This window comes from Cavia porcellus, unplaced genomic scaffold (assembly GCF_034190915.1).
Source record: "Cavia porcellus strain 051 isolate PalLab524CR breed Dunkin Hartley unplaced genomic scaffold, mCavPor4.1 scaffold_1, whole genome shotgun sequence".
In the NCBI taxonomy this organism is placed as follows: domain Eukaryota; kingdom Metazoa; phylum Chordata; class Mammalia; order Rodentia; family Caviidae; genus Cavia; species Cavia porcellus.
In genome coordinates, this window is record NW_026947484.1 from 58,118,159 (window position 1) to 58,189,599 (window position 71,441).

Genomic DNA, 71,441 nt, shown 5'->3' on the forward strand with positions numbered 1-71,441 from the left:
CTTGGGGGACACCCTGGGTCTGCCAGTCCACAGCCTAATGGGTCCCTCAGCGGGGAGGCTGAGGTGGTCCATGCTGCCGCACTTGCTAGGGGCGTCAGAGCCCAACTCTGCCTTGTCCCACCGTCCCCAGTATAGCAGCCCGTTCTGGCTTTGATCTTCCTTTGGCAGGGACCTGCCTTCACCTCACTGGCCTCAGGTAGACAGAGGACAGATCCTCTTGCTCCTCATGGGGCGGAAGTCTCCATCACAGTTCTCTCTAATTTATGAGAACCGAGCTCACTCCAGAGTGATGAGTGGAGCCATGCAAGCATTCTCAGGACGACCTCGAGGATGCGGCCTGTGACCATCTGGCTGCCGCTGGGCTGGACCCTGGCAGGCAGGTGGGCAGGAGGGCAGGAGGGAGCCCACTGCTCACTGCTCCCCTGAGTGCGCCTGAGAGGGAGACTCAGCCCTGCCTGCCACAGACAGAGGAAGGGGCTGACGCCAGTCTCCCGTGTCCCCTGCTGGCCCTTGGACTCCTTCCTGTGGACTCATCTCTGCACCATGACCCAAGACCTGCCCAACACAACACGCTGGCATCAGGGGGTGCAGGGACCCACTGGGGGAAGGGCCAGTCGAGGCTCAGTGGATCTAGCATCACACCCTCCCTCAGCCCACTGGGGACAGCGCACAGGGGTGGGGCATGGATGAGGCAGAGACAGTGCAGCCTCAGACCATCACAGACCACAGATGTCTACAGCTGGCTGTGGATGATGCTGGGGGATCTGCCACATGCTGTGTGCTGCCCAGGGGATCTGCCACATGCCACATGCTGCCCAGGGTGCCTTCCTCAGGCGTCCGAGTGCTGACTCCTTGCCCTCATTTTCTGCTTCTTCTTCAATACTAGCACCCAACGTATCCCAAGAAATTTTTAAGAATCATAATTCCAAGACCTCTTGTTGGAAGGGTAGTTTTGTTTTATTAACAGACCAGAGAAGACAGCACAAAACGACTGTGAAAGGCCAAGAAAGATGAAAAGGGACTCATCTCCCTCACTGTCCTCTAAGTGCTGGGATGAAGCCTCCCAGGCCAAAGGGGTGGCCATTCTGTGGGAGGGCAGCCAGCCTGGCAGGGTGCATGGTGCTCTGAGCTTGGGGGTGATGGCTGGCCAGCAAACTGTCCCCTCCCCTGTGGATAGATTCCCTCCATGCCATCATATACCTGCATTCTGAGACCCAAACACAACTCTTGAATGACACATTTCTATTTGCAAGTGTACTTTACACCTTTGACTTCATCTTACTTTGAAGCAGCATGGGTAGAGAGAGACTGCAAGCCCTCTCTGTTCAGTTCTGTGATTCTTTTCTTCCATACTGTTCATAGACGAGATCTGGACTGATCCCTCTCCACGCAGAGAGAGGACATCAATAGCTCCCAGGTGAGCTTTTAAAGTAGGGGAAACACATTATCTCCTTCTGCCCTCGCAACAGCCCTGGGAGGTAGGCGGGCGGGTGTGCAGGACCAGGACAGAGGACAGAAGTGGGATTGGTGCAGCTGGTAACTGGGTCACGCTCCTCTAGCTCCCAGCCCAGGACCCCTTCCATGCCAAGATGCCCTGAGCTCACTGTGAGGAGCCAAGCAGCCTCTCTGCTTGAAAAGGGCTTCCAAGTGCAGGTGTTCAGAAGCTCAGACCTCGACGGCGGCTGGGGTGGACACACCTGAGCTCAGCTCAGCGTCAGCATTGGAGGGGATAAGTAGGACAGAACACGGACGTCGATCAACAACAAGGGTTTCTGTGTGGGGTCTGGATTCTCACGGGACCCAGGCTGGATGACAGGATGTTAGAGAAGCAGAGTTTCTCGGGAGGGCGCCACTCAGAGGACCTTCTCATCTAGCAGTTTGTTGATGCCTTCGCAAATCCTCTTGAGGCTGGGCCTACCATCCCCATCTAGGCGATAGAGGGCGGAGAGGAACTCCACGTCAGCGAAGTGGTTGAAGACATGGTTGATGCGTCCATGGGTCCGAGGCGTGAGGTGCCGCTGCACTAGTCCATGTACCAGGTCCTGGCACTCGTGCAGCAGGGCGGAGAGCACGTTCCTGTCGAAGGTGTAGTCTACCTCGTAGAAGCTCACCATGGTCATGGCGGTCTGGTTCAGCTTCTTGCGGAGCTTCTCCACCGTGGCCACCTCCTCCTGGTTGAACTGGCTGTTCCGGTAGAGGATCCCGATTTTGATGGCCACCTTGATTAAGTCTTTCATGATCTTGTGGGCCTCCTTCTTGTTGTGGGTGTACTCTTTGGTGACTTTGTAGAGCTCGTCGAAGATCTCACTGCTGGTGTCATCAATCAACATGTTGGCCACCGATTTACTGGCTAGTTTGCTCAGGATCTTTTTCTGCGCTTGCAGGGCGAGGCTCTTCGAACTAAACACATCTGGACCTAGAGAGGGGAGAGAGAGAAGGGTATGGGAATGTGAGAGCTGTGAGCTGCGCATCTCCAAATAAAACATGTGAAGTTGAACTTTGTTCGCAATGCACAGCCCCGTGTCTCTGTATCCCACAGCTCCTTTGCTAAACCTACGCTGTGTGGTGACGTTATCTCTCCCTCTGGCACCTGCTGGACTTACACTCATGCTCTGCAGGCTCTGGCCAGCCTCACTGGTTTAGACCATGTCATGCATACACGGCTTCCCGGTGCTACCAGCTTACAGACAGTGCCCACAACTACCATCACCATGGAAAAAACAGGCTTAGCAAACTATACAGGAATGAATTACAGCACGATGATGGGGGTGCAGCCCCGACGTCCATCCCGTACCCAGAGAAATGGACACAGGGATCACTGCTCATGGTAGACTTTACCTCGAGTCTCAGAACCCCCGTTTCATCATGTCTAAGATGTGGCTTTCTACTCTGGAGACCTTGGAAGTTGGAGTCTGTCTGGCAGCCACCACCACCAGGCAGCAGTTGTGCTGTGGCAGTCTTTACATGCATGTGTATGTCAGTTTCCACGAGAAATTTCCACCTCACTCACGTTCCTGATGACAGCAATGGTGGCAGTGCGTGGGAAACACAGACATTGGTACCAGAAATGCTTCAGAAAAGTAGAATTCCTTTCTGTTTCATTTTGTTCTTTCGAGATAAGGTCTTTGGCACATAGCACTGGCTGGCCTTGAAATGGCAGTGGCTCTCCCACCTCAGCTTCCTGAGTGTTTGAATTACAGGTGTGCAATACCACACCCGGCTCCAGACACGTAGTATTCTGAATGTGAACACGCTTAGGAAAACCACAGCTAGCTTACTTTTGCTGTTATTTTCTCCTTTATGAGTAACAATGAGAGTAATATATGTTTTTCAAAAACCGACAACAGTTTGTCTAAATAAGGCTAACAAAGCCCAGCCTGGACAACTTAGTGAGATCCTCTCTCAGAACAAAAAATAAAAAAGGCTAGAACTGTAATTGAGGACAAAGGCCCTGGTTCTATCCCCATCATGAAAAAATAAAACAAAATAGATATCAGTTATAATTTGTTAGCATTTTTTTTTCTTTCTTATGGGCACATAAAAAGACATCTTGTGGTAGTCTTAGACTTATGAAATACTCTAGGAGAGCAGCAAGTGGCAGAAGCTGACATTTAAAGTGAACCCCAACAGCCACTGTTGCTCACGTGTATGTTTATCCTGACCCCCTAAGGAGAGCCAAGTGGTCTGGGGACAGTGCAGGGCCCCCCCACAGCATCCAGCTTAGCTCAGGGTGCAGGGATGGACCTGGGTGGATGTCTGCTGAGTACAACACTGGAGGAAGATGCAGAAAAATAGCAAAGCATGAACTCCAGAGCATACCAAACTGATGCTAAGAGAAACTAATATTCCTCCAGAACTGGGGTGCTCCCTGACAGCCTGCAGGCACAGAGAATAAACACCATGCAGCGCCCGGAACAAACGGGACTCCTGGCTCTTTCCTACCGAGAGAGCTCCAACTTCCTGGTTCATGTGTTAAGACAAATGCTCTTCCTGCCCAGTGTGGCCATCCACCCTGTCACCAGACCTTTGTGTCAATAACCTTTGCTCCCCTCAAAAAGAAAAAAGAAATCAATTTGTCTCCCAGAGGCAAATATTTACAGGCACTAAGGATGTTCAAAAGATTGTACTGTGAGCTTTGGAGTCGTTTCCACAGGAGCTTCAAGACTGAGTGATGGCCTGGTCACAGGCACAAGGGGCCTGCAGGGTTTGTCCCAGAATATCAGAAAGTGAGTCATTGCTTTGTAGGTACAGCTCCTGTGATTGGCCCTAGCAGGTCTCTAGAAAAGCAGCAGGCCCACAGGTACAGAGCATCGCTTGATGATATGCGCCTATGGTTGCCATGGGAGCAGGAACTCCTGGCTTCTGAGACCACCTTACACCCAGGCCGAGCATGCTGGGGGCATGGGGCAGAGCTTGGGTGAGTGGAGGAGCCCCGGCTCTGAGCAGACTACCTTGGCGTTAACCTGCAAGCCCAGCAGAGAGGCCTTTCCTTAAGCTGCCTGGTTCTGGACCTTGCTATTCTGCCACCAGCGCGTCCTGTGTTCTGCTCTGGGCCAGAGTCTGCATGCCTTGGGCTCACACAGCCCCAGCAAGAGGGCACGCAATTGCAATCCCAGCACTCTGGGAGGCTAGGAGGGAGGATCATGAGTTCAAGTCCAGCCTGGCCACTTAGTGACTTAGAGAACATCTGTCTCAAAATAAATAAAAAGGGGCCCTGGGTTCAATTCCTAGTACCTTCCCCAAACCCCAAAATTTCTGGAAAATGGTGTATTTTCTTGCATACTTTAAAAGCTTGGTAGCAAGTACTTTCTATCTTAAGTTTAATAGTATATGGTCCAGATATTGTAAGTAACTGATGCTTTCCTATTAACCTGCTAAGGGATTCTTTAAAATGTGCTCCAGGTAATTCAAGTGCCATCGTGATATAACACCCATTACTGTCATATATGGCATGAGTAGCATCATTTTAAAAATCAGCAAGGTTCTTTTTTCTTCTTGAAATGATGTCTGCATTCTCCTTCACCCACAGAACTTTCACTGCATGTTCCTTCTTACACTTGAAAACATGTGATCAACCCATCATAACTGTCTACAATCAAAGACTGCACATCAATAGAAATTTAAATTAAGAGAAGATCCTAGCAACCATAAAGCTCCAAGCATTAAATGTTTTCTTCTGGAGTGAGGGATCATTTAATTATTTTGGTATGATATGAGATACCAACATTTCAATGAATACTTATCATAACACAGAAAGTAAAGCTTTACTGGAAATGCCTCTATAGGAGGCTACAGGAGGAGTCATGGTGGTTTGACTAAGAGAAGCACTGCTCTCTGTTTCTCTGGATCCCTTTGTTGGACCCAGGAGGATCAGCGCCCCAGGGCAGTGTGTCACATGGCTGCACCACCACGACTGAGCTGGGAGGGCAGGGCATCACGGTGCTCCGAGTCTTCCCACGGATCTGTATCAAGTCTGTATACAGAAGAGGCGCTAAGGCCAGGAGCGATTCGGATCTATCAATCAACCGCCTCCATCTTGTAGAAAGTTTCTGGGTTTTCAGAGGTGCACACACCAGTTTGAATCCTGCTCTACTTAAAAAAATTTTTTGGGGGGGCTGGGGATTTAGCTCAGTGGCATAAACGCCTGCCTGGCAGGTTCGATCCCTGGTACCACCAAAAAAAATTTTTTTTTTTTTTTGTAATGGAAACCTTACCTGGAGTCCTTGCACTTGCCAGGCAGGTGCTGTGCTGAGCTACATCCCCGGCCCCTTTTAAAAATTTTTATCAGTACACGTTTGTGGCACGTGATTCCTTGTGTGCATTTGGTGCGTGCATGTCACATATCATCCACTTTTTGTCTCCCCCCTTTTTTCTCCCTCAATCTCTCAGTCCCCTTCCCATTTGAAAAAGTTCTACCTCCATATTTCTCATTATCAATCTTGTATTTTGCTCTGTATTTAATTTTGTGTTTCTCAGAGGAGAAATCATGCGATATTTAAGCGCGTGTGTCTTATTTCACTTCATATTATGGTCTCAAGGTGCATCCATTTACCTACACAGGATGACAGCTTACCCTTCAGGATACAGTAGTGCTCCATCAAAGGTAAACTCTACATTTTCTTTATCCATCCATTCACGTGGTTGGGCACAGAGGCTGCTTCTAAGATTGATCCATGAATTAAGAAGTTGCAATGGCTTAGATCTGCAACATCACCCAGAAACCTCGTGTGTTTGGAGGTGGGGCTTTTGCAAGGTGACCGGATCATGGGACTCTGTGCTCATGGGGGGCTAATCCACAAAAGAGTTCACATTGCGTGTGTTGCTGGGAGGAGGGGTCCAGCTGGGTGTGGGTTTGGAGGTTGCATACCTCTCCCTGGCTCCTCCCTTTCTCTCTACTTTCTGGCTGCCAGGTGGCAAGCCATGTCCCTCCCCCCAGGCCCTCCCAGCTGCTGTTTCTGCCTTGGATCTAGCCAACCCAGCACTGTATCCACCAAGCCATGAATCAGGTTACACCCTGCCTCTTGGAGCTTTGCACTGTCAGGTGCCGTGTCTCAGCAATGAGAAAGCTGACTAATACAGAAGCTTTCCTTGGGAAGAGGAAAAAGTTCCTTGATTAAATTAGTTTGAAAAACACTGGCTTTAAGCAAAGTGAATTAAACTCTTCTCTGAGATTTTAAAAACATTTATCTACTATGTTAAGGTTTTATTGACACTCAGAGAGGGGTACATGTGATAGAGAGAGTCAGTTCCTCCAAAGATGTCCGCGTCCTGGTGCTACAGAACAGACGGGCATCTACCATGCATGGCCAAAGACACGGTGCAAATGTGATTACGTGAAGGCTTGGGGTGGGGGATTCTCCCACTCTGAGGGCCGGTGATCAAGGCTGTTACAGGTGAAGGAGGGAGGCAGGAGACAGAGCCTAGGTCAGGGTGACCCGGTGCTGGCCCTGCAGATGGAGGAAGAGGAATATGGGGCCCCAGGAAACCAGAAGAGGTGAGAGAAGGGACTCACCCTCACAGCTTCAGAAAGCTCTGGCTAGCACCTTGGCATTGGCCCTGGAAACCAAGCCATCTCCATCTGAGCTCCAGAAACATAAGATGGCAAATTAGTGTCTTTCTCCACCACACTGTGGTAAATTAACTGGGCAGAGAAGAATGGGATACAGTGTTTCCTAAGGAGAGACACTTGAGCATTCGGTTTTGATCCTGTTTCCTCACTTACTAGGAGGACCACACACACACACACACACACACACACACACACACACACATACACACATGCATGCACATGCACACATGAGGTGTGATTAAAATGTGGTGAAGTAAATTTAAATTATTATAGTAGAAGACACGCTTCCATTAACCTTCCTCCACATTCTGCCTCACTTTGAACACCAAGATATATCCCATCTTTCTCGCCACTTTCCGAAGCATTTCTGGAATCCTCTCTTCTCAGGGCCTTTGCTTACTCTGTCACAGCTGCCTCGATGTCCCGAAATAATTCAAAGCATTTTCCTTTCATGATTATTTTGACTCTGGGGAAGAGGCAGAAGCCCCACAGTGCCAGACCTGGAGAGTGAGGCGGATGAGGATGCATTGTGATGTTCTCACAAGGCCTTTCTGTTGGATGCAGCAGCACTCACTATATTTTTGATCACACCTCGGTAAAGACCCTGAGGTAAGGAGACTCCAGAACTGCTGCAGCAAGTGGCCAGAATGACAGGATGAAGATGGGAGGATTTTGTGTTCAAGATGGGAGGATTTTGAGAGGGATTCGTGGCCATCTATTTTTTACTGTAAATTTTTAAAATAAATGTAAACATTTTCATATATGTGTCATGTCACTGCCATGCAGTATGCATTATGGGAAATAGTGGGAGGGATTAAAAGAAGTTGGATCAGTACCACCAGGTCAACAAAGCAGAATGCATAGCCGTCCCTGGTGAGCAAGTGGGGAAGGGACCAGTGCCCATTCACACAGTGTTAAAAGGCGACCTCTGGGACAGTGCTCCTGCTCCTTCCGGGAGATTTTCTGTACCTGGAAGCCTTGCCACCCGCCCCCTGCAGCCTTCTAGAAGGACCGAGTGCTGAGCCCTCAGGAAGGGCTGCAGGCTGGGAGAGGAGCCTGAGGCAAGCTCAGGGAGTCAGGGTGTGTGTTGGGGGCTGCAGTGTTAGGGAGAGGGGTCTAAGGAGTGGACATAGCTTGCTGAGGAGGAGACCAACATACCCAGGAGGGGTCTTGGTGACACTTCTCTCATCCTGCATCCACACCTTGGGAAAGCTCTCTTGGCCAGGGATAATTCTGTTAACCATGTTTGAGTGAAACCTCCCACTCTCGGCCTGAGGGCTGTAGCTCATCTTGCCAGCACCATGAGAGAAGACTGTGGCAGCTGCGACCTTTTCCCCTCTGGAAAGAACAGTGGGTTTTCTGAGCCCAAGACAGATGGATGAGCTCAAGCGGAGAGAACATGAAGGTGGTACTCGGAGCGCAAGCGCTTCTAGGACATTTAGAGAGAAAAGCAAGGGACTAGGACCATGTTTGGAGAGCCCAGTGAACTAGCCTAGCCCTGGGAGAGAAAGGAGTAGATCACCCAGGCGGCCCTTGGACATGCGGCTCAGCTAGCAGCTTTGTGTATAAATGATGTTTTTCCAGAGTGCGAGTGGTGTTTCCATGTCTCTAGGAGACACTCAGCGCTCCCAGATGGTGAAATGCCAGGCTGATGGTGACAAACAGCAGGAAGATCTTCCTGAGCTGGGCGAGTGGGCAGAGAAGGGCCAGATGAGCCTGGGAAGGGACGTGAGAAGAACAAGGCAATCCATTTGAGGGAGTGCAGTCTCAGTTACCCTAAGAGGTGCAGACCCCAGTGTCAGCAGGAGGGAGGGCGAGCATTGCCTGGATTCGGGGGAAGAGAGGGGCCATCGCCCTCTCCTGCAGGGCCCTGTGACTTCCTGACTGTGCGGACAGAAAGCTGAAAGTGACCGCAAGAGCAGATCACACAGCATCCCTTCGCATCCAGAGACAGCGGGTGATGCCAGCAAGGAGCCCAAAAATATTAAGCCGAAGTGGAAAAGGCTGTAGACTCCAGACAACATCATCTGGAAGCATCACTGGTCCAGGCAGGGACACGGGTACAAGACAAGGCCAAGGCCACAAGTGCTAAGAGCCCAGGCACGGGACACCTGTGGTCGTGTGTGCACTTGGCACGTGTGTTTCCTGGTGGGTGAAGGCCGGGCACTCTGAGACTCAGCAGCTCACAAGCCACGAGTGCAAAGCTTCCTGAGGAGCAGCCAGCTGCTGACAGACGCGGGAAGGCACCTAGGCTGGCCTGTCCCTCAAGCTCCAGCCTCACACTGAGGGCAGCTGGAGCCAGGACACATGCCGGCCTCCACTCCCTTTCCGCTTCCTTCTCTCCTCTGGATGACTGATGGGGAAGAGGTGGCTGGAAGGGGAGCCCAGCATGACAAGGAAAAGAGGACACTTCCTCTACTCTAGTTCTGGATGGCCTGTAAGTAGCTTTGGGGATGGGCAAGAGTCGAGGCTCCCAGGAAGAGTGAGTTAGCGCATCTTCCATGGAGTCAAGCGAGGAAACATCTTCCTTCTCTTCTCCCGGAGCTGGAGGAGGCAGAATGACATGCAGTGGTCCCTTGAGTGAGGGGAGCAAGACCCTGGATCTTCCCTTGCTCCATGGAGATGTGATCAAAGCTTAGAAACCTCTAGAAAACACCTATTTGTTGCTCAGACTCCTTCACAGCTAAGTGAGACCACATTTCCAAGGATTAGGAAAGACATTCAGGGTTAATTTAAAGGGTACCTGGGGTGATCCAAGAGGGCCAGGGAGAGGATGAGTTTTTTCAACTGAGGGTTAACCTGGCACAGCCTCAAGGATGTCTCTGGGCCCAGCCTTTCCCTCACCTTGCAGAGGATACAGATCCCCTGGGGGAACAAGGAAGGTCTTCTAGGAAGATCCCCAAGCAAGAGGCTTGGGGTCCCACCGTTGGGGTCACTGATTTAAAGGGTAACCGCCTCCACCAGGCAGCACTGGTGAGGTGCACGAAATAAAGGTATCAGAACCTCTCTGTATGTTCCTTTTCTGCAATGAGCTAACTTAAACTTTACCAATCTCCAGCGCAGAACCTAGCCCTATCCCCCATTGGGGCGGTGTCCCCCACAAGGTGGGGAGGGGCTCAGCGTACCCTCCCTGCATCTCCCTTGGTTTTCATTTATTCTAGGATATGTTTATGTGTGATTGGTTAAGCAGATACACCAATCACAATATTTAGTTCTAATAAACTGGTGCTTGCAAGATGCGCCATGATTTCCAAAGATTTCTGCAAGAAACAAAGCCAAGGACTGAGGCCATGGCACTAACCAGGCAAACACCTGCAGGGCTGATGACTGCTCCCCAGCAAGAGCTTTCCCACAGCCAGAGAGGTCACAGCCCTGCTCCACCCGGATCTGACCCCAAGGAGTCACCAACATTTCAAAAATGTTAGGAATACTTTGAAATGTGGATTTTCACCACTTTTCTTAGCCTGAGACAGACATCCCCCAGGGCAGAGAGGAGCCAGGGTGAGTTTGGGCTTCAGGTGGTCCCCTGGAGACCGGGAGAGCAAGGAGGAACAGTGTGGCTGTCCAGGGAGAGGGGCAAGGTCAAAGATGCAGCTCAGGACTTCCGGGAGAACATGGCGGACAGATAACAGCAACTACCGGAGGCTCTCTGAAAAACTAGGCTGAGAAGCCAGGTATGGTGCGGACTAAAGAGACATAAGCAGGTGGAGTTATGCTCTGCTGACTCAGGAACGAACTCAGCTGAGAGAAACCAACTTGGAATGTAGTCCTGGTGCTAAAACAGGAACAGAAAAGTCTCACTGCTGAGGCTGGACCCTGCGCCATTGGAAGCCGCGATTTGGGTTTCCCGCCACGCGGCGGCTGGCTGCCTCTACATCGGCTTGGCAAGGAGAGACACGCGGAAGCTCTGAGAACGGGAGTCTGCGAACGGAGTCGAAAACAGGACGGGCAGGGAGGCATGTTCTGACTTGTGGCGAGGTGAGTGAGAGAAACTGACACTCCACCACAGTTTGACTCCAGCAGACTTTCTGGGCCCGAGCAGTCCTGCGGGAGCAGGGCGCAGTGGCGACTCCAGCCACACATTCCCCTCTCGGGCGGGATTGGTGAAAAGTGCCTGGCCTGCGTGACGCTGCCGGCGGACCCCGTAGGCTGGCCCAACCCAGATCCTGGAGCCTGACGGAGGAGGCCGGGAGGGGCGGGCCCCCGCGTAGGCTGCCTGGTGCACAGCGGTGAGTGGGAACACCTAACCGGCGCAATTCGATCAGGCTGTGGCTGACAGGGAGAGAAGCTGGGCCTCTCATATAAGCTTGCATATAAAAGGAACAGAGAATATGGGAAGAGGCAGCAACAAGAAAGGGTCCTCGGCCCCCAATTCTGAGAAACAGGCAATAGCGGACACCGCACCAATACACATAAAGCACCATATAGAGAGCCTCATAGACCAATTCAGGAATGAAGTTATCAACGACCTGAAGCTAGAAGTATGCAAAATAGTTAGAGAAATGCTAAGCCCCACCCAAGAAAAAACAGGTGGTGGAATGGAAGAACAGAAAAAGAGGGGAGAATTGTTTGATGGAGAAAACAGGGAAAGCATAGAATACGTGAAGCAGGTTCAAAGGGACTACCAAGAAACTAAGAAGTCTATCGAAGACTGGCATAACAGCTTGAAAGAAACTGAGGACAGACTATCTGAACTGGAGGGCAGAATTGTAATATGGGAGAACGAAATGAAAAACTTCTTAAAAATAACAAAGAAACAAACAGCAATAATACAAAGACAAGAAGATGATAAGAGGATCCATAACTTAAGGATTAAGAACATAAAAGAAGAAGTAGGGACACAAACAAATGAACTACAAAAGCTACTCACAGAAATAATCCAGGAGAATTTTCCTAATTTAGCAAAAGGTAAAGATACTCAGATGTATGAGGCATACAGGACCCCAGCTACCTACAACCCAAACAGAGAAACACCCAGGCATATAATAATAAAAATTCCAGAAATTCAATACAAGAACAGAATATTAAAAGCTGTCAGAGACAAGAAACAGACCACTTACAAGGGAGCACCAATCAGAATTACAGCAGATTTCTCTGCACAAACCATCAAATCACGAAGAGCGTGGGGGGAAATAATTCAAGCTTTGAAAGATAATAATCACCAGCCAAGATTGAGATATCCTGCACAACTGTCCCTGGAAATTGATGGAAAAACAAGGTGCTTCCAGGATAAAGAGGAACTGGGGGAATTTGCAACCACCAATTCAACTCTACAGAGAGTATTGCAGGATATTCTAAAAAAAGAAAAATACAAAGAACCCAGAAATAGTGGAGGCCACAACTAATGGAGCAGAGAACAAAGTAAAGAAGACAAACTGACAGCTACTGACAGAATAAGAGCTCAACAGAAATGAGGCAGAGAAGATTGGGTGATAGGAACAGCTATTTTGGAGAAAATGACATCTTAATAGGTAATACTGATTTAGTATCATCTTGTTTTGAAGTCTCATCTAGCTTTTGTCCTTCTGTCTCCAAAGGTCTAAATAGGTTGTATCTTACTGGATTTTATTATGTACGATAGTATAAGCAAAAACCTTTTAAAGACAAGGAGATTATCCAGAAACCATTATTCATTTTCTGTTAGTCAATTCTAAATACTCTATAATGCTGTCATTCTCTTAAATGGTTTTACATTGTTTTGATATACTTAATGCTACAGTATATGAAGTTGTACTCAAGGATTTCAAGGAAAGAGACAATATGGTAACTACTTTTAGGTCAGGATTATCTGGTGGTGAAACGCTATTCTTCTTAAATGGTTATGTTTTGATCTGTGCTGTTTCGTTGTTATGCCCTCTTTTATCTCAATCTCCATTCCATTATTTACTTTTTTAATACTTTTTTAAAATTTTTATCCTTTTAATTAAAGGAAAAAAAATAGCAGGATATATTATAGTAACCCACTTTGACTTTCCATTACCTCGATTTAAAGCCCTGTATTACTCTCACCATCTGGTTTTTAACTGATGTTCCCCTATTCTGTTTTGCTGGATAGTATCAGGTTCGAAAATTTAGGCATCAGCTGTGAAGATAATGAGATTCATTATAACGCCCATTCTCGTTGACTTTTATCTACTTTTGAAGACCTACAATGTCTCCAATGGTTTGGCTTTATTGGTTTTGTTCTTTACTGTTTTGTTCAATTGTATTATAACTAATGGTATAGGCAATTCTATTAGAGATAGCGGGAGGCATTATGGTAACCATTGTTGATCACCTTGTATTATGTTTTCACATTATCTATTATGTCCACCCTTTTGACTTGACCGATTCTGTTCTGTTATGTCACATTTGGTTTTACTCTCTTCCAAAAAAGTAATAAGAACCGTGAGAGCAATGAAACCCAAAATGTGTAATAGTCATTGTACAAAAGAGAGGAAAAGAAAGTGCTCTAAACTATATAACTGCATGTATATTTAAGTGTATAAGATAGAATATGATATCACAGAGTTTTATTGATCATTGAACAGAACTGTTTGCAGTATCATTGATGGAATGTCCACTTTACAAGCTTTAATTTTGTGACTTGAACAATTATTTCTAAGATGACAGTATGTAATCCATTAACTAGTGATTTCCTACTGTTCATTTTTTTTCTGCAAATCTGTATAACTTGTACCCTTTCTCTGCTTTTTTTTTTCTTTTCTCCTTAAATAAAATTTAAAAATTAAAAAAAAAAAAGAAAAAAAAAAAAAAAAGAAACTGGCCACCAAAGCAAAGAAGAAGCAGGGGAAGCACGGGGGGAGGAAACAAAGAAAGAGAAGGAGGAGGAGAACGGGTAAGAAGAATAAGAAGAGAAGAAGAAAAGAAAAAACTGATACTGCAGATGCTTGTGAACAATCTGACTTAAAAATGCTTAGATTGTGAGTAACTTGTTGTGCAAGTGTTTTGCAAGACAAGCAAGCATTTCTAATAAATTTTAACTTTAAAAAAAAAAAAAAAAACAAAAACAAAAAAAAAAAGATGCAGCTCAGGGCTTCTCTCAGCTCAGAGACCTGCCAGGTGGGCGGGGAACTGGGGCGCCTCCCTCGAGGTGGTGTTGGGAGAGAGACCAGGATGGAGATGAGTCATGCTTGAGTTCCAGGTACCTGCCCGGTCTTGTGGGGCATCTCCACCCTCCCTTATCTGACCCAGAGCTTCCGTTCTCCCGTGCCAACCCCGTCCCTTTCCAGTAAGAACAGAGAGGAGAAGATGACTTCCTGAAACAATTAACCGATTAGGGGCCCTGAAGGAGAACCAGCCTCTTCCTTCCAAATGGAATTACCACCCCCCCTTAAGCCACTTAAGGAAAATCTTCTGTCCCCTTTGGTTTACAGTCACGCGGGATGCCGCCTGAGAGTCACTGTCCCCTTTGCCATGGACCACCAGACCACCCAGGCTCTCCCTCCCCCAAGACAGTGGATGATTTAAAAATCAGGGTAGAAAGCGGGGTGTGGGAGAGTACATCCATAAGCCAGCACTCTGTGAGGCCGAGGCAGGAGGACTGCAGATTGGAAGCTGACTTGGACACTCAGTGACAGAGAGATTCCCATCTCCCACTAGAAGATTAAGAGCTGGGGCTGGAGCTCAGTATGAGGGCCCTGAGTTCAAGCCTCAGTAACAAACGGTAGGAAGGAGAAGGCAGGGTGGGGTGCAGAGGGGAGGAAGGAAGAACAGAGATAACCAGACCAAGGCAGGCTACACCTGAGCACTCCGTCTGCACCCGATTTGCCCAGGACCAGCTTCCCTGCTCCCCGGCTTATACTCGGGGGTCCCTGAGACCCTGCTCTTGGCTTAGGCCTGTAGCAGGCAGAGTGGCCCACAGTGGCTGCTCAGTCCAGGGACAGGAGCGGAGCCTCGAGTGGTAGACTATAGCTGTGGTGGACATTCAGGATACCATGCAAGGCCTTGTGGTTTGGGGGGACTGTAGCCATTTCAGCAAAGCCAGTATTGATTTCATTCTTCCTATGGCTCTGACAGCCAGCTCTGGACAAGGGAACGAGTGCTTGCTAATGGTGCTGGCTAGAGCTCCTGAGGCAGGGACTCCTGAGGTCCCTGTCCTCCAGCCCAACAGGTTCATTCTGGAGACCGGAGAGGTGTTTTTGTCTCACTGTGGCAGAAGAGCAGCCATGACTAAAACAGCATCAACTTCCACAGTTCTTTTAAGCAAAGCTTCCTGGACCCACCCTAGCAACAAATAACGAGCTTACTGACCAGGAGTCTTACCCGGAGTACTAAGTCCCAGCGGCAAAGTCTGCCCGGGAGGTGCTTGCACACAGTAACTGGCTGCATCCTCGAAGCCCAGCTAGGCCGGAGGCTCTTGTGTCACCGTCAGCAGAAGCAGCCAAGGCTTTGCCCATCCAGGGAAACCCATGGGCAGAGAGGCAGCATCCAGATCTCCGATCAGGCAGCCCCTTACTCCTGCGCTCCCCCCGTGCCACCTGCAGTGCCCGCGGAGGCTGACAGACCAATTGGTTTCCCAGCTTTTGGAACTGCTGCCCACTTCAAAAACAGTGATGGAACCATTTTTGATTCCCTTGGAAGAACCCACTTTTTAGCAACGAAGCAACCAAGCACCTCATGCATACAGACAACACAGAGGATCCAGCAATGCCAGGCACGTGGGCCACCGCCCAGACAGGAAGGGACAGTCCTTAACGCTTTGTTCTCAAAGACAGAGGGAGGGAAAACATTCTCTGTTTTCACCTCCCTCTCTTCTGCTCCTCCGCCCTCAGATTTAATCGCCCTCCGGAAGATGATGTGTCTGGTCTCTGTCTTCATCCTTAGGTCCCTACGGATGAGGACAAAAGCGCCTGGATTCAATTCGAAGGCTTTCAGCACAGCTCTCTGCGCAAACCCTCCTGCCAGTCTTCAATACCACTCCTCCGATCGCCGGGGCGCTCAGTTGCTTATGGGAACAGAACTCATCTCCGAATTTCCTGCCCAGTGGCACTGAAATTCTTTCCACTTCCCTCACACACACCAGGCTGGTGGACTCCACACCGAGGTCAGGCCCGTCAAGCCCTGCTGCAGGGCTGCCTAACGAAGGCCCTCCAGGGAGATCGAGCCCATTTTCACTCCCAGCAGTGGTGCCTGGCTTCCTGGGGTTCCACTTCCTCACAGATGCTTCCAACACTCCACTTTTAATTTTTGCCTATCTGACAGGTACAAAGTGGTGTCTTGTTTTAATGAGCAATCCCCTGACTGCTAGTGAGATTCAATATGTTCCCGTGCCTGCTGGGTATTTTTTTCTCCTCCATGAAGTGCACATTCATTTAATTCTCCCAGTTAGCTTGTGTACCTTTTCCTTGCTAATTGGTATTTTTATACGTCATGGTTTCTCATCCTCTGCTAATCCTGTAATAGTGACTATCCCCTGCCCCTCGATATGTAGCATCTCTTCTCTTTTCTTCTTTGAGACAGGGTCTCACTATGTGGTCCAGGCTGGACTTGAACTTGCAGCAATCCTTCTGCCTCAGCCTCCTGAGCAGCATCACTGTTTAAATTTATCATGGTGTCTTTAGTCACACAGGGGATTTAAATGTTAATTGAGTCACATTTATCAATCTTTTCCTTTATGGCTGGTGGTTTCTGTCTCTTCTTTTAAAAATCCCTTTCCAGCCATGAGCTGACAAAAGAGTCTCACATATTTTCCAGCGTTTTAAGGTTTTACTTTTCACGTTGAGACCTTTAATCCACCTGGAAGGTATCTGTGCATGTTCTAAAAGGTTGATCTATTCTCAGTTTATTATTTTTATTGAAGTTAGTTTTTTCTTTCCTGTTACTGTTAGTCCCCCCGCCCCTTTTCATATCAAGTTGCCATATTTCCCTATTTCCATGCCACAGGTCTAGGGTCTACTTCAGTGCCCAAGTCCTATAGCCTTAGTTACCAACACTCAGAAGTCATGAGAGACCAAAGGGAAATCCTTTCTTTTATTCTTCTCAGAAGTTCTCTGGACTCTGTTCTTGCCATTTCTGTTCCATATTAGAGTTACTTAATCCAATGCCATCAACACCCTGTGTTAATCTCAGGTGAACAGTACCGAGATAAGGAGCCTTCCTAGCCGTAACACGACATCCTCTCCCCGTTAAGCCAGATTTCTCATCATCCTTCCTATAAAACGCCCTGCCGTCCCTTGTAGTTTTGGCAGCTGCTGCTGCTGTAATTTTCTTTCTCTGACAGTCACTAAGTGGCTCTCCTTAACGCGCAGGGACACCACTGCTCCTCAGCCGGGAGATCCTGGGAGCTCTGTGAGGAGTCTCTCGGAAACTAAATGAGGCGTCACCTGATGTTCTATGTGTGTGACCCCAAATACTTTTGTAAAGTGACTTTGCTTCTACCTCCTGTTTCTTTTGCTTACTGTATGACACCCAGGAGAGTGAAGGACAGTAACCACACTGTTTGACACCTCTGTCTTGTCCCTGATTTTAACAGGGCTGCTTCTAAAATCTCCCCACCAAATATGATGTCTGCTAAGGGCTTGCGAGTTCATTTATCACATTAAAGAATCTTCCTGCTGTTCTGATTTTGCTAAGTCCCTTTGCTTTTAAGTCCCCTCTTGGGAGGCTTCAAGCTGTTTCCAGGGTTTGCTGCAGAGGGTTTGGGGGTAGTAACCCTGCTTCAAACACCTGCATGGAGAGGGCACCTGAATGTATCTATCCACATGACAGGATCCCCTCCTAATCCTCCTCCCAAAACACAAGGTAGCAGGGGGCAGAGACAGGACCCCAGACTCGGACCCTCTGGGTCCACCCCACCTGAGCCCCACTGGAGCCTGCTTGTCCAGGAGCCACGAGGGGACATGTTGAAACTTGCCAAAATGTGGCTCAGCATTCTCTGAGGGTGGCCTTGCCACAGCCCGGCTGGCTGAAGAAAGTCACAGGTGACAGCCACACAGTCGGACACTGCCAACCGGGCCTGATATGCTCATGCCCAGAGCTGATTGCCAGGCAGAGGTGGCACTGCAGACTGAGCCTGACACAGCCAAGATCCCCTTCCCATGGCAGGGGTCCCTCATGTTCACCCACAGCGTGTTCACCTCCTTCCTGGCCACACTGTGCTTGGCTGTGCCTTTGCACGGGGCTGACTCTAGGGATTCTGTCTGTTCAGTTCCAGGCCTGCGGGGAGGTGTTCGTTCACAACACACACATTGGATCAAATATGCTCAGCCGACTTCCATTTGCTTTGTGCTGCCTGCCTGGCCCCCCAGAACAGCAGCAGCACCTGGGGACCAGACACTTCACCCCTGGCACCCCAGACTCCAATTCATGCCGTGGTGCGCACCCCTCCCCACCCACAGGCTTTTGCACCCTCAGCTCTCGTCACCCCATCTCTCTGGATGATTCTCTCTGCCAGCGGCTGCCAAACTGTCCTCTGCTGCTGCAGACACTCAGAAGCCCAGGTTCACCTCCAAAGTGCTGATGAGGATGTTGGGAGGACGCCACCCCCAGTGCCATGGTGCCAGCAGGGTAATATGTGAAATTAGTAAACAGACCGATGCAATGACAATGTCAGTCTCTGGAATTTTTCACTTTGGGAAGTAAAGGTACAAAATCTAATGCTAAAAAGCAGGTTGTAAAATGGACCAACCCCAATCTCTACTCTAAAAAAAAATCAATAAAATGCGGCCTGAGGCAATAGGTACATAAGCTAAAGGAGTCTCTCCAAGAAGCTGCATTAGATTAATCATCATTAGCATAAATCACCAGCTTACTAAGTGTAGAAAAGAGAAAAATCAAAGAGCTTGGTCGGCATCTGCACTCAGAGGCTTGGGACCCCGAGGTGGGAGAAACCAGGGGTCCCCCTGCGTGGGCCAGGCTTTCACACAGTGCTACCTCTTGCTCAGAGATCTACTTAATCTTTTTAAGTGAAATATGAATTTTGTACAATGACATTTTGGAATTTCAGTCTGACTGAATGTGGAACAGGAGGAAAGGGCACCGGTCAGACCTGACCTGAGATCCCTTCCAAACCTGCTGCAGTGACATCTCAGTTGTTCCTGGATCTGAGTCAGGCCATGAGCTGGGTCTCCACTGGGTCACCGTCAACAGCTGGGCCATGGAATGGCAGTGCAGATATACGGAGGGAGGTGGCAGGCAGGATGGCCCAATGGGGTCCCTGAGGGTGGGCTCCTGAGCTCCGCAGGGGCACCCACTTGACAGAACCAAGTGGAAGCAGTCAACCAGGAAAAAGGGCCAACTAGACGGGGGAGGCCTGGCCCTCAGAAGTCACTCAGAAATGCAGCTTTCTCGAAGTTTCCTTTGTAGCTTAAACTCTCCCTAAACTTGTGTCTACAGCTGTGAAGGCTTGAAATAAGCTGTTTTTGCTATGAGCAAAACACACCAAAAGGTTTCACTATTTTCCAGCCCAGTCACCAGCTGAGGCCACACAGGCAGTATCAGAACTAGGAGGCGGCCATGGACACACAGGTCCTGACTCTGGCCACTGAGCCAGCAGCAGGGAGCAAAGGGGCAAGCGAGCTGTTGTCTGCCCGGGTCCCCCATGTGCTCCCTGCTCCTGGCTCCCCTGGCAGTTTCAGGAGGTCCCCCGAGTCCCTGATCCCTGGCTGCACTGACATAGGGCAAGAACTCAGTAACAGACTGAAACCTTGCAAAGGAAAGTCACTGGTTGGCATAGGAAGAGGCAATTTGTGCTTCCCTGGATTTCACCAAAACTCAATGGGAACCACAGTCATTGGTGTCACAAGGGATCACTGCTTATTTAGTCACTAGTTTTACTGTACAGCTCACTTTTGGGCGTTTTGTCTTATTTTTGATTAACATGTATTGACTGTACCTATTAACGGAACTCAGCGTGATATCTTAGTACATGTGCCTTCCTCCTCTCCTTTGCACCCCAGATCTAACGGGCATCAGACTCTCCCTTAGCTGCCTAAATGTCTTCAAAGGCATCTGCCTGTCTCTGCCTCACATGCAACCTCAGCAGGACGTGCAGGTGAGGAGCGAGGAACACTGAGTCTCAGCTCCAAAAGGTATGAGAATCTTCAGTTGTGTCTCTGTTTAATTCCTCCAGAAACAAGGACATATTAGACTGAAAATCACGCACATCATCAATGAAGAATTTTTTAGGGGTGACAGATGAATGTTAGTGGTAGAGGGCCTAAAAGCTGCTAATTGCATTTTTAGCGAACTTTTAAGTGTTTTTTTTCTAAATTTTTATGTTCAATTGATTTTACTTTTTATTTTCCTCCCCTTTTTAATTAGTATATATTTGTAATATGTAAAAAATAGTCATTGTGGGGAGCTGGTAGAAATATATCTAATTTTAGAAGCAGCACAAAGTAAAGGTTATCCACGTAAGAATGAGAGTTGCTCATGTTTAGGAAGGGTGTCCAGGACAGAAGAGGGACGCACACATGTTCACACATGCACATGTATATACATACACACAGGGGTGAGGGCGGAGGCACAGGAGTCTCTGCCAGGGTCTGTGGGCTCCAGAGCCCCGGGCCAGCCTGCCCTCCAGCCTGTGGCTTCTCTGCCCACATTGTCTATGCTTCCTGTGTCCAGAGGCTCAGGGTGGAGGGGTGACGGGGCACAGGGCAAAGGGACTCCAGGCTGGGCAGCACTGAGAAAGAAGAGGCCCTGCAAGAGCCAGGGAGGAAAACCAGGGGACAAAGAGAGGGGAAGAGGGACAGGGCTCCTGAGGATGAGGAGGGAGTGGGGGCGACTTCTGGAGGCGGTGGGGAGAGGCTTCGGACCACAGGGCCACATCCAGGTGCTCCTCTTCCTTTACTGCCCAGGTGGCAGGGCTGAGCCACTGAGCTGCACCACAGCCTCCGAGCTGCTTTCCAAGGAACATTTCCTCCCTCCCTCCCTTCCTTCCTTGTTTCTTTTCTTCTCTCCTCTTTTTTTTTTTTTTTTTTTTTTTTTTTTTTTTGAGACAAGGTCTCACTGTGTAATTCAGTCTGGCCTCAAACTCATAGCAATCCTCCTGACTCAACCTTCTAGTGCTGGGATTATAGGCATACACTGTCACACCCAGCCCTAAAAGATGTCCTGCTGAAAGTTATACATACTTTAGGGGAAAAATCTAAAGCATGGTACAAAGGAAGAAGTTAAATCTACTAATAAGCTCATCAAATAGGACAGCTTATTTTGTTTGAGCATCAGAGAAAAAAATCTTAAGTGTGCACGTGGGGGGGGGGAGTTTCTTTTCTATTCCATATACAAAAATGGTGCACGGGGATGTGTGCGTGCATGTGTGCGTGTGTGTACACATTTATACATATGCACACACACATGTAAAGCAACACTGGGATCATAGACTACTGAGCCTTCATTGCAAACATCATAATGCAGACACTTCCCTGTAAAATGCCCTTCACACTGCTGAAGATCACAGCGATACCATGGTTCACCAGCACTTGTTTGTCAGCAATTCAGTTCTCAAATGGAAGCATTTGGTAAAACCTTGTTTCCACACTGAAGGATGAACTTGGCCACGGACATCTTTCCAGAATCATGGGTCGAGTAAGTTCACAAACCGAGGAAACGCTGGGTGCCACTGTGAACTGTCGTGATGCCTTTCCTCATGGGTCAGTGTGTGGCTGACGCCGAGCTTAATTATTCTGGTTGGATGTTGAGTTTTTTCTCCCTCTCCAGCAGCCTCCTCTGTGGCCCTTTCAAACAGTGAGAAAGCGCTGCCCGCTTTGCGACGGGGTAACTGAATCTCTCGGAAGCTGTTTCTTCATTTTACACAGGGTTGGTGACACCTGCTGCTCCCTATGGGCTCGTGTGTGAAGGATATTTTGTTGTTCTCAGGTCACATCAAGTGACTTGGCAGGGCTCACAAGAGCCAGGGCTGGGATGCAGATGTGCCGGGGTCCCTGGATGGGAGCGGGACGTGGCTGGCTCTCTGTGGGATTCTTTAGCTGTGAGGAGGAGTGGGATTTTCCAAAAGGAGGCATTTTGTCAGAAAAGAGCAAGGCCCAGGGCTCTGCCCAGGGAGACACAGGCAGGAGAAAAGTGTTCCAGAGGGACGCAGGAATCCAGCTGAGGGGGACACAGGGAAATCGGGATTCTCTGCAGGCAGGGAAGTGCAGCACGTGTAAAAAGGAGGCTAAGAAAACTCAGGGTTAGCTTCTCCCAGACACTGCTCCGGGCCGCTAACAGTGCGATCTCAGCACTGCCTGCCTCACTCGATGACACTGAGAATCAAAAAAGTTAAATTGTAAAGATAGAGCCTTACACAGATGAGTTAATTTCCCTGTTTCCTTACTGAAAAAAAAATCAATCTGAAGAAAGATAAAACATAATTGGAGACCTGGAGGCCATAAATTGTTTCTGGATGCTAGAAGCTATTAGAGCCCAAGGTAAATTAGCCTTTGCAGTCATCAATGGGCAGCTGGAAAGCCTGCCGATGCCTCTTGACTGTCACTAAAACCTAATGATCTCAGGGCTCAGGGGAGGCTGCTGGGCCCAGTTGGGGAGGCTGGGGCAGGTTGATCTCTGGATGGAGAAACCTAAGAGAAGAAAAGTGATGACTGCAGGAACACAGCAGAAAGTGCCAGCTGGAAAACAAGCAGGGTCCTTTGAAACCTAACCCTAACCCTAACTCTAACCCTAATGCCTGGAATAACTCTGATTTTTAACCAATTATATCTGTTTGGGGGAAAAGCTAGAGGAGAAAGGACCTGGCCCCTGGTTCTGGTTCTGACCCTGTCTGGCAGTGTAATGGATGTTGTTAGCACCCTCGGGTAAGCTTTTCAGTCCCAGGACTCCCCCTGTCTTCTTTCCTCATCAGAAATGCTCCCTCCCCACTTTGTGGGTTGCTCTGGGACCACACCCCTCCCTTGAGAAAAGGGCGCCTGCACTGCTTGGAGCAGTGTGGTGTCTTCTGTCTCCTGTTTTCAGAGTCCTCGAAGCCCTGAGGTCAGAAATGACCATACTAAGGAGCAGCAGCTGAGCCAGTGCCTGCCCCAGAGTGGGGCCGATCTCCCCTTTGGGCTTGCTGTGCTCAGGACGCTTGCTTACTTGTTCAAACCTTAGTTGCCAGCATAACAGTCATGGGGGGGTCCTTTGGGAGGCAGTGGGTCATGCTAATGTGCTCTCCTGGGACTTGATCTACCATGTGAGCGGGTGGGTGTCCAGTGGGGCTGCCCTTCCTGCCTGCTTGTCTCTTCCCTACACCTGTCACCACACAGCCCCAGTGCTGGTCTCCTCTGCCTCTATAACCATGCTCTGCAGAAATGTCTTTGCTTTATAAATAAACCAGCCTTGGGCATTCTGTGATAGCCAGAGAATGGACTAAGGCACCTCCACACCACCTTCACCAGGATGCTCTGGGCCTGGGTCCGCTGATCCTTGCCTGGTTATAGCAGCAGCTTCTCAGCATCCAAAGGTGCTCTTGGAGCTATAAAGTCCTAACTAACCCAGGAGTCCAGTGGGCAGGGCTCTGGCACAGGTGTGAGGGGAGCTGAGCAGGGTGCTGAGCTGCCTAGTGGCGCCCACTGATCATGAGAAATCTCCGGGCTCATACCAGCCACGTGGCACTGGCAAGCTCTCTGGTCCTAGCAAACCCGCTGCTGAACCCTTGGCTGAATCCTCTGCGCCTCAGTTTCCTTTTCTAGAAAGTGGGGTTCCTAAGAGATATGACCCAGAGGTGACCTCGATGGGTTAAACAGCACATAAGCAATTAAGTGCAGTGCCCTAAGACACTACACAGGCTTAGCTAGTACAAAATAAATAATAAAATATCACTATGCTTCTGCATGGTGCCAGCCTAGAGGGTGGTGTTCTGGCTGGCAAAACAATCCTCATGGTTCCTCTTCTCGTTTTGTCACAGTAAACCCCTCTTTTGCTCTGTATCCCCAATCCCAGTCTTTCTCCTTCACTTTCTCAGTCTGATCCAAGGGACACACGTGTTCACCAGCATCAGCACTTCCCAGCATTCCCTGTCTGCTTTTACTATAAAAATATAAACGAGCGACACACATGGTGGCCCACGCTTTCAATTCCAGTGCTCTGGGAGGTTGAGGCAGGAGGATTGCAACTTTGAGGGCACTTTAGTGAGAGCCTGCCTCAAAATAAAAAACAGGTTGGGATATAGTCTCGGTATAAAGGCCCTGGGCTCAAACCCCAATACTGAAATACACAAGTCTCCACATGCACAGACACTGCTGAATGCTTCCTGTCAGGGCTGGAGCAGTTTGCAAAGCACATTTTACTTCTGAAGTAGGACCGAGCAGCCAGTGGCAGTCCTGTGGTTTCTCTGCAGTTTAAAGCAATATTGGACACCATCAAAGTGTCTCCTTTTTTTTTTCCTGGAGAACTAAATTACAGAATCCTGGTTCCTATTAGGGTGTGTCCAGCACTTTCTGTGCTGCCAAGCTTTCCCGTTTTATAGTCTGCACTGGTGAATTTTCCATGAACTGACTCAGATTTATTCCCAGGCCGTGAGGCTCAGGAAACCCAATATGAATGCAAAGTTTGCTATGAAGAAGCACAGAATGTGTGCCTCGCAGTTGCCTGAAAAGAACATTTCTAATGTGTAAAAAAAATGCATTTTTAAGCCTTCACATAGGGGAAGGGAAGGGTGTTTACTCTTTTTACTTTTTTGACAGAGTTGTTAGAGGAAAGTTACGTTACAAATTTTATTTCTTTCTCTCTTTTCTTCATTTCTTTCTCCCTTTCTCTCATTCTGTCTTTTCTCATTCCCTCCCCTTCCTCCCTTCTGTCTTTCTTGTGTGTGGTGCTGGGGAATTGAACCAGGGCCTCAGGCATGCTAAACAAATGCTCTCCCACAGAGGAGCGACACCCCCAGCCCTATCCTTTAATTTCTATGCTTTATATACTGTAGCCCAAACACCCACCTACACGGGCACTTGGCATAAAGACTGGGAAGCCAAAAGGCTGAAAAGCAAAATAAAATTATTTATACCGTGCCTTTATAGAGACTTACACATGGATTCAAATGGGAGCCAATGGCAACTAGAGGAAAACGAACCCGTTAGAAAAAAGTGTTAACAGAAAGTGTGACTACAGTTTGGCTGACAAATGGCAAAACAGGGGCTATTTTATTTTTCAAGGGAAAAATAAGGGGAACACGACTTTATGTGTACCTGCTCACACACGTTCTCTCCACTCCCAGCCCCCGCCCCCCCGAACTGCAGACTACCCTACACTGTTACTGCAGGTGCTGCCCAATTTACAGATTCAGTTTTTTGGGGGCTGGGGTGTTCTCTCCCTAACATGGCTACAAACATATAAATCCAGACTCAGGCGGGCTGCTGAAGTCTTATCTGTCAAGATGGCATATGTGGTACAGAAAGGTTTCTTTCACCTGGAGGTCTCGACTTCTGCAAGGGGTCTCAGTCATTTCCAACTCACCGACCGTCCCCTGCATGCCTCGGGTGGGCATAGTCACTGTTGCTGATGGAATTCCCAGAAGGACTGTGAAGGCCATTTGTGGGGGCCACTGCCACATGGCCTCGGAGGGAAGGGCTTCCTCTGTGGGCAGCCAGCCGCCCACCATCCCAGGCTGCATCATCGGCCAGCCACGGTGGACCCTCACACTACTGGGAACATCCGAAGGGCCACCCTGGCTCCCCAGCTCCTCGTGGGCATGACCAGGCCATGGTGGTGCTGCCTGCAGCTAAGCTTCCCCTTTGCCTGGCACAGCCCCTTCCTGCTCCTCTCCATCCTCCAGTCCTGAGCTGAGAGAAGCTCTAAGCGAGCCTGTGTGCTGATGGCAGCTTCGGAGTCTGCTTCCGGCCTGAGCAGCACCTATAGCACACATGAGCGAGTCTGCCTCCCGCTGCCCTGCCACTGCCTTCGAGGACAGGGGTGACACAGACGGAGCTGACTGACAGATAGGCACGGGAATAGAGCGTTCTCTGTACAGGCTATGTGCTGCTGCAGGGGAGGCCCTGCCGGGAGATCCCCAGGAGGCGGGATCCCTGCAGGGAAGTCAGACTTCTGTGGGGACCAAGGCCGAGGGAGTCAGGGTCTATGCCCTGCCTCATCCCACAGCAGGTCTGTGTCCTCCGTCCTCTTCACATTCCCACAGTTCCCAGCGGAGTCCAGGACACTGCACGGAACCTTCAGGTGCAAGGCAGTACTGGAGGGAAACCTCTGGGGGTCAGCTTTGGAGCTGCGCTGCTGCCCACCAGGCTCCAGTGGCAAGCACTGGGTGGGGGCACAGTGCTCGCTCACCGGCCGTGCCCAGGAAATGCCCGGGAGCCCGGGAAAACGCAGGACATGCTTGTCATCAGCGGTCAACAGGGCTACTGTGTGTGGCGTGGCCATGTGCACATGTCAACCACAGGAATGAGAGGGAGAGAGGTGACTTCTCGCCAGGTGGCATATCACCCCAGGCTGTCCCGCCCGTGTCTGGCCAGTCCACCAGCATCAATCTGTCCACAAAGGTTACTCAACAGCCATCACGAGGAACCCAACCATGGGAGCCAGCGACCCACAGACCTCCCTCCCTCCCACCTGCAGTTTACCGTCCAAGAGGAAACAGGAAACAGGAAAAAGGAAAAGACCCTGGACCGAAACCTCGCCACCTGCCAAGGGCCTAGGGAGCAGTACTCCTGTCGCCCCCTCCTCTCCGCCTCCTGGGCGTCTTTGCTCAGCTGCCCTCACCCACCTCCACATGCCACTGGCTCCTTCCACACTCCTCTCCCCTCCCTGCTCCCTGCAATCTGCTGCCAGCTTCTGGAGTTGATTCCTTGAAATGTCACCCGGGGAGGCGTCTCCAGCTCACATCCTGGCGGCTCCCTCTGGATTTGTAAGACCTTCTTCACCTTGGCCTCCCATATACACCTCTTTGTGGCCACTCATTGACTGCCCACCTCTGGTCACTTTGTCTACATGGGCCAAGCTGAGGACATTGGGGGACAGGCAGGACAGAGTTAGGGGTCCTCCATCCTCCCAGTTCCACTCTCTTGAGGTCCCTGCCACACACAGACCCCATGGCATGGAAATCTTATGCCATGGCCGCACCCCAGGCTCCAGGAAGCCCATCATGCAACTGCCCTGGACCCCTTCGCCTTAGCAGAAGCTCGTCTGCCCTGGACTGGGGAGACCGTGGCAGTATCTTGAGCCAGGAGGGAAAATGCTGGCATGGTTAACATTCACTCCCCTGTTGCTCCTCAGGAAAGATTGATGGGCCATTCTCATTCCCTGTTAAAACATCAAGCGCTAGGATTCCTGGGGCAGGGAAGGATGGTGGGTTTGCCAAAGGGAAGCTCGCCAAGTTGGGTCTCTGGAGTGAGTCCAGGGTTCCGTAAACCCTGCCTCTTGCTAACCAGACTCTGATGGAAAGTTGGAGGGGGCTCCAGGCAGCGGAATCACACAGAAGCTGCACTCCATGCTCTCCAAACACAAACTGCCAAGCATCAGCTTGGCCCCCATCGCTATGCCTGCCCCTTGGGCCGCTGCTACTGCAGGCATCTGGTGAGATCTGTGCAGCCCCTGGACACTCATGAAGGAGGCGTGGAAAGAAGTGTGTGACCCGTAAGACGGCCGCACCTTCTGCAGACAGGTCACCAGGAAGGCGAGACCCTGCGGAAGGAAGGAAGGAACTGTCCCAGGCACAGGTGGGTGGGCGTGGAGGAAGGGGTTCTCCCCTTTACTGTTCTCCTGCGGCTGCAGGGTGGCACCAGGACCTCCCCATCCCTTCCGTGGGGCTGGGAAACCATGTGGAAACTGGTAACCCCTCCCCAGCACACACTCCACACCCACTCGCCCACTGAAAAGGAAAAAATTCAAGACAGATCTCTGCTGAAACCACATTAACAGGCTAACAATGGCAGTGATGTTGATTGTCTTACACAGGCCTAGTGTTTCCTATTGGACAAAGTCCTGGGGTCTGTGATTTAGTATTTTCACAAACTATCGAAGCCGGTGATCATCAAAACAACAGTTCCCCCATGCACTGAATGGTTACCAAAACGGATTTTCATGTGTTATTTAACCCCCCCCCCATACCCAAAATCAGGGAAGCTGATTTAGGGAACCTTAAGTCACTTGTCCTTCAGATGGAGACAGAAACAAAGGTCTCTCCAATCCCAGAGTTTGCTGTTTTAAAATGGGAAAGTCCAACTAGTGGCTTTTCCACAAGCTTAAAGAGACAGCAGATCCAACCCTGCGGCTTCCTGCCAGGAAGGGGCACACAGGTCTCATTCACACCCTCTCTACACCGGCTCTGCAACCACCCCTTACAGACTCCTTCAGCTGGAGAGATACAACCAACCCGGATTCTTGCAGGGACAAAAGTTAACCCCTCGGAAAACACACCTGTCATTTAACCTGCACTTGAACGACCAACAGATGCCATTTGAAAGGAGGCCACCAAAGCCAGGGGAGACCAGGCACCCCGTTTTGAAGGAAACTAGGACTAAATGCACGGGGGGGGGGGGAGATGCACACAATACCACTTAGCAGAACAGCTCTTGACGTTTATTAAAATAACTGCTCAACTTGCAAGATTCAAGCTCGAGAAGAAAGAAGCTGCGACTGCAGGAGACGAACGTGCAAACAAATGTGACAGCTCAGGAGAGGAGGCACCTGGTCCCTGTCGCACGCATGCCTGTGATCTTAGCGACAAGGCTGCTGGGGGGGGGGTGCGCAGTCTTGGCTCAGCCTCTACGGGGGTGCTCAGGGCCCAGGAGGAGACGCCACCCCGAGGAGACTGCGGGATAGGGCCGAGGAGCAGGGCAGGAAGAGCGGCGCGCCGGTTACCGGTCACCGGCTCTGGGGGCGACGAACCCTCAGGGTCCCGCGGGCTCTGCAAATCTGGACACACAGAAGGCGGCGCAGATGCTGGGCCAGCGTGGCTGCCCCGAGCTGCGCCCCAGCCCTCCTGGAACTCAGGTCCCGGTCCCGGCCACCTGCGAAGCAGAGCCGCCTGCTTTCCCGTCACAGAGACGCGGGGACAGGAAGGCTCGCGTCCATCGCACTCACGCCCACGCGCGGCTGGTGGCCCTGGCCCACGCGAGTCCTCCTGGCAACGTCGCCTTTCCTGTCCCCAGCCCTGTTCCTCTCACCCAGAGCAGGAGCCTGGGGAGGGGGGGACGACTCTGCAGCAGGAGGGGTCTCCGGCCGCAAAGCGGACACGCGAGGCCCTGTCCTGCCCGAGTCCAAGTCGCCTGGTCCCCGCTGCCGCCCGCAGTCCGGGTGCGCGAACCCCGGTGCAGGTTGCCTCTCCGGGCAGGCTGGGGCGGCATCCTCGGTAGACAGCGGCAGCCAAGGAGGAGGACGCCCTCTCCTCCTGCTCGCATGACGATCGCGCCCCGGGCCCCCGCTTCCCGTTCCTCGCGCAGAAAGTTCTGCCGAGGGCGGACGGAGCTGCGATCTGCAGCAGCGCGGCCTCCCCATCCCCACGCCCGCGCCCGCGCCCGGCAGCCTGAGCCGCGCGCCGTCCTGCCTCGTCCTCCCCACCGCGCCCCGGCCCCCCGAACCGAGCCCCCTACCCGTGGCGCTCACGGGCTCGCCCTCGCTCTGCTCCCCGGAGTCCGAGTCCATGCTGCGCCGCCCGCCGTCCGTGCCGCCGCCGGCTTGGGCAGTGCGCGGGCCGGGCAACGGGGCGGGCGGCGGCGGCGGCGGCGGCCGGCGCAGGGGGGCGGCTCGCGAGGCGGGGACGCAGGGAGGAGGCGCCGGGGAGGGAGAAAGGGAGGGAGGCGCCGGGGTTAAGTAGCGGGCGGCACCGCCCCCTCCCCGAGGTTGTGCGGGCCGCCGGCGGCCCCTGCCCAGCAGTCGGGCGTGGCCAAGTTTGCGGGGTTTGGGTGCCAGCAGCTCCCGGAGCGCGCAGAGTTCTGGGCGCCCGCGTCGAATCCGACCTCGGGGCCGGCGAAACCCTATGTGTGCGTCCTCTCGGGGACGCGGGACGGGGTCGGGGGCAGCGCTGTCTCCCCGCAGTGTCGCGGCCGTAGACAGCTCCTGCACCCGGACGTGGGGCCTGGCATCCGACCAGAAGCCTGGGAGGGCGCTGTCTCGGCCTCCTCCTCCTCGCGGCGTGGGCGGGGGAGGAGCGCTGGCCGGTGCGGCTGGTTCTGACCTGGCATCCCTCCTGGCTCGCCCAGCTGATCAGGCTCGACAGGCAGGAATTACTTTTGTTTTATTCACTGCTACTACTACTACTATTATTACTATTGGGTACTAGGGGTTGAATGGGGTCTTCGCACTGAGCTCCTGCCCTTTATTTTTTATGTATTGTCCTTTATGTTTTATACTGAGACACGGTCCCGGTAACTCAGTACTCGCGCAGGGTGTTCTGACCCTCCTGCCTCAGCCTTCTGAAGTGCTAGGGTTAGGGGGCGGGGCCAGCAACTGATTTTAGAACTTTTCCTCGGTTGCAGGGATTGATGCCGTGCTAACCGTCCTCCATATGCTCCTTCTCTGCGCAAACCCCAGCTTTTGTAAGTTTATTTAGTAAATTTTAAAGTATTTGCTAGTTAGGGGAAGGACCGAGCAGCCAGGCCTTCGCATGTAAATCTTTGTTAAATCCGTGTTACCACAGCACCAGCAGCCTCTCCCTGCGTGACAGGTCAAGACGCCTCTCCGCCTGTAAGGGGATTTCAAACCGGTGCTGGAGAGCAAGGAGAAATCAGGAAGAGAAACTATGGAAGCGCTTCAGTTCCCCCTCGGTGCTTCCTGTCTGCGCCTGCACTGAATGAGGAACTCAGGTGGGGCCACTTAAACCGTTTTGGAGGGCAAGAAAGGTGACCGGTGCCAGTTGTGCAGACTCCAGCCCGTGGTGAGGCCCCTGGCAGGGATGCGGCCTGGCCTCGGGGAGTGGATGGCTCCGCGGGCAGCCCAGGGCTGCCAGGGGCGACCTGGCCTCCGGCTGGTGCCTGGCCGTCTTCGGTGCTTCGGTCCTGCAGAGCAGAGCGCAGACGACTCCACTGTGTTTTCGGACGATCAAACTCGTGGACTCAGTGAGGGGAGCTGGAGGTGGAGGCCATCTCCCAGCAGCCCCGCCGCGTGGAGTGGAGCGTGCGCGTGGGCGCCGGCTGTGCCCCCGCCCCGGGCTGGCATCTTTTGCTCAGGACTGGATGAAGTAATAAGAGGGAACCATGACTTCATGCCTGGCATCCGCGGTCTGTGATAACCTGGAAGAACATGTGCTCTTTGATCTGAGGGAGCCCATGTAGAAAATCAAAATATATTAATATCGGGGTTTTTTAATGAAAAGAAAAAATAATGGCAATATTGGGGTGCAAATCCCTACTCAGAACCCAGACAGCCAGGATCATATTAAGGGTTGGCTGCAGCTGCTTTGCAGATTTGAGGAAGAGCCGCGTAGGAAAGGCTTCCCCCCAACAGCCGCTTAGAGTCAAGGACAGGCGTGGAAACTTCCTCCGTGGCCCCAGACCGCCTTTCCCTGCCCGAGGTGGAAGCCTTCTGTGGCTCATTTTTTGGTAGTTTTGAGTGGCAGGTGGTCCGGGCTCTGCGTGTGGGGTTTACAGACACTTTTATCTGTGACAGCAAAAAGTTACACGGGGTGTGCTCGTGCACGGAAAGTGACCGTCAGCACCCTCGAGTCTCCATCCATTTCCCGCGATGTGCAGGCTGCTGGTGTGGACAAGACCAAGGGTAACGACTGCTACCACGCGCATGTGGGTTTCACGCGCGAGCAGGCAGAACACGCCTTCTCCATCCTGCCTGCGTGGAAAATTCTCCGTGGGAGGAGGAGGCCCTCCCCGCAGGCAGCAGGTATCCTGGCTGGGCAAACCCCACTTGGCAAGCTGGTACTTTTCTTGGGGGAGAAGAAGTCATCAGGAAAGTGGAAGGGGAGCGGCCTGGGGAGTTCCTCCGAGTATTTTTAGGGGAATGCCATCACTGGCAGACGTGAATCCGGAGTCTGAGGCTCCTAACCACCTTCCTCAGTGTTTCCACTGCGTTGGTTCAGCCTGGCAGCGCTTCAGCCACGCGTGGCTGACACTCACTGGCCATTTCCTAACTTCAGCAAACAGAATCATGGGTTTTTTAAGGAAACTGCTTGTCTAGTGGGAAACGCATTTCTATTTGTAAGGTGTCAAGAAACAGATAATAAAATAGATCCATTTCTGCTAACACAATCATACTGCTTTCATCCGCTCCAGCGAGATGACTCATTCTCCGTCTCCTCTTGTGGGCCGGGAGGGAGCTGTCTGCAGACCTCCGCTGGGCTCAGGGAGGGGAGGAAGGCTGCCTGGCGTGCGAGGCTGGGGCTGCGTGGCTGTGGAGCCCACAGTTCCGCAGCTTCCCTGTCCCCACAGCCCCAGGGAGGAGAGGCTGGCCAGCCTGGCCCCAGTTTTAGTAACTTATCTCCTGTCTCTGACCCCAAGACAGCTGCTGCCTGGAGCCTGAGCTGGCTCAGGCTTGGAGCTGACTTTGTAACCACTCAGCAGAATAAGCGGCTAGGAGGCAAGAGTTTTTCCTAGTTCTTGCTCACTAAAAAAAAAAAAAAAGCCTTTTATTATTCCCCACTCCTTATTTCAAAAGTAGTGTAGGTTCTATAGGAAAATTAGAAAATACATATAAGCAAAAGAGAGGAAAAAAATCAGTTCGTAATTCCATTAGTTGTAACTGCTGTCAACTGTCAACTGTTATCAAATTTTGAAAATTTCCCACGTTGTGTGGATGGCTTTGCACTTTTCAGCTTGCTTTCTTTTCTTTGCCATTAGCAGTGAACATCGTTCCATCTTGTCTTCCACAGCAGGGCTTTTAAGAGGTGCACTGTGGTGTGTTGGGTGGGTGCGCTGTGATGTATTTAAACCAGCCCTGGTGTGGCGTTTGGGTTGTTTCCACTTTTCTGCTATAGCAGCTTCAGCAAAGGCCCTGGTACCTAATCTTTGCACACATCTTTAACTGGAGTCTGTGAATTTCAGCAGCCTTCTTTCACCTTGGGAGAGAGAAGGGAAAAAATTTCAGGTGACAAAGCGATCCTGTGTATTAGGGTTACTAAGAATTTCTATGGAGAAGATCCTGTCCGGGCTGAGGCAGGGTGCTTGAATTCATTCTTACATCTGTTAGGCCCCGAGCGGGCAGGTCCTTGCATGGAATCTTTGTTGGGTGTGCCCTCCATGAGCCCTGTAGAGTATCCACCCCTCATAGCAGGCAGAGTGTAGATGGGGCTGGCATCGGCTGTCCTTCTGGATTCTTAACCCGTACTTAGACTGCTTAGAGCTGTTGCAGTCATAGTGACTCCAAAGCCCTGATTTCAGGGAGTAGGGAAACTGGGAAGGGAGGAAAGAGAAGGTGCCCCGCCTCTGTGGCACCTGGCCCAGGTTCCTGGGGGGTCTTTGTGGGTTTTGACAGCAGCAGCACCAGGATCAGCCCTCGAGGAGTCTTGCTGGTGGCAGGTAGTGTCTGTTCCCTGTGGCAACTTCACGGTGTGGCCACGCAGCTGGAGTGCCTATGTTAGCTGTGCCCACCATCGTCCCATCTCCCTGGATCCTTGGACAGCTCTGTGGCATGGGCGGTCAGGATTCTTCTGCTGGAGAACAGACAGGAAGACGGGAAAGTACACAAAAAGATGGAACTGGACAGTGGTGGCTCAGTTTTCAAATGGAAGAAAGGTGCGGATTCTACAAATAACCAGTTGGTAGCATTTGTCACTGTCCAGCAGAAGTTGGGAACAAAGGTTTTCATGAACTTTTAGAGAAGAAAACAGTCATCAGTGGCAGCCAGCGTGACTTTGTTAGGTGTCCTGCTAAAATAACCAAGGGAACTTTCTCTAAGCAAGTCATTCTAAATCAGAATAATTCTGTTCCAAGTGCAGCAAGTGTTAGCTGGGAGTCCTCTGGCCTTCGGGTGCAGAGGGAAGGGAACACAGACCCTCTGCACCATGGTTGAAGTAAAGGATTTAATGAAGCCTTCCAGGATTCTCTTGCGGCAGGGTGGACCTGGAGGTGGCCAGGCAGTCCTACCCAGCGACTCACGGTTCCTCGTGGACCAGCAGAGAGGTCTGCAGTGGAGTGGCAGGAAGCTCTGCCCTGGCTCTGGTCTCTTCCACCCCTGCTACCCCCCCAAACCTGGCCCTGACTTAGTAGAAGAAAACTGGATGGTTCCACTTGGCAGTTATCTTGCTAGGATAAGTTAGAGAAGACTTAGAGACAACATAGAAAAGTTAATGGGTCCTAGAGGTCCACCAGTCCTACAAGAATCAACAGCAGGAGGGCGGCGGGGTATAGCTCAGCTGCACAAGTGGCTGCCTGGCACGTAAGAGGTCCTGAGTTCAATCCAAGGTACCAAAACAAAACAAACAAACAAATTTAAAAAAAAAAAAACATGAAACAGCCAGGTATGATGGCGCATGCCTGTAATCCCAGCATTTGGGAGGCTGAGGCAAGAGGATTGTTGTGAGTTTGAGACCAGTCTGAGCTATAAAGTGAGCTCAAGGCCAGCCTGAACTGCATAGCGAGACTCTGTCTCACAAAGACAAAACAAAAAAACAAGACAATAACAACAACAACTACAACAAACCCAGTGGGAGAACAACTATCTTACCCCAAGAGTGGTGTGGATGATCCTGCTGTGTTGGAGGTGGGGTCATAGGCCTGGAATCTTAGGGTCATTAGAAGGCCACACATCAGGCAGCCTCCAGGTGAGGAAGAGGCCTGGAAACCATTTTGAATGAGGAAGTTAGAATGTCAGTCAGGGAAGGCAAAAGCAAGGCCTGGCTGGATGCACACACACACTCAAATGCATACAGTCGGGTTCCATCCTGCTGCAGGGTTAGTAACACATGGAGGACTGGTATCTCATGACACCTGGCCTGTCTGTCTTCAGGCTAGTTCCTTGTCCTTTCCCTGTGCTGTGTGGGAGAGGCATTGACCCTACAGGCTGCATTTGCCTGACTCGATTGTCAGCTGGTTCTGGCTGGATCTGGCCAATCAGAGGCACTGGCTGAAGATTTGAGGGCAGGAGAAAGATCAGCCATCCTTCCCAAGTCCTCTACCCTGAATTTTGGTGCCTCTGCCAGGAGCTGCCTGTTCTCTGTGGCTGCAGCTCCTGGGCTGCAGTAGAGAGCATCTCATCTTATTTGTCCCTCCAGCCCAGAGTGGCAGTCGCTTCCTACTGCTGCTGGTGTTCAGGTCACCTTCCTGAGCTGCTCGGCTTCTCAGCTCTTCTGGCACCCATGTAGCCAGCTCCTTGCATGGCATTACCACCTTTAAAAATGATCCCAAGAGCTTCCCTAGTTGCATTATGTGTACAGAGACAGGAAAAAGGAGTTTTTTCATGATTACAACTGGATGGTCACGGGCAGGGGTTATTATGTGAGGTTGGAGTCCAGGATCGTTAGGATTCCTGTGGAAGTTGGGGCAGAGGAAGGGAAATCATGTACTCAAGTCCTGGAAGTGGCAGAGCTGGGACTAGAAGTTGAGGTTCCTGATCTCTACACCGGCACTCTTTTTTTTTCCCTTTTAACTGGAATGTATTCGTAATGCAGAGTCATAAGACTGTTACGATGTATTATCACATGCGTCTAACATATTTTGATTATTTATCCCTGTTACTTTCCTCCCTGCTTTCTTCCCCTCCCTTTGATCTCCTTCCCTAACTCCTGGGCCAGCACTTTCTTCATTTCATGGTGGCTCTTTTCTCCTACATTTACCTGTTTTCTTCTGTTCCTTTTCAGTGCTGGGGATTGAACCCAGGACCTTGAATATGCTAGGCAAGCGCTCTACATAAGCCACATCTCCAACCCTTTTTATTTTATTGTTTAAGTTTTGAGACAGGCTCTTGCAAAGTTGCCCAGGCTGGTTTCAAATTTGCAATCCTTCTACCCAGCTGTCTGAAGAGCTGGGATTACAGGTGTGGGCCACCATGCCTGGCTTCCTACAGTTATCTTTGTTAAACATCCCTCTATGGTTTATGCTAATCATCCTGCTGATCTATGAACAGAAAACTGAGCCTCCTAAATTTTTTCTTTTAATCTCTTCTAATTATATGACAACCCAGTTCAATAAAGCTTACTTGCTAATTATTTTACAGAACAAACATTGCTCGCCAAGTGTTGAGTGGAACCTTTTATTCTTCCCTTCAAAACATTTTCTACTTAGAAAAGCTAAATACATGTTCCAGTCTGGAAGGTTCCATTTATGAAAGCCTCTGATTTCATAATATCTGTGTCGAATGGAAGGGAGGAGAAGGGGGAAGGAATGTTCAAGGTCATCTAGTTAACCCTATCGCGTTTGATAGGAAGAAACAGATTCAGAAAGATGGGATGGCTTGTGCGAAGTTTGGGGTGAACCAGGACTAGAACTCAGGTGTCGGACCCTGGTTTAGCTATCTCCTTGTACCCCATTCTCTTTTGTGGCTCTTCTCTCCAGCCCTATACCCACTTTTCATTTGGATTCTGCATACTCTCTCTTTCCAGTGCTGATCTTTTAGCTAGTGAAAACCTCTACCTGGAATGGAATTATTAACAGCAGGACTCAGCCAATACCTCTTCCAGATCCCATCAATGCCTCAGCCCCCTCTCTGCTCCTCCCCTCCCTTTCCTTGTCCTTCCTGTGTTTCCAGACTTTCCATTCCTCTCCCCTGTGTAGCCAACATTTCCTTTCCTAATCTTCCCCTGGCATTGTTCTTTTCTCCAACCCTCCCTTCTGGGTCAGCGCCAATCCTTCTGGTTGAAGCCATCAACATGTCTAAGGGTGGGACCTTCCCAGCCCTGGATCTGCTCGCTGCTTGCTTGCCATAAGCTTGGGATCATGCTCTGAGGAAAGGCAAAACTTAATATCATCCCTCAGCTGGACACCTGGCCTGGACACCTGAGTGTGAGTGTGAGCATCTTAACACCTCTAACATTTCCTCTGCCGAGAAGGAAAACACTCCCAAGGCTTGCCATCAAATTTATTTTAACTTAAGCCATTAACACATAACATCCAATGGGAGTTTCCAGAAAGTTTCAACAATGTTCTCGTTTGGCTGTTCGTGTCAGTCTTAGCTGGCGTGTGGATCTTGCCAAATTTGTGTTATCTAGGCAATCACAAGTGCTTAGACTTACTGGGGCTCTTTCAGGATAACGTCATTACAGTGTAAATATTTGAGCCACGGTGACCTCGTTCAAGTGGACCTGTCCTCCCCAAAACCAGACACGCTGACACCATATTTCCAGTTGGCTCAGTTGTGCTCTTCTGTCCTTCCAAGTTCTGTTAACTTCCTTCCCGGGTGGATTCTGTCTCAGGCACATAACTGTCAGAAGTGCAAGAGCTCAGGCCATCCCCCACATTCCTCTAATTTCTCTTGGTGAAGTGAAATATAAATCAAATCCGAGGTTCTTGCTCAGAAAAACAAGTGTAGAGGACACGGAATTCTTCCCTGGTCACAGTGTTTCACGAGTCACAGGTTGAGAGGCAGCGGCAGGGAAGGGGGTGGCCGCAGAAGCCAGGGATTCTGCCTTCCCCTCATTCCTTACTCTTCTGTCCTGGAGCCAAGGGTACTAAGCACAGGGTGGACTTGCGTCCAAACAACCCATCTTCTGAAGCCTCCGTTGTCACCCAACAGCCCCCCGCGTTTCCCAGGCTCTTAGTCTTCAAATTGGGTCCCTTTATCTTATTTTTACACTGGCACCCAAAATCGTATCGAATTCCAATGCTGTTTCTTCCATGAATCTTTTGATTTTACCCTTTCCTTTTCATATTCACAGTCTGCCTCCTCCTAACTCTCTCTTTCTCTCTCTCCTCCCTCCCTGAGTTTATTTAGGATGGGGCAGGGTCTTACCATGTTGGTCTTAAACTCCTGGCTCAAGTGATCCTCCGGCCTCAGCCTCCTGAGCAGCAGGGACCACAGGTGCCTGCTGTGGTGTCTGGTTTTCATCTGCGTCTCCATAGCTGTGACATCACCCTCTCTGGTGTGCTCCAGGCGCCACGTTGAGCTCAGGCTTCTGCAGCCATTGCCCTTTTTGATCTGGCAGCCTTTATGTTCTGCTTTGCTCCCCACCCAAGGGAGAGAACCCTGAATCCCACCAGAACAAGAGCTCTGCCTAGATGCTGTCCAGCCCTGTCCCACGACCATGCTGTTTGCTGCCTCTGTGCTCCCCACCCTGTCCTAGTCTCAGCTTCATGGCTCAGGGCCTCTGCTTGCTGCAGCCTGTCCTGGGTGTGCCCTCTTCATACCTCCTCCTCCTCCCTTCTCTGGCCACCTCCTCCCTGCCAGCCAGGGCACCCTGCTGTGGTGGCTGCAGGTCTGGACTCCTTGGCATGGCCTCAGCCCCTCATCCCCGTGGAACTTCTGGTCAGCATGCTCTTATGCCCCAGGACCCATTCCCTGCTTGGCTCTGTCTCAGGGACACTAAGTGTTGGGCAATTTCTGCTGTGTCAGGTGAAGACATCTGGGTTTTGTCCTGGATGGTGGGGATTTGATGTAAGTCAGGGCTGCCTGTGGGGTTCTGAGTGCCTGCTTCGTGCCCACCCCCAGCCTCCCCTGCTTCCTGTGAAGCTCCTCTTGCCCTAGAAGATAAGGAACAGATGCATCTTTTCTGCAACTTGATGTCCCTTATGTCCAGGGCCTCTTGTGCTGCCCCAAAGAACCATTTTGCCAGTGGACTGGGGCTTTGCCTCCGTCTCCCTGTTTGCACTCAATGTCTCCCTGGGAACACTGACTCTGATCCCCACACAGACCTTCTCTGGAATCTGACCAGCTGTCATCCCTCGAGACAGCAGGAATAAGTCAGCTTTCTCTCCAGAGTTGGCCTAACACAACCTGTCATTTGGTGTACTCTTCCTTTATCTCAAAAATCAATTCGATTGGATCTTTTGACAACCCACTCAGTTTTTAAACCATGAGGGGTCTTTCAGCATCTTGTAAGGATCTACCCAAGGGAGAAATCAAAAAGCAAACAGCCCCTGAGCTATTTGAAAATGTTCTTGTTTACTCTGGGGAAGGTCCTGGAGGCACCTACTCATTGCCTAATTCTATAAGGACAGATGGGCAGATACCGTGGCTGGTGTAGGGTCCAGTCCATAGCCACGTTGCCTCTTCCCTGCCTTCCCAAGATCCTCAGGGCTTCCTTACCCTTGCAGGCTTCTGAACCTCCAAAAGGCTTCTGAAAGCACCAGAGAGCTGAAGAACAGCCCTCAGAATGAAGGACAAAATTTGACGATTAAGCCTGTGTCCCTGCCATTCTTGCGGGACAGCTCTGACAGGGGTTGTCAGTGGCCATTCATGATGCACCTGGATTGGGCGCCCCACACTTCTCGTCTCCCCACCAGGTCCCTGGGCCTCCTGGACCAACTCCCAAGCAATGAGCTTTCTCTCAGGTCTTATCTCTGGGTCTGCACTGGCCAAACCCATCTTAATACCTGCTGCAAGAACAAAAAGCTGTGGAGAGCTGAGAAGAGAGAAAAGAACTCTGAAACAGTAGAATTAGGAGTGAACAAGTTTCAGGGTCCTAGAGTCCTTTCCAGGGCCACTGAGACTCAAGGATCCATGACTTGGTTTCTGTACAGATTGAGGCTATGCTAGTGACCTGGGTTCAGCATGTTCTCTCTAAAAGGCCTGGGGAACAATTCCACATTTTAGAAAGTTTCCTACTTGAGAGAGTGAAGATAGATTGTGATGCTCCAAGGAAATAGTTCTGCAGCTACCTTGGAACTTGAGCTTCCTGAATGCCCCTTTCTGAGAGCAAGAACTTATTGGATTTTCAGTGGAACCAAATTCAAGCTTCAACCTCCTGGTTCCAAGCTGTTTGGTTCTTTCTGTTCTTTGATTTCACCCCTTCCTACCCTCTGTTTGCATAATGGAGCTCTTTTTTAAAGTCTGCTTTCCCATGGATGCTCCCCCGACCCCTGTCATCTTGACGGTGCTTCGTATGCACCATTATCTCCTTCTTGGGGTGTGGGGAGCAGCTCTGCGTTCAGAATCCCAAGAGCCAGTGCACTGAGGGTTGTACTTGTTTTGTTTCCTATCCAAATTGATTATTTTTTCAGTTTTCATCCAGATGTTTGAGATCATGTAAACACAGCTTGAAAGTGTTCCTGAACCGCTTACAGATATATGCCAGTGAAACTTTCTCCAAATTATATATAATGATGCTCTGAATCTATTTATATCTATGTCAGTCTCTGGCTTGAATTTAGCTGTAAGACTAAGATGGAAAGAAAGTGAAAACTTCACGTGTATGGGTGATTTGTCTACTTGATTAAAGGTTCTGGATATTTGGAAATACTCAGGGATTGACCCCATTTTCCACCAAGTGCTGGCATGTCCGAAACCATGATGTTATAGCTGCATGTTTATGTGATGATGTTGAAAATAGGATCTTAGGAGATAGTGTGAGAGAAAATCATGAGAGTGGGGTTCTTGGTTCTTTTTTTTTTTTTAGATGAGGTTTTACTATGTTGCCTCAGCCTAATTCCAAACTCCTGGGCTCAAACAATCTCCTGCTTCAGCCACCTGAGTGGCTGGAGATCAATCACTGGCTCCTTTACCTGACAAGGGTGGGGCTCTGACGCTGTAAGGACAGACATACAAGAGCCTCCCCTCCCTCTTTCCCTCCCTTCCTCTCTCTTGCTCTCTCTGTCTCTGTCTGTCTGTCTGTCTGTTTCCCTCTTTCTCTTTCTCCCTCTTCTCTTCCTCTGTCTCCTTGATCTGAAAAAGATCAGGTCAAGTCAGATCAGTGAGAAAAAATTTATTGCTTCAAAACTGACTCTGGGCACCCTGATTGTGGAATTCCAGCTTCCAGAATGGGAGACAATCCATTTCTGTTACCTATACCACCTGGTTTCTGGCATTTGTCATGGCACTTTCCTGCAGCTGGGGGGGGGGTGTCCTCCAGGGAGCCCCTGGAGGGATCAGGATTTCCAGGGGGAAATGGGGTACCAAGGTGATCACAGGGGAAAGACCCTTATCAGGACTGGTCTAGTCTGTGTCCTGTGGCCCCACCTTCTGTGCCTGCTGCACCGAGGGACCCGGAATCTCTTCTGGGCTATGAGCAGGTATTCAGATTCCCAGCCCTTTTAAGAGGTGCACCTGAGGAATTCACATGCATGCCGTGTGGCATTTGTTACAGCAGCCTGAGCAGACTGGTACACAGAGGGCTTCGATTCTATCCATCTACTTAGCTTACAGTTGCTGTGCCTTTCAAACATGCTATGTACCCACTTAAACCAAGTCAAGCTGAGTCTTGGCCTCATGTGATGGCACCAGGATGCTGCCCTGCAAGCCCCTTACATTTGCTAAGTTCTTATCAGAGGTTTGATTGCATGATAAACTCATTACTCGTGGTTGTGTAAAGGGCCTGTAGCAGATCATCTCTTTTGAAGACAGCATAGCAGTTTCCTCAGTGCATGTACATTTCCACAGGGTGAGCTTGACTTGTTCCCTGGACAGAAGAGAAGCCTGTGCCCTCCTCACGCCTTCACTCTGGGTAGGCTGTGACTTGCTGAAAGGAATTTGTGAGATCTCTGAGGCTGGGCCAGGAGAGGCTGAGGAGCTTTTGTCTGGCTGTCTGGGATGTGACTGGGAGAGAACTCTGACTACTCTGAGCCACTGTGAGGTGAGATGGCTGTGGCCACACAGGGACCGTGTGTGAGGGTGCCTGTCCCAGCCAATGGCCACAGCCACCACCACACATGTGCACGAAGCCCCCAGACTCCAGCTTCTACGCTGTCCAGCTGGGAGCCATAAACGATCTTTGTCGTCCAAACTCTTGGCCCACAAGATGGTAAGCAAAATAAAATGGAGTTTTAAGCTGTTCATTTTGGGGTAGTTTGTTATGATTTATGAGAATAAGCCGAGGAAATGTGTTTTTCTCCTGTGAATCATCCACCCTGATCCAAGAGACCGACAGACATCCTAGATCTCTTTAAAGCAGTCCTTAGGTGTGGGATACTGGCTTGTACTAACAGGTAGAGATCTTGCTGAAGACTGGACAGAGTGCAGGAAAAATGGTCTCCATGAAGGAACTTCTATCTTGCAAGCACTATGATTTTTTTTCCTAATATTGAGGACTAAATACAAGGTGTTTTCACTAAACTGTTTCCCAGCCCTTTAAAATACTTAAATTTTTATTTTGAGACAGGGTCTTGCTAGGTTGCTCAGGCTGTGCTTGAACTAGCAATCCTCCTGCCTCAGCCTCCCAGAGTGCTGGGATTACAGGCATGTGCCACCCTGCCCAGCTGAGCACTATAAATTTTGTCATTGCTTAGCTTTTCCCCTTTGCTTTGACTTCACTGACAGGGAGTTTGGGACCAATTTGTGACAAACTGGTAGTAATATCTCATCCCTTTGTATCTGGCTATATTTATTTTTTGGAAGGCTCCTCAAAATACATTTTTTTTTTAATCGGTCCCGGGGATCAAACTCATGACCACACACTTGCAAGGCAGGCGCTTATGCTGCTGAGCTAAATCCCCAGCCCCTCTCAAAATATTTTTGAAACAAGATGGGATATAAATGAGTTGATAGGGGTAAGAATGTGTCTTAAATCACTAGCATCTGAGAGTATTATTAGATTGAGCTCTTCCAACATACAGCTTTATTACCACTAAAAATCCAACAGCACTTATGTCTTCTAAAACAAAAATCAAGACGCTAAGAGCCAGTCTAGACTTGAAAGTTAAAAGAAATGACAATCATAGGATAATATAATATCTTTTAGTAGGCAAAACAGTGAGGTACTTAGGAAAAGTAAAAGTCATCCCACACACGAGATCTCTGGGCATAGATTTTCTAGGTTCCATATGTACACAATTTCAGTAAATTTCATTTAATCCTGGTGAAACACTTTCGAGGCCTTGTTACGGTTTCTGCTGCAGGCACAGGTCTCATGGCATGCGTGTGAATTTCTCTTGATTAGAGTCCTTGGTCACAGCCCAGGAGAGATTCTGGTCTCGAGTTGCAGCAGGCACGGAAGATGCAGCCATGCGAGACAGATGGGGCCTACACAGTCCCTGAAAAGGGTCTTTCCCCTGTGATCACCATGGTGCCCTGTTTCCCCCCCTGGAAAACTTGGTCCCTCCAGGGACTCCATGGAGAACTTCCCAGTTATGGGGAGTCTCCTGTCACTCTGCAGGGCAAGGGCCTGCCTGTTTCTGGACACTGTTGGCTGGAGAAATGTGTTTTTTACCTGGAAATAATTCCTTTCTGTGAATTCAGTCATGAACAGATCAGCCAAGCCCTGTGACCACGGGCTTTGAGGTGGGGTGTGGACTCTGTGACACTTTGTGTCATGAATCCTTCACTGTGGTGCCGCCCTGCTTACTGCTACCCGGGAGCCACAGGGATTTTAAGCACCAAAGAGGAGAAATCCCAACATCTCCCTTCAAAGCCCACTCTCAAGACAGTGTGTATCTTGTGAAGGAAAACTTGAGTCTCTCTAACAGCGAATTGGAATCAATGATCCTTTGGTTCCCACTGAAATTAGCTTTATATGTAGTTAGGAAGCTACCCCAGGGCTGGGATTTGATTGAGCCAGATGGTTTGATACCCAGCTCAGCCCTGGTGTCTGAAGTTCCGATGAAACCTGAGGCTCCTGATGAAAACGCACCAGCATGATTCCAGAAGCAGGTATGGGGCCCCTGGGGGAGCTTCTACCTGCCCAGTCCCCAGCCACTCATCTGTATGACCCACCGGAGAGCCTAGCTCAGGCCTGGCAAGTTCTGAACCCGTTTAGGGTGTTATGAACCTCAACCTACTGGCATCTGCCAGTATGGGCTTTGACAGCTCCCATATTCATTAATTCTCTGGCTCTTCAACTACTGACTGATGGCTCCGTGCCAGGTGCCAGGTATTGGGCCAGCCTCTGCCTTTAGGAAGTGTGTGTTACAGGCAGGAAGCAGAAAGGAACAAACTCACGGATAAGATACAACGGGCCACTGGTGGCAAGTACTGCAAAGAAAATGGTGGGGCTGGAAAATGACAGATGGGGGAAGGTGCACGTGATAGGGACATCCTCTTGGCTGAGGTGACAACGGTCCAGAGAGTTATATGCCATGTGGGGCTGAATGGGCCAGGAGAGGGAGCAGCTGGGTCAAGGGAGCTTGCCTGGTGTATGGGGCGCACAGAACTCTGGCTGGGCGTGGGATGTGAGGTTGAGGGGGAAGAAGCCCCAGGGAGGGATAGGCAAGGCCCTCCCCATGCCCAGTAGAGTAGGCCCCGTAGACAGTGCTCCCCGATGCAGCCTCTCTTCTCAAGGCCAGGGAACTCCTTCAGGGGGTGCGGCTGCCCAGAGGAGGACTGGAACCCACCGTCAACTTCCTTAGGGCCCAAACCCTCGCTCCCACCTTGCCCATGGGCAGCATCCCTGCTGTGGCCTCGGTAGCCTTCTGCTGTCCCCACCTCCCTTTTCGCCTACCCAGGGAGACAGCAGCCAGCTTACAAAGATTTCCCCCATCCCAGCCCTTCTTGAATCAGCCTTCTGGTTGTCCTCATCCCCAATCGTCCTCCTAAACTTGGTCCCGTTTGTGGGGTCGCCAAAGGAGCTGGGCAGGGCACTTCTTTGCCACCCCGAGTAACCTTCCCATCCTTCAGAAGCCCTCTGAGTGCTTCTATGTGCTGGGCACCGTGCTTACATGGGCTGAGATTCTGGCGAATCTTCCCAACTCCCAGGGAGCTAGATTCTATTGCATTTTACCCCTCTTTCACAGATGAGGACATGGATGCTCAGAAAAAGCTGTATCTGACCCTGTCATTTGCCCAAAGGCACAAAGCCAGTTAGCGGTGATGTTCTGATTGAAATGCAAATGTGATTTTCTCCAGAGCTCCTCTTAGCTGAACATCTGCAAGAGAGGTATGGAACCAAGAACTATGACAGGGACAGCTCTATGGCTCCAGGTAGCAACAGGGAACCTGTGCTTCCTGCCCAGGTTGTGTCCCCAGCAGGAGCAAAACTCCCAGCTCACTCTCAGCATGCCCCAGGGACAGCTCTATGGCAGCTTCCGGAAGGCGCTGCTCCTCTGCCCTTGGGCTGCCCAGTTCTGGTGAGAAGAGAGCCTGTACCACAGTGTGTCCTCCTGCATCCTGACGTCCCTTCTCCTGGTCCTCCTGGCTGGCTTCTTACATTAAACATTCATGGAGCACCTCCTGGGTATCGAGGACTGGGGACACAGCGCCAGTGAGGTACAACCTGGCCTCTCCAACTGGGGGACACAGAAAAAAGTGGCCTCCTGGGAATGTTCTCCTAAGATCTTGTTTTCCACCTGCTGTCCCTCACAATACCACCGGGCTCTGTGGGTTCTCACTGAGTACCATTAGCTTGGAGGTCTGTCGCCAGGCTGCCAAGGCCACGCTGAGACACAGGCCTCTCCTTTCCAGGCATTACTAGCAGAGCTGGTGAAGGGAGTGTAGGGTGATGGGAGACAAGTATTTCCAACCCTGCCGGCAGGCAGGATACAGGCCAGTTCTTGCTCAGCCATGTGATAAGCAAAGTGAAACATAAACAGATGATGTTGCTTCAACAAGCCGGCCTGCAGTGAAAATGGAAATGATACTAAAATGTTTTCATATAATGTTCAAGTGGTAAATTGTTTTTCAGTAAATTATAGTTTGAAAATTTTTCTATATTTACAAGAGATTTCCAGTAGATCAGGAGGCTCTCGTGCACTTGGAGTTCAGTGTCACTCGGTCTTCAGAGGGGGCTAAAACTCAGAGGGAAAGTAGTGGCAGAAATGGGAACTGTCCACAATTTCCCTGGAATGGTTTCTACTTTTTTTTTTTTTTTTTGCCTGGGCCTCCCCATTTCCTCCTCAAGAGCTGAGTGAGGGCCACTAGATACTGTGTTAAGTGGGGTCCCTCCAGTGACACTTGGGGGCAACAGACAGGGTGACTAGAAGGTACCCAAATGCCCTCCCTGCCACCAATAACCCCAGTAACCTGCCACGGTGCCTGAAATCCTATGACCAGGAGTCTGATCGTCCTTTGCTGATGTTTTCAATTTTTTTGAGGGGAGTGATAATGCACAGATCTGTTTCTGCAAACATACTTTTGTACCAAAGTCCCAGAGGTATTTGTGTAATTCAGGCATGAATTGGGGCTCCCCTCTCTTCACATTCCTGGTGATGTTCTCTCCTTCACCTCTCCTCCATCCTGTTTCCACAGCCCAGTGAAGCCTGGGGTGTGGCAGTCTTGGGGTCCCCTCAGTGTCTGGCTGTCTAGTTTCATTTCCTGTCACATCCACCCCCGTGCAGGGCTCAGCAACAGCCCAGTTTCCACCAGGTCCCACCACACCAAGCATTTTAGAGTTGTGCAGACTCCCTGAGGATTTTGTGGGGATGCCATATGGTGCTCTTCGCTCAGGCTCCCCACTTTGCCCTCTGACTTCTCGCTGACTCTCCTGGAGCTCCCAACTCTTGCCCCTCCCCTGGACCATGTGCCTGGTGCTGCCTGGTCCCAGTGAATCCTTTTCCTCCTCCCTCAGCTCCTGCTGCTGATTCCCAGCTGGGACCTGTCGTCCTTGTGTCCTTTCCATGTCCCATGTCTGGATGCCAAGTCTTGCCTGTCCCGAGTACCCCATTTCTTCAGCTGGATGTAAACATTCAGCATCGGGGCTCAGTGAGTGACCTGCTGGAAGGTTTATTTGGGGTGACTTTGGGAAGGAAAATTGATAGAGATGTGAAATGGGGAACATTCCCTGACTCCTCCTCTACCACATTACCTCTCTCAGTCCCCATGACCACTGTGGCACTCTCTCCCAGGGATTTCTAATGACCGCATGGCCTTCCTATGTGAGCCCTGGTCTTTCTGGTCATTTGTGAAAGTAGAATCTGATCGTGCTGTTCCTCAGCCTCAGTGGTCCTCAGTGCCCTCCCCAGTAAAGACCCACATGCTTTACATGGCTGCAGAGCCCACCACAGTGTGGTCCTGTTTCTCACGCACTACAGCTGTCTCCCTTCCGTCAGCTGTGCAGACCACACTCAGTGTTTAGGGCTGTTCCCTCTGCCTGCAGCATTCCACACCCGCTCACCTGGTGGAACTCTTGCCTATCTGCCCAGCTGGCTGCTGCTTCCTCTGGGATCTGTCCCTGATGTCCCAGGCTACCTTGTAGGGGGCTGGTGTGAGATTATTTTACTTTAGCTACCAATAGCCCCAAATTGAAGGCATCTCTTGGTCCCAGTATGGGCATTCCTAGTGACAGGAAAGGCCATTCTGCACACTGCTATGTCCTCAGTATCTGGCACAAGGCTGGCACATGATAGGTGCCCAGGAAATATGTGTTGAGCAGATGAATGAATGAAAGAACAAGATGTTGAAGGAATGTATCTGTGTGGAAGCAGATATTGGGATGTTTCATCTGGAAAAGAAATGAGAGGTGGGGTGGGATGGTCGTTACCTCTGGTTCTTTGAGAGATTGTGGCAAGATTAGAAGAGAGGTAGGTAAGTCACTGAAAAACACTTCCCACCCTGTGCTTTCGGCAACCACTTCCCTCACCCTCCCCAGGAACATTTGGATGGAATTAGAGTTCAGAGAACAGGTTTCTGCCCCTGGGATGGAGACCTTGCTGACAGTGCTCTGGAAATGGCATGGGGGTCCTTGTGACAGTGAGCCGTCTGTCATACGGTGCTGAAATGGGTACTCTGCACCAGAAGGGGTGGGCGGGGATGGAGACCAGATGTCCTTTAGATTTTCTTCCCTCCCCAAGAAGCTCTGATTCTGTCATTTTTTTAAAAAAACATTCTTTTGTTGCTTTCATTTAAAATAGGTATAGAAATGCTGCAAATTCAAGTATGAGAGGTATCTCAGGAAAATTACGTTACTAGGAAACCAAAATTGTTTGGCATTCTTTCAAGAGGAATTTCTATTCTGCCACCATATACTGTTCCTGAGGTCCTGCCAAACTGCATTTGTTATCCATGGCCATCTTATTTGAGCTGGATTCTCTCCAGAACTGGTGAGGCACAACATCTCTGAGCACCCAACATTACTTGTGGGCCTTATCTTTCCTGTGGGTATTAAGATATTAGAGTATTAGAGTTAAGAAACATGCTTCTTAGTCTAAGCAAGAATGTAGGTTTATTCTGAACATTTTGGACTCTTAATAAAATACACACAGTGTCCAGGTCCCTTTTTCTCAGGCGTGGTAGTGTGACACTGTGGACCGATGACTCTTTATTGTAGGGGCTGCCCTATGCACTATAGAATGCTCTAGAAGGAGTATTAGCATCTATGCACCAGATCCCAGTAGCTCCTTCCCAGTTGTAGCAAGCAAAAATGTCTCCAGATGTTGCCAGATGCTCAGAGGGGAGCAAAAGCAACCCTCTGGTCTAACTAAAGACTAGAAGTAAGGAAGTCATTGAAATTTTCTGTCAGTTTAAGTAATCAACAAAATTGCATCTGAAACCCAGCTATTCTGACCTCATCCCTGGATCTAGGAGGCAGGGCTTGGACGTGATTCAGGTCCACACTGATGTGACCAGCTCAAGTCCTGGACTTCTTATCCACAAATTCTGTAAGTTTTAGTTTCTCCATCTGTATAACATAAATGTACAGGAAAGTGTAATACTTCAGAGGACTAAGTGAGATCGAGTTTGCAAAGTGCTCACCATTGGCCGGGAGTGATGGCACATTCCTGCAATCCCAGCACTTGGGAGGCTGAGGTAGGAGGATTGTTACAAGTTTGAGACTGGCCTGGGCTACAAAATGAGCCCAAGGCCAGGCTGAACTGCATAGGGAGAACCTATCCCACACAGACAAAAAAAAAAAATAATGCTCATCATTGTATCAAAGCAATAGGTACAATCTATGTGACCTATTATTATTTGTAACAAAAACTCCTCAGGCTGCAAACGATAATTTATTCTTTAGCAAATAACTTAAAAGCTTTCAGCCCTACGGTACACATTATGAAAATTAGTATGGAGATTCTTCAAAAACTAAAAGTAGAAATTTCCTTTGACCCAGCTGTTCCCCTTCTAGGTGCCTTCTTGACAGAGTTAAAAATGTCATATCAAAGTGATACATGCATACCCATGTTTACAACAGCACAACTCACATTATTTAAATTATGGAAGTGGCCTATGTGCCCATCAACAGATGAGTAGATCAAGAAAGTGTGGTATATATACACAATGGAGTACTACTCAGCCATAAAAAAGGATAAATAGGAGACATTTGTAGGCACATGGATGGGTCTTAACACCATGATAGTGAAATATAGCAGACACAGAAGGGTAAATATCACATCGCTTCTCTAATATAAAAAACTAATAATATAAATCATTTAAGAAGCAAGAAAAAAGGAGATGGTTGCAACAGAGAGGTAGACTCTGTGGAGATGGGATGAGGTACTGGGGAAGGAAGGAGAAGGTATAGAAAAGGAATAAAAATGATCAAGGTGTCACACGCATATGCACCAATTCCCCAGCACGAATGTAATTACTGTGTGTCACAAATATACACTAAACATGATAGAAAATGATTTAAAAACATGGCCTACACTGCTGCAGCCAATACTTCCTAAGTTCAAGTGGTTGAATGCAAAAACTTTATTTCCCACCTGATGGTGATCCAGCCCAGGGAATGTTCTGGGTCCTTCAGCTCCAAGCAAGGACTTTGGGTCTAGACTTCTTCCACCTTGTGACCATGGCCCATTCTAGGATCTTTCCTAAAGCATGACAGTTCTGTGAAAGCCGAGAGAATATCGAGGTCAAATAAATGTGAGGAACTGCACACTTACACACTCTGTCCTGGGCAGTTGAGTGTGATATGACTGCCAAGGGAATGCAGTGCAGGAACCGGTCCGGTTCTGTGTCACCCAAGCCTATGCGTGGTTGAACTTCTGTGAGCTCCTCAAGCAATGCTGGTGGTTGTGACAAATGTCGCGGATGGAACCAGCATCCAGTGGGAAACGTGAAGTTTGGTTTGGGCGGAGGAATGACATGGTTAAGCTTCCGTTTCAGGAACTGAACACAGTGGCTGCGGAGCATTATAAAGCTGAGCAGCTGACGTTTGTGGTCATCTACAAAAGTGGGAGGAGCAGGGTCAGTCAAGAAGCAGACAAGGGCTTCGACGGTAAATCATACAGTTTCTGCTTGTTGATTACATGTCAAGAATGCTGCATCAAAAAATAAATAAGTAAAGGCATATCGGGTCTGGGGCTGCAGGTGAGAGGAACAGCACTTGCCTCGCATGTGTGAGGTCCTGGGTTTGGCAACCAGCATAGGAAAAAAAAGTGGCATTTTAGGGGAGAAGTACTTGGTCTGAGCAGGCAAATGGCTGAGGAAGTGAAATTTGCCAGCGCTGTCCCCTCTGGCGGGACAGGAAAGACTAGATGCTAAACTGAAAGAGGAAACTTGCTAGTTTGAGGGGAGGCTGCGGATTCCCAGTAGGTGAGCAAAGGCCCAGGCAGACATGGAGGAGGCAGAGGCCCAGCTTGGGACTCAGGACCAGCCCTAAGGAGGAGCTTAGGGAGGTACACAGAAGAAAGAGGGCAGGGAGAGGGCACGCAGAAGGCCAAGCAAGGCCAGGGGCTGCGAGGTCTTCCAGGAAACAGGAAAAGCGCGCCATGCACGCGTGTGTGTTCCAGGGCACTGAGGCCAGGCCTCTGTGGGAGCTGGGCAGTCTGCAGGGGAGAAGCCTGGAGGAGGGAGACAGAGAGCAGAGCAGAGCAAAGGGCTGGGAGAGGGGAAGCAGTCCTGCTACAGAGCAGCACAGGGGCGATGGGGAGAAGCAAGGCAGGGAACTGGGGAAGTTCCCTTTCTTTTTAGGACGAGACCTTGTGGGCACCCAGTGGGAGACGTGAGGAAGAGCTGTGCATGAGGGGACTGCTCTGTGAGGAGATACCGCAAGGCTGCCAAAACTTATTTTACAAACAGATTTCTCTTTTCAAATTGGAAAGTTCTTTGTTGGCCATGCGTAGTAATGCTTACACATTTTCTAGTTATTCAGAAATACAGATGGATGGCAGTGAGTGAGATTACTCACATACTGAATCTCTCTCTTTCTCTCTTTTCTGCTTGCTCTCTGCCCCCCATCTGTCTTTATGTCTATCTCATCTCTATATCTATTTTTCTCTCTTGTGGTCTTATCTTTTTAAAAGACATGGGAATCCAGCCACTACTTTGCACCCCTCTTTCACAACTTCATTTAGGATATCTTTGCATGTCTATTCATATGATTAGAAATCATTGTAATGTCTGTATGGCATTCAGTTTTACAGATACAGCATAAAGCTTTTTACATAGAATTCTGCTCTTTATATGATTTTCTTTTTGTACTTTGGAGCCATTTTATTTATTTTTTTGTGGTAATTAGGCTTTTGTACTGAGCCACATCATGAGCCCTTTTTAATTTTAATTTTGAGATAATGTATTGCTAAACTGCTAAATTGCCCAGGCTGGATTTAAATGTGCAACCCTCCTGCCTCAGTCTTCCAGAGTGCTGGGATTAAGACATGTACCATGACATTGGCTTACAATATATGGTTTTAACAGTTCTAAAATCTAAATGGGGTTACACGCACTCAGGACTAGCCACACAGAAATATTTTGAAAGATATGAAGAAAAACAAAACAAAACACTTTTGTGTGGTGGTGTATGCCTGCAATCCTAGCATTCTGGAAGGCCAAGGCACGAGGAAAGTTTAAATCCAGCCTGGGCCACTTGGTGACCTAGAAAACCTCATCTCAAAATAAAAATAAATAAATAAGAGCCAGGGATATAGCTTAGTTCAATTTCTAGTACTGCAAAAAACAAAAATAAATCCCCTCAAAATAACACAAGAACAAAGAACAACCATAAAAACAAACAAACAATCCCTGACTCCAGGCTCTAGTTTCATCTTCAGAAAACAATTCCATTGTTTGGTCCTGGTATGGTACCTTTTGGAGCTGTTTGTTCTTATTTTTATATCTAAACATAATTTCTATAGAAGCATTCTCAGAACAAACTCTCTACATAATATTGTAAGTGAATATACACTGCACCCAGGTGTGAGACACAAAGGGCCCATTGGGATCACATGAGCCAAGCCTGTCAAGGGGGCATAATCTAAATCTAATGATAGTGAAATAGCCACATCTGAAAATTCTACAAAACAACTAGCTATTCTCAAAATTTTTCTGTAAGCCGGCAATTATATCTAAAATAAAAAGTAAAATAAATGTTAATGAAAGTACCAATTTAAATGCTGTCATTTTTATTCCTTTCAGAAGATTGTGACAGGCAGCTTAAAATGTTTGGGAATTGTTGACATGGAAATGGTAGATTCATGACTCATTAACCTGAGAAAAAATCACAAAATTTAGCCTCCCTTGTCAGTGTTGCTGATCATTCATCATCTTTTGTGCCAGCCCTGATGACACAGAATCCACCAGCTCACTACTATCTCCCACGTTTGCTCTTCTTCATCAAACTTGTCCATCCACCCACCAGCTCCCAGCAGCAGCATTGTGACATGCCCATTAGCTGGTCACAGTTTTGTGCTTTTGCTATGTAGGGGTTCTCTCAGGTATAGCATAATGGTCAAGATCTTTGGGATCCCTGGGTTGTTTCAATAATTGTAGCCATTTTCTAGGCTGTATCTTATTGGATTTTATTATGTATGATAGTATAAGCAAAAACCCTTTAAAGACAAGGAGATTATACAGAAACCATTGTTCATTTTGTTAGTCAATTCTAAATACTCTGTAACGCTGTCATTCTCTTGAATGGTCTTACATTGTTTTGATATACTTAATGCTACAGTATACGAAGTTGTACTCAAGGATTTCAAAGAAAGAAACAATATGGTAACTACTTTTAGGTTAGGATTATCTGGTGGTGAAACACTATTCTGCTTAAATGGTTATGTTTTGATCTGCGCTGTTTCGTTGTTATGCCCTCTTTTATCTCCATCTCCACTCCATTATTTACTTTTTTATCTTTATCCTTTTAATTAAAGGGAAAAAAATAGCAGGATATATTATAGTAACCCACTTTGACTTTTCATTACCTTGATTTAAAGCCCTGTATTACTCTCACCATCTGGTTTTTAACTGATGTTCCCCTATTCTGTTTTGCTGGATAGTATCAGGTTTGAAAGTTTAGGCATCAGCTGTGAAGATAATGAGATTCATTATGACGCCCATTCTTGTTGACTTTTATCTACTTTTGAAGACCTACAATGTCTCCAATGTTTTGGTTTTGTCGGTTTTATTCTTTACTATTTTGTTCAATTGTATTATAACTAATGATATAGGCAATTCTATTAGAGATAGTGGGAGGCATTATGGTAACCATTGTTGATCACCTTGTATTATGTTTTTACATTATCTATTATGTCCACCCTTTTGACTTGACCGATTCTGTTCTGTTATGTCACATTTGGTTTTACTCTCTTCCAAAAAAGTAATAAGAACCGTGGGAGCAATGAAACCCAAAATGTGTAATAGTCATGGTACAAAAGAGAGGAAAAGAAAGTGCTCCAAACTATATAACTGCATGTATATTTAAGTGTATAAGATAGAAAATGATATCACAGAGTTTTATTGGATCAATGAACAGAACTGTTTGCAGTATAATTGATGGAATGTCCACTTTACAAGCTTTAATTTTGTGACTTGAACAATTATTTCTAAGATGACAATATGTAATCCATTAACTAGTGATTTCCTACTGTTCATTTTTTTTCTGTAAATCTGTATAACTTGTACCCTTTCCCTGCTTTTTTTCTTTTCTCCTTAAATAAAATTAAAAAAAAAATAAAAAAAAATAATTGTAGCCATTTTCTTAAAATCTCCTTTTCCTCATTGCCCCATCTTACAGAGACAGACAAAAATGTAGACTTGAATATTCCCATCTCTCTTTTTGATTAAGACAATGTTGTCTTTACACCCCAATTTTTGCTCCTTATGCTCTGCCTGTTTGCATCCACATTAGGAGAGGTTCCATTGTCTGGAATTCTGGGACATTTTTCGGTGTAGAAAGATTAGAGCCAAGAAGTTGAAGTGATCAGCCAGAAAACAGAAATTGTTATAGTAAAACATGGGAGACTGAAGTAAAAGTAGTAGGTATTTAGGGTTGCAGCAGAAAAGAAATTATAAAATATATTATCTTTGGAAGGACAGAAGAGACACAAAAGGGATTCAAGAAGGACTGATGCGAGTTAGGACTTTGAGAGACGACAGCAGAGAAGCCCCGGAAGTGTGTGTGTGGGTCACTCTACAGCAGTTTCAAGCTTATGTTTAGTCCAAATTTGGGCCTACTGATTGCTTCCTGTTGGCTAAAATCTTTCAGTTGGAGCCTGTTAATTGGTCCAAACTCAGCTGATTGAAATTCAAGTCCTAGGGCAGCCGTCCATCTAAGCAGGTGGGGGGGGGGGAGGAAAAATGGTGCCTGATCATCTTCAAGCTGTGTTAATCATTGCTTACGGGGATTGTTGATAATAATGGGAAGAAGGAAATCCCTCCCTCCCCTATCCCTGCGACCTCAGGAGCCGTTTCCCAGCAGCTTCTTCACAGAGGCGGCAGCTCTGCAGTAGCAGGAGTGGGGGAGAGTACTATGGGTGGCATCGATCTCCAACACCTTTCATCAGAGCTGCTGGCAGTCTCCATGTGGTCACCGAGGGAGACTTGGCAAGGAGCACACTGCACCAGGTGTTCTAGTTGAGCAGCTACTGAGAGAAGTGGGTGGAGCCTTGGGCGGAACCTCGCCTCTACCGGCTGATCCTAGACCAGTCCCGCCTCCCTGGGCCACGCCCCTTCCGGCAGTCACCGGAAATGGAAGAAACTGGCGTGTCTGGTACCCGGACTTCGACAGCGCGAGGGTCAGTGAGTGTGGGTTCTGTGTGTCAGTGAGAGGTCCCTACACAACTCCTATTTCCTTTAATATCTCACAGGTTCCCCGCGCTGTCCTCATGCCTGTTTTGTCTGCTCCTAGGAGGCAGCTGCGGCTTCTCAGGCGCAGTGGGCGCGGGACAGCCATCAGTGGGCGACAGGGAGGACAGGTACAGGTAAGGACCGCAGTGCCTGCTGTAGCAGAACTAAACCTAAAGGCCCTATGAGGAGGGAAAGGGGGAAGGTGCCTGGACACCCCGCGGAGCGCAGGGAAGACCCGAGGTGCCCAGGCCCCACCTCCTCCACACCCTGGAGGGCAGCTGGAAGCCAGCGTCAGGCCAGTCTCTGCGAGACCAGGCCTGGTTTTGAGGTTTTGCCCACTCTGTCGTGAGCCCTTCACGGAGCCCTGGTGCCTGTGCTTCTGTTCTGGAGGCTAGGGTGCCACCAGTCCAGCTGGCGTCGGTGGCCGGGGGACTGCCTCACTCCAGCCCTGGGCAGCATAGCTGTCACCGGGTGTAGCTTCAGGCACAGGCTGCATCCCGGTGCTTGGGCACGCGTATCAACGCCAGCAGTGCATAATACCATTGCACCCTGGAGACCCTGCAAGCCCTTGCTGCTGCCCATTGTGTTTGAGGTGCCCCACCCTGCCCCATGGTGACTTCAACTTAACTCAGCTCGTCAAGCTACATTCCCAGCACTTTTTAAAATTTTGAGACCAGGTCTTTATAAGTTGCTAAATTGCCCAAGCTGGGATCAAACTTGAACTCCTCCTGCCTCAGCCTCCCAGGGTGCTGGCCTCTTGACTTTTCACAGAAAAGAATTTCATAATATTTCAGTGGTAGGAATAAAAAGGTTTTATTGGCCAGAATTAAAGAAGTACACACTCAGAAGATAGCGTTCAGTCTTTTGAGAGAAATGTGTAAAGATCTGAATCTGGGAATATATGTTTTTGGGGGTAGAAATCAGTGAAATTTGGGAATCTAGGAAGCTTGGTTCAATTTATAGGTGAAAGCTGATAACCTATTTACAGGTGAAAGGTCCATTTTACCAGTGAAAGGCAATGGCCCATTTACCTTACACGCCAGGTTAAATTACGACTTTATAGTATCTTTAAAAGGTGTGATGGCCTGGAATATAAAAAACACCCTTCTATGAAAAAATAAAATAAAAATTTATAACAAAATAATTAGAGAATAGCTATAGTTAATACATTGTATCGTGATTTTAAAAGACAGTCAAGATTAGACTCTGTTCCATTCTATATGATAGTATCAAGTTTGAAGACATAGGCAACTACTTTGAAGACAATAAGATTCACTAAGATACCCATTCTGGTTTGACTATTGTCTTCTTTGGAAGTCCTGTAATGTTTACAACGCCTAAGTTTTATTGGTCTTGTTCTCTACTGTTTTGTCCAACTTTATAATATCTAATAAGATAGACAATTCTTTTTAAGGAAACAAGGGACAACGTTGATAACCATTGTTGATAAACTTGTACTCTGTTCTACACCATGTGCTACGTCTATCCTTGGTATTGACTGACAGCTTTGTTTTGCCATATTTGACTGTATTCTTCCCCCCCCCCCAAAGAAAGTAATAAGCACTAAGGAGTAATAAAATCCAAGATGTGTAAATTTTGTTGTAAAAAAGAGAGGGAAAAAAAAAAAAGAAAAGGAGCTCTAACGGATATAACAGCAAGTGTGTTTGGGGGTGTTAAATAGCTGACTTTATCAATGTTTTTGGAACATTGAACACAGCTGTTTGCAGTCTCCCTGTTTGAATGTCCACCTTGTGTTCTTTGATACTGTGATTTGAGGAACTATTTTCAAGAAAATAGTGTGTAATCTACTAGCAGGTAATTTCTTACTGTTATGGTTCTTTGTTTTGTTTTGTTTTGTAGTTCTGTATTGCGTGTACCCTTACGCCGCTTTGGTTTGTTTTGTGTTTTTCTCTTTTTCCTCTTAAATAAAAAAAAAAAAAGACAAGATGTTACTCAGTACAAGTTATAGACAACAGACTAGAAGAAATGAACAGGTTAAAAAGCACAGTGAACTAAAAGGAACTAGTAGAAGATATGAAACAAGTAAGCATATATGTATATTAAAATATTTTTGAAGCAATGGATAATTTTGGGAATTATTTGAACTTTTCCCTGCTTCTTATTTGTCTTCTATTTCTTTCTATATATATTAAGCTTACTTAACATTGTGTTCTCAAATTGCATCCATTTGCTTCCAAATGCCTCAAGTGTATCTTTGTTTGTGGCACAGTTGTAATCTTTTGTATATATATATACCACATTTTATTATTCGTTCATTTGTTGATGGACATACACACTGTTTCTGAGATCTAACTATTATAAATTGTGCCACTATAAACATGGGTAAGCATGTGTTCCTATAATATGATGACATTTAACTCATTTGGGAAGAGACCTACAAGGGAGGTAACTGGGTCAAATGGACTTCCTGTTTTTAGTTTTTTGAGGAATCTTCAGTCTGATTTATATAGTGATTGTATTAGTTTACATTCCCTCCAATAATGTAGAAGAATTCCATTTCCCCACCTCCTTACTAGCATTTGCCATTAGATTTCTTTTGATGACAGCTATTCTTCATAGTATGCCTTGGTTACCTTTCCCTTATTGCTGGGACAAAATACCTGACATTCAAAAGAAGCTCACTGTTGTGAAAGTTTTAGTCCATAAGAAGCTGGCTTCAAGGCAGAGTAGCCTCACACCAGGGCAACACTTTGAGGCAGCAGCCAGAGCAAAAGGGGAAGAACAAGCCTCTTTTCCTTCCTTATATTTATATGCAGCCCCCCCCCCTCCTCATGTAGCATTCACAAAATCTCCTTGCCTCCTCTTGCACAGGATAAGAATATTTACAAAGTAAGGATCCTAGCTTTCTGCTGAGTCTCTTAAACTTCTGATTTTCTCAAGTTGAAGCAATGTATCCACCATAATAGGGTAAGATAGTATCTAAGTTTAGATTTAATATGCATTTCTCTAATGGCCAGAGACTGTTGAACCCTTTTCCATGTATTTATTGGCCATTTGTTCAAAGTATAATTTAAAAATTATAATTTCCCTTTTCTCTTTTCTACCTGTCTTTATTTTTGCTATCTCCACTTACTGCTTTGAGACTGAGCTGTGACTCAGCTTAGTGTCAAGCTAGGTGGCCAAGCGGCTACCTTCACCAGCACTACTGCAGTCTTGGACAGCACAGCATGGTGCATGACCCCATTTGCTGGTGGTAAAATGGTACAGCAAACAGACTTTGCCCTGGAATTTAGTGCCAGACTGGTAAAACCTAACCCTGGGATGAGTCTAACAATACCCATCCCTAGCCCCACATGCAGCCAGAACCTCTGCAACAGCTCCGAGATAGAAGGAAGATATGCAACCCTATCTATTGGACTTCTGCTCCAACCGTCATCCCCTGTGGTTGATTGAGTAGTCTTGGGCCATGTGTCCCCCTTAGGAGTAGATAGCCCAAAGCCATGTGGGTCTTGGTCCCTTCCCAGTGCTGTGGGCTCAGGATATGGACAGCCTGAAGGCATTGGTGGCTATGGGTATGACATAGGAGCTGGAGGCTTGTCCATTGATAGTGACTCTGTTCAGAACAGGACAGACTCTCACAGTGCCTGACCACTGACCACCAGCTGTTGGGTAGACATGTAGGCTTATCCAAGTACAGGGAAAGGACTGTGGGAACAGACCATTCTTTCTAGGTATCTCTTGGTTCTATCAGAATAACTCAGCAACAGTATCTTTGGAACAGACCTATGCTTGCATATCCTTGTACACCAGAACACCAAAATGACAGGCTCTCTATAAATCTGGACCTGGGCACCATCCAGTGCTAAAATTGTGGAAGTGATTTCAGGTTCAGAGAAAGTAAGCAGCCTGCTTAAAATCTATGGGCAGGCACATAGTCAGATTAGCTTAACTGGAATTCTTTTTTTTTAATGGTACCAGAGATTGAACTCACGACCTCGTGCTTGCAAGACAGGCACTTATGCTGCTGAGTTAAATCCTTGGTCCTTTAACTGGAATTCTTAATCCTCCAATGTCCAGATAATGTTACATGCTGTCTTGTCCCTGAGACAAGTAAAAAGTACTTGATGCCCAAAGTTGGGAAAGGAAAGGTTTTATGTCTTACAGTTTTTGGAGGTTTCAGTCCATACTCAGTTGGCTCCAAGGCAGGGTGGCATGGCTGGGCTGTAGTTCATGGTGGCTGCAAACAAGGCGGAAACCTGTAAGAGAGAGAGAGAGATTCCAGCCATTACATTGTATGCTGGCTCCACTCCTAGGAGGGTGTTGTAGTCAGGGGTTGTGCAGAGAACAATTAGAATCAGGACATGGATTTTATAATAATTATTTTTATAATGGTCACCGGATGTTAATACAAGAAGATGCAGGAAATCTATCTGCAATACCAAACACATAGAATATTTAGTCAAGGGCCTAAATCCCACAGCAATGTCCCACATGAGTCCAGATGAAAACCCAGAGCTTATGACAGTGTCTCCCACCAGTCTAAATGGAGGTCCAGAGCCCAGAAGAAGGACTCATGCCATTCTCTTTTAGGGATCTGTGCTGGGTAGGCCGAAAGGTCAGCAGTGGAAGCCAGAAAGTCCATACTAGTGGGGTGAAGGAGCTGTGTTAGTGGGATGAGGGTTCTGTGCTGGAGCCGAGAAGTCACACTCACAATAAAAACCAGAGCTGTCCTGGAAAGCATTACAGCCATCCTCAGTGACACGGAGGCCCCGAGCTCCTCCTCCAACAAGCACAGTTGGGTACATGCCAGGAAGCCAGCATGATGAGTTCATCCTGTAGACCAAGTGGCACATATCTTCCCCTCCAGAGCCAGGAAGCAATGCTTGATGTGAGGACCAAAGCTTCTCCAGGAGAACCAATGGCTCAAACAGCAACTCGTACGAGAACCTACAATGCCTCAACGTAATAATGCATTAACGCCTTCCTCCTCCTCCACCTCTCTATTTATGCTGACAACTTTCCTCAGGTGGAGCCTATGCTCAGTGCCATACTGATGTAATCCAGCTGTCGTTAAGTTGATCACCAGTTCTTAATCCATAATAGAGGGTGTAGCACTGACACCATCAATCCAGGTGCTAGACAATGAACCAATGACAAATGCACAAGGCAAACACATGAAGCGACATGAACCATGACATTCCACTCTGAGCCCCAAAGACTCATGCACATCCTTTATACAAAAGACATTTAGTCCATCTTCAAGAGTTGCCAAAGTCCTAACATTTTCAGCACTGCTGACAAGTCCAAGTCCCAAGTCTCCTCTGATATCTGTGGCAAACTCTTAACTGTAACCCCCTGTACAAATGAAACAAGGTTAAACATTTCTGAAATGCAAAGGCACAAGATAAACATTACCATTCCAAAAGTTACAAACAGGAGAATATAAAGCATTGAAAACAAAACAAGTCCACCATCCAGCAGGGTGAAAACTAAGTACTAGAGTTCCATGTTTAGCATTTGAAGCAATCTGGTTGCAAGCTCCAAAAGGCTTGGATGATTCCACCCTCATGGCACTTCCATGAATTTCAGCTCCTGAAGCTTCTCTCTTAAATCCTCTCTGCCTGTTTTTTGCAGCTTTCCTTGGATGATCCATGTTCCTGGATTTTCCAAACTTTGGAGGTCTCCACTGCACCTTTGGCTTCACCCTTATATCTTTACAAATTGCCCTCTCAGTGGCATACTGTTTGGCCTTCCAGATCCATTGTAATTGAGGTGGAAGCTGTCTTACCCTCAGAATTTGTGCATTTCCTTGCACCTAAAATCAGCACCATGTGGATGCTACCAAGGTTTGCTGCCAGCTGGAGCAGTAGCCAGGCTTTTCTCTCTTGGCTGTAGGGGTCCAGTGCCTGGATCGCTGGGCTCTGTTTACCTGATTGTGAGGAAAGGCTTTTCTGTGTTGCCGCCATTCTGGAACCTCATGTGGCCTTTGTCACTATTTTGGAGAATAGTGCTCTGAAGCTTTCTCCTCTGAACAAATTCTTTCACTTTTGCAGTTTTGAGGATACAAAGGATGGAGACCCACTGCTTCCTGAGATGCCCGTTGGCCATCTTTCTTATTTCTTTGTTCTTTCTCAGCAATCAAAGTCTCAGCTTTATCTTTACAATCCACAGCTTTACTGGAGTTTTCCTTCTAGCCAAACTCACAGCGTCTTAAATTATCCTGCTGGGATAATTACTCTTCATTTGCACATATATCTGGCTAAAGTCCCCCAACAGTAGCCATGCCACAGCCTCAACATTCAACTGTCTTGAGATTCCTTTGCTGATAAATCAGTCCATTGCCCTTTTCTCAGTCTCAGGCAAAGTCTCTGGGCATGAGCAAAATGCAAACAAACATCCTGCCAAGTCATAATATGCGTCATGGGGAGTCCAACAACCAATGCAGAAACCTCCCAAGCCTGAGTTTTACCATCAGGCTTTTTTATTAGCCTTCTGGTCTCCTGATCTCTGACAGAATCTCCTCTACAGAACAACCTAAGCTGCTCCAGCTCTATGCATCCAGGCTACATGTCCAAACCTTTCCAAACTCTGCCCACGAGCCATTTCCAAAGCCTCTGGATAAACATGGTTACATATAGTCACTACAATGACCCCACTCTTCAGTACCAAATTCTGTCTTAGTTACTTTTTACTTGTTGATGAGGTATTTTGTCTAAAGATGGGAAAGGAAAGATTTATTTCTTACAGTTTTTGGAAGTTTCAGTTCATACTCAGTTGGCTCCAAGGCAGGGTGGCATGGCGGGGCCACAGTTCATGAGGGCTGCAAACAGCAAGGTGAAACTGGCAAGAGAGAGAGAGAGACACCTTCTTCTAGCCATTACAGCATACATTGTATTCTGGCTTCACCCCTAGGTGGGTGTAGTACTGACACCATCAATCCAAGTGCTAGACAGTGAACCAATCACAAATACACAATGCAAACACATGAATCCTGGGGGCCACTAACATAAACTATGACTCATGCCAAAAGACGTCAAGAGGTTTTAGGAACTATGATCTCACATAATAATTTTTAAATAGGTGCCAGTAACTGACTTAAAGCAGTCATACAGGAGAACTTGAAGAGAATTTAAAACAGTTGTTTTAAGGAAACTCAATGAGTTTGAAGACATGACAGAAATGTTTCAATATTCTAACCAAGAAATTCAACAGAGATATGAAAGCAAGTAAAAATCACAGAATTTTTAATTTTTGAGATAGGGTCTTACTGTGTTGACTAGCTTGTTCTAAATATCCTAAATGCAAGCAATACTTTTGCATCCTGAATAGCTGGGACTATTTTTTTTTTTTTTTCACGAAGGATGGAACTCAAGACCTTGTGTTTGTCAGGCTGAGCTGTATCCCCAGCTAGCTGGAATTACATCTGTCTGTCACTATGCACAGCTACATATAGAAATTCCTGAGCTGAAAATATAGTGAAATTAAAAATGCAATAGAAGGAATCAGTGATAGTTTATGTGAAACAGATACAAGTAAGATTTAGTGAACTTAAATTGGCTATTTGAAAACACAGTTTGAGGATAAAAAAAAAGAAATAAGGCAAGTTTACAGGAATTCGGGGACAGTATTAGAAGAGTCAATATACAGCTTCCCTGGCTGCGGGAGCTGTGAGCGCCTCCTGTGCTGCCTCCCGCCCCAGCTGCCTCTGCCTATGCCCTCCTCCCGATTTTGTTTTCCTGATGTAGGAACTCAGTGCAATAAATTTTCCTCTGAGGGCCGCTTTCATTGCATCCCACAGATTCTGTTAGGCCAGTAAACAAAAAATAGAGTGTCTGCGGGGAGCCGGGAGAACATGGCGGACAGACAACAGCAACTACCGGAGTCTCTCTGAAAGGCTCGGCTCAGAGGCCAGGAATGATGCGGACTAAGGAGATACGAACCAGTAGAGATATGCTCTGCTGACTCAGGAACGAACTGGGCTGAGAGAATCCAACTTAGAAAACAGTCCTGGTGCTAAAATAGGAACAGAAAAGTCTCGGTGTGGAGGCTCGACCCCGTGCCATTGGAAACCGCGGTTTGGATTTCCCGCCGCCCGGCGGCTGGCTGCCTCCACAGCGGCTCGGCAAGGAGAGACGCGCCGAGCTCTGGGAACGGGAGTCTGCGAGCAGAGTCGGAAACAGGACGGACAAGGAGGAGTACACGAAAACTGACTGGAGGCGAGGTGAGCGAGAAACTGGCCCCCTACCACAGTTTGACTCCAGCGGAGGACTTTCTGGGCTTGGGCAGTCCTGTAAGAGCAGGGCGCGGTGGCAACTCCAGCCACACATTCCCCTCTCGGACGGGATTGGTGAAAAGTGCCTGGCCTGAGTGACGCTGCTGGCGGATTCCCTAGGCTGGCCTAACCCAGATCCCAGAGCCTGACGGTGGCCCGGAGGAGCGACCGACTCCCGCGTAGGCTGCCTCCTCCGCAACTCCCTGGGGCGCAGCGGTGGGCGGGAACAACTAGCCAGCGCAATTTGATCAGGCTGTGGCTGACAGGCAGGGAAGCTGGGCCTTCTATGTAAGATTGCATTTTATAAGGAACAGAAAATATGGGGAAGGGAAGCAACAAAAAAGGCTCCTCGGCCCCCAATCCTGAGAATCAGGCAATAGTGGACACCGCACCAATACACATTAAGCGCCATATAGAGAGCCTCATAGACCAATTCAGGAATGAAGTTATCAATGACCTGAAGCTAGAAGTATGCAGAGTAGTTAGAGAAATGCTAAGCACCACCCAGGAAAAAGCAGATGGTGGAATGGAAGAACAGAAAAAGAGGGGAGAATTGCTTGATGGAGAAAACAGAGAAAGCATTGAGTATGTGAAGCAGGTTCAAAGGGACTATCAAGAAATTAAGAAGTCTATCCAAGACTGGCATAACAGCTTGAAAGAAACTAAGGACAGACTATCTGAATTGGAGGGCAGACTTGAAACATGGGAGAATGAAATGAAAAACTTCTTAAAAATAACAAAGAAACACACAGCAATAATACAAAGACAAGAAGATGATAAGAGGAGCCATAACTTAAGGATTAAGAACATAAAAGAAGAAGTAGGGACACAAACAAGTGAACTACAAAAGCTACTCACAGAAATAATCCAGGAGAATTTTCCTAATTTAGCAAAAGGTAAAGATACTCAGATGTATGAGGCATACAGGACCCCAGCTACCTACAACCCTAACAGAGAAACACCCAGGCATATAATAATAAAAATTCCAGAAATTCAATACAAGAACAGAATATTAAAAGCTGTAAGAGACAAGAAACAGATCACTTACAAGGGAAGACCCATCAAAATTACAGCAGATTTCTCTTCACAAACCATCAAATCACGAAGAGCATGGGGAGAAATAATTCAAGCTTTGAAAGATAATAATCTACAGCCAAGATTGAGATATCCTGCACAACTGTCCCTGGAAATTGATGGAAAAACGAGGTGCTTCCAGGATAAAGAGGAACTGGGGGAATTTGCAACCACCAATTCAACCCTACAGAAAGTATTGCAGGATATTCTAAAAAAAGAAAAATACAAAGAACCCAGAAATAGTGGTGGGGAGGCCACAACGAATGGAGCAGAGAACAAAATGAGGAAGACAAACTGACAGCTACTGAAAGAAAAAGAGCTCAACAGAAATGAGACAGAGAAGATTGGATGATAGGAACAGCTTTTTTTGGAGAAAATGACATCTTAATAGGTAATGCTGATTTAGTACCATCTTGTTTTGAAGTCTCATCTAGCTTTTGTTCTTCTGTCTCCAATGGTCTAAACAGGTTGTATCTTATTGGATTTTGTTATGTACGATAGTATAAGCAAAAACCTTTTAAGGACAAGGAGATTATACAGAGACCATTGTTCATTTTCTGTTAGTCGATTCTAAATACTCTATAATGCTGTCATTCTCTTAAATGGTTTTACATTGTTTTGATATACTTAATGCTACAGTATATGAAGTTGTACTCAAGGACTTCAGGGAGGGAGTCAATATGGTAACTATTTTTGGGTCAGGATTATCTGGTGGTGAAACACTATTCTGCTTAAATGGTTATGTTTTGATCTGCCCTGTTTCGCTGTTATGCCCTCTTTTTTCTCAATCTCCACTCCATTATTTACTTTTTTATTTTTATCCATTTAATTAAAGGGAAAAATATAGCAGGATATAATATAGTAACCCACTTTGACTTTCTATTATCTCGATTTGAAGCCCTGTATTACTCTCACCATCTTGTTTTTGACTGAGGTTCCTCTATTCTGTTTTGCTGGATAGTATCAGGTTCGAAAGTTTAGGCACCAGCTGAGAAGATAATGAGATTCATTATAACGCCCATTCTCGTTGACTTTTATCTACTTTTGAAGACCTACAATATCTCCAATGTTTTGGTTTTGTCGGTTTTATTCTTTACGGTTTTGTTCAATTGTATTACAACTAATGATATAGGCAATTCTATTAGAAATAGTGGGAGGCATTATGGTAACCATAGTTGATCACCTTGTATTATGTTTTTATATTATCTATTATGTCCACCCTTTTGACTTGACCGATTCTGTTCTGTTATGTCACATTTGGTTTTACTCTCTTCCAAAAAAGCAATAAGAACTGTGGGAACAATGAAACCCAAAATGTGTAATAGTCACTGTACAAAAGAGAGGAAAAGGAAGTGCTCTAAACTATATAACTGCATGTATATTTAAATGTATAAGATAGAAAATGATATCACAGAGTTTTATTGGATCATTGAACAGAACTGTTTGCAGTATCATTGTTGGAATGTCCACTCTACAAGCTTTAATTTTGTGACTTGAACAATTATTTCTAAGATGGCAATATGTAATCCATTAACTAGTGATTTCCTACTGCGCATTTTTTTCTTCTGTAAATCTGTATAACTTGTACCCCTTCACTGTTTTTTTTCTTTCTTTTCTTTTCTCCTTAAATAAAAAAAAATTCAAAAAAAAAAAGAGTAAATATACAGGCAATAGGGGTTCAAGATGGACTTTAGAATGCCAAAGAAGAGGATTATTCAAATAATGGAAAATTTCCCAAACCTGGAGAAGGATACAATATCGAGATGCAAGAAGTTCGAAAGTCACCAGGTTTGACTCAACCAAGTGTACCCCAAGAGTAAATAAGCTCTAAAGGCAAAAGAAGATGAAGAAAAAAATGTTCAAAGCTGTAGGAGGAAAGAAACAGGATATAAGAATGACCCAATTTATCTGACAACATACTTCTCAGTAGCAACCTTACAGGCCAGGAGAGAGTGACAGAGTTTCACCATTCTGATGGAAAACAAAAACAAAAAAACCAATGAATAATATCATACAGGGGCTGGGGATTTAGCTCAGAGGCATAAGCGCCTGCCTTGCAATCAGGCAGTCGTGAGTTCGATCCCTGGTACCGATAAAAAAACAAAACAAACAACAACAACAACAACAACAAAAAAAGAATATCATACAGAGCAAAGCTGTCCTTTAGAAATAAAGGAGAGAATGCAGACATTCCCAGGCAACAAAAGCTATGTGTAAGTCTACTTGAACAATTCTATAAGAAAAGCTTAAGGAAATATTTCAAATTTTAAAAATGGAAGGTATTGTCAGGTGTGGTGGTGCACACCTGTAATTCTAGCACTTGGAAGGCTGAGGCAGGAGAATTGCTACAAGTTCAAGGCCAGCCTGGACTACATAGTGAAACCTATCTTAAAAAAAAAAAAAAAGGTGAGGGAAAGGTACAAAACTCACTGGTAAGAGACAGTATCAAATTCAGAATGTTTTAGTATTATAAATATGGTACACAAACCATTCATATCTTTAGTATGAAGACTAAAACAAAACAATTGCCAGGGATTTAGCTCAGCAGCATAAGTGCCTGCAGTCATGAGTTTGATCCCCAGTACCACAACAAAACAAAACCCCCCTAAAACCCAAACAATTGAAATAACATGTTAAGGAATTTATAATATAGAAAAGAAGTGGTATATAAAAATCCAAAATGTGGAGAGGAATGGCATACATGTGGAATTTTCTTATTTGTGTATTTTGTTAGTGTCTGGGAAGCACAAGGTGTCCTGAATTTGATTCCCAGTAGCAAAAAAAAAAAAAAAAAATTGTTATAATCAATTGTTTTTGTAAAATTCATGGTAACCACACAGTAAAACTCTGAAATAGACAAACCCAAAATAATGAGAAGGAATCAAAACACACTCCTAGATTAAATAACTATAATAAAAGACTGTAAGAGGAGAAAGAAACTACAACAAAACTAGAAACCAAATTACAGAATGGTTATAGTAAGATCTTAGTTATCAGTAATTACCTTGACTATAAGTGGATTAAATTTTCTAATGAAAAGACTGAGTGTGTGATTGGATAAAAAAACCAAGATCGAACTATACATTGCTTATAATAAACTTATTTTGTGTAGAGTATAGGCTGGAGTAAAGAGAATAGGATGTTTTGTGCGAATGGAATACACAAAACAGGAATAGTTGTATTTAGATAAAATAGCTTTAAATCAAAAGCAGTAAAAAGAAAAATATCAAATGATAAAGATCAATTTAAACAAATATGTTTCTAAATTTAAATATATAAAGCAAATATTGGTAGACATAAAGGGAGAGATAGACTACAATATGATAATTGATAGGGACTTTAACACCCCACTTTTAGCAACAGACAGATCAAACAGTCAACAGCCTTGTTTGTAAGACAGATACTGTCTTCACTAGGTATCTTTGAAGATCAAAAGAGATACAGTAATCTAGGGGTGTGTCTGTATGTAAAAATCAAGGGCCTAGCATGGCGCTTGGTTTTAGCATTTGTTTGATTTTTTGTCTTTTGGGACAGGTTCCTGTTATGTAGCTCAGTCTGGCCTTGAATTCACTGTGTAGTTCAGGCTGGCCTCAAACTTGTGGCAGTCTGTCTGTGTCAGTCTCCCAAGTGCTGGAACTACAGGTGCATGCCAACATACCTAGCTGATGCTTGTTATATAAGAGAAGTGTAAGCGATGTGAGGTCTTTTGCCTTTTCCTTCCCTTAGGACAGTGGCCGTCAAACTAGTATGTTCAGAAACACAGAGTCTTTGAGAAAAAACAGATTCTTGGGTTCTATCCCTTGAAAGTCTGACTCAGTGGGTCTGGGCTGGGGCCAGGGAATCTGCCTTTTTAGTCAGACCTGGATTCTAATAGCAAGTGCTTAGCAGATCACATTCTGAGATATCTTTTAGAATCATAAAATTATTCAAAGACAGAACGGGAAGAGACTCCAGACTATCTCATTCAACACCTACTCCCCATTTTGCTGGTAGAGGGACTGAGTTTAGGTGACTCATTGAAAGTCACAGGGAAGCAGTAACTGGATTAAAATATGAATGTAGGTCCCCTGAGTCACAGGGTGATTTGGCTATGCCACCTCCTTTTCACCAGGAAACAGTGCTTTTCCTGGCTTCTGCTGAGGTTGCCAAGAGCAGCTCTTTGGCAATGGTGTAAGCTCTCAGCCTTCTTAGTCAAAAGACCTTCTAGAAGCTACTGTTTAAGAATGACTCTTACATAATACCCTATATAATCCTTTTCATACTCTTGTTGAGAGTGTCTTCAGGAAAAGCATTTTTTACTTGGTGTTTGATTATACCATGGTAGGGACTTTCTTGTTTTTTAATTTTTTTTTCTAGACTCTTGGTTGAAAATTGAAATACTTTATTAATGAAAAAGCTTTTTCTATCAGTTTAACCCTTTCAGTGTAAAACAGTATAAATAAAAAACATATACACAAAATACATTATATCTTAGAAAATTGTTATAGGTAGACACCTCTGTATTTTCCAGATAAAAAACAGAATTTTGCCAGCTCTTGATTTTGGTTTTTTTGAAACAAGGTCTTGCTGTATAGTACAAGCTGGCCTTGAACTTATTATGTAGCCTAGGCTAGCCTCAAACTCACAGCAACCCTCCTGCTTCAGCCTCCCAAGTGCTGGGAGTACAGGTATGTGCCACCATGCCTGACTGAATTTTGTTGGCTCTGAGGAGCCCTTCCATATGCCCCATCCCAACGATAATGTCTTCTGTCCCTCCAAAAGCGTCCATGATCCTGACTTTCATGGTACTTTCTTGTGTTCTTTTACGGTTTTATTACCCTATTTTGGCTCCTTATACATTAATGTTGAACTTTGATTTGTAAAAAAAAATTTTAAATCCTTTTAAACTTCAAATTCCCCTCCATTTTGTTATTTTTACAGTTTATCTTTTGAAGAACACAGTTTATTCAATTTGTATGTTTAATAGTCTTGATTTTGTTGATAGTATTCTTGAGATGTAGTTCAATATATTTCTTTGTCTTGTGTATTTCCATAAAACTGGCAGCTCCTAACAGGACGTGTAGTTATGAACTTACCAGTGGATTGATCGACTGATAGCACCCCCGTGACCCAGTGACCTCCCAAAAGCCCCACCTCTAAACATAAGCCTTCAGCTCTGAACCATAGCAGCTCTGAATCTTTTAGCTCTGAACCATAGCAGCAGCTTTTTAAGGCACTTTTTAATACAGAAAACATCTTATGTAAGTCTTGTTTTAGTGTTAGCTAGACTTGGAACATCAAACTGTTTAATTGGTAATTTTTGTACATTCAGAATTGTAAAAGTATCATTATAACCTAGGCTTTGCCACTCAGTACCCAGGTGACCTTGGATCTATTCAGTTTCCCAAGCCTGTCATAAGGAGGGAGTTTTAGTCACTCTTTTTGTCACTGGGACATAATATCTGACACCTGCAACTTAAAGGCAGCGAGGTTTATTTTTACTCACAGTTTCAGTCTATGGTTGGCTGGCTGCAAGGCAGAAATGATGACAGAGGAGTGTGGTAGAGGACGAGGTGCTCAACCCATGTAGCCAGGAGGTAGAGAAGGGCGGTACTAGGGACAAGAATACACCTTGCCAGATGATAGTCACAGTTAACCTCCAGCTAGGTTCCACCTCCTCACAGCAAGTGAGCTGTAGCACCGTCATAATTTACTCACTTTCCAAACACATGAGGTTCTGAGGGCCATTTTAGACCTAAAGCATAGCATGCTGTTATGAATTAAAAACTGGTGGTCAATTTAACACCAGCTGGATTACATCAGCATGCTGCTGAGCATAGATGCTCCACCTGAGGAAAGTTGCCAGCATAAATACAGACGTGGAGAATGAGAAGAGAGGCATTAATGCATTGAGGCATTGAGGCATTGTGGCATGGTGGCATTGTGGGTTCTCCTACATGTTGCTGTTTGAGCCATTGGTTCTCCTAGAGAAGCTCTGGTCCTCACATCAAGCATTGTTTCCTGGCTTCGGAGGGAAGGTGTGTCCTGCTTGGCCTCCAGGTTGAACTCATCACGCTGGCTTCCTGGCATGTACTTGACTGTACTTCGTTGGAGGAGCTTGGTGCCTCCGTGTCACTGAGGACAGCTACAGTGCTTTTCAGTACAGCCCTGGTCTTTGTTGTGAGTGTGACTTATTAGCTCCAGCATAGAACCCTCAACCTACCAGCACAGCTCCTTCACCCTGCTGGCATAGACTTCCTAGCTTCCACCGCTGACCTTTGGGCCTTCCTGGCACAAATCCATAAAAGAGACTGGTGTGAGTCCTTCTTGTGGGCTGTAGATCTCCAGCTGGACTCGTGGGAGGCATTGTTATGAGCTTTGGGTCTGCATGTGGACTTCAGTGAGACATTGCTATAGGATTCAGGCCCTTGGCTAAATCTTTTGTCTTTAGTGTTGTGGATAGATTTCCTGCATTTTCTTGTGTTAACTTTGGGTGACCATCATAAAAATAATGTATAAACATATTCTGATTCTAATTGTTCTCCTCACAACCCCTGACTACGACAATGCCACTAGTGGCTTCTAAAAGATTCATGTCTGTCTCATTATACAGAATGCGTATAGTCCACCTCCAAGACTTGCCAATGTCTTAACAGTTAAATGCTGCTTAAAAGTACAAATTAAGTTTCCTCTGAGATTCAAAGTAAATTCTTAGCTATAAAAATCAAAAAGAGTCAAATATTTCTAGTATACAATGTCACAGGTTAAACATTCTTATTCCAAAAGGGAAAAAAGGGGAATAAGAAGGAGTTTGATCAAAGTTTGATCAGAGGACTCAGCAGAGCAAACATGAAATCTTGTAATTCCATGTCCAGCACCTGGAGCAAGTTGTGGTGCGATGTGAGCCCCAAAGGACTTGAACAGCTCCTTCCCTTACAGCATTGCTGCTTGCATTCCTCAGCTCTCACGGGGTGTCTCTTCTCATTGCCAGTGCCTTTTATCAGCAGACTATCATGTTCCTGGTATTTCCAAATTCCTGGCATCTCCCCTGTACTTTGACATCACTGTCTTAGATTCACACACTGCCATTTTAGGGGTACACCACCAGATCTTCAAAGCTTTCTTCTGAAGTTGGTTGAAAGTATCCAACCCAGGTTGCATGCCTGGGAAGCCAGCACCACATGAGTAATCCCTAAGTTTCTGCCAGTTTGAGCAGTAGGTAGGCTCTGCTGGGTTATGATTGCAGAGATGGCTGAGTATGTAGATAGTTAAAACTTGGTGAAATATTTCTATCTGTGGTTGTAAATTATCAGGGAACCTGGAGTCTCTCTTTTTAAATGAAAACTTTACAGTTTTGTG

The 71,441-nt window shown here is 47.4% G+C and overlaps 1 protein-coding gene and 1 long non-coding RNA gene across 2 annotated transcripts; one reads left to right on the plus strand and one right to left on the minus strand.

The window, feature by feature from the left end:
- Positions 1–935: 935 nt before the first annotated feature.
- Positions 936–29,727, minus strand: Tnfaip8l3 (TNF alpha induced protein 8 like 3). The gene is made up of 2 exons (XM_063248689.1): positions 29,548–29,727; positions 936–2,416 (listed from the first exon to the last, which is right to left on the minus strand). Exons 1-2 carry the CDS (start codon positions 29,597–29,599, stop codon positions 1,854–1,856), a joined length of 615 nt encoding a protein of 204 aa, XP_063104759.1. The 5' UTR covers positions 29,600–29,727; the 3' UTR covers positions 936–1,853.
- Positions 29,728–29,749: 22 nt separating this feature from the next.
- Positions 29,750–31,567, plus strand: LOC111757373 (uncharacterized). The gene is made up of 2 exons (XR_002791739.2): positions 29,750–30,492; positions 30,594–31,567. It is a non-coding gene; the product is annotated as an uncharacterized LOC111757373 (long non-coding RNA).
- The last annotated feature ends 39,874 nt before the right edge of the window (positions 31,568–71,441 follow it).

Coding starts and splice junctions, on each gene's coding strand:
- Tnfaip8l3 (XM_063248689.1), bottom strand. CDS start 29,599: ATGGACTCGGACTCCGGGGAGCAGAGCGAGGGCGAGCCCGTGAGCGCC. Junction 2,417..29,547: donor CGAGCCCGTGAGCGCCACGG/GTAGGGGGCTCG, acceptor TCCCCTCTCTAG/GTCCAGATGTGTTTAGTTCG.